Here is a 72,089-nt window from a genome sequence, read left to right as displayed (position 1 = left end):
GGCGTAGAATGTGAGGTGGGAAGGGGCAAGGGGAAAGGGAAACACAGAATCCAAAGCAGGCTCCAGGCTCTGGGCTGTCAACACACACACAGCAAGATCATGACTTGAAACCAAAGTCAGGCGCTTAACCAACTGAGCCACCCAGCTGCTCCTAGAAGACACAAAATTTAAAACAGAAGGCATTTTGCTTCTCTGGGGCTAAAATTTAAAAGTTACTAAGAATGCGAGCGAAAGTTCTAGAAAAGAAGCATCTGCAGATTCTTAAGGACTTACTGGGTATAATGTCTTGAAGAAAAAGTTGTCAGCAACAAAGCTAACTTTAGGACTTCATCATGTCTCAAGTGTCACAAACCTAAAAAGATATGTGTACAAACATGTTCAGTGAAGCAGAGGTTGTAACAGAAACTGTGAAAATGCCCATCAGTAACAGAATGTCTAAATAAATTATGGCACACTCATATGATGGTGCAACCCCAACAGGAAATCGTGAGGTAGAGCCACATTTACAGATCTGAAAACATGGCCAGCATGCTACTAAGTTAACAAAAAAAGTTGTAAAACAATGTCTATCATACAATTCCATTGTTCTGTAAAAGTCACAATAGATGGAGTTGTGGGTGACCTTTATGTTCCTTTTGTTATCTTTGAGGTTTCATTTTGGCATTGAGCTGCTTGTTAGGCTTCTCCACTCAAAGGCTTCTTCTCCAAGTCTTCTGTAAGCTCTTGGGCTCCTGAGCGAAGGTGAAATTCAGGAGTCCCATCAACCATCCTCACCTGGGAACCACTGAGGCAGCACCACAGAGGGGTGCCCAGGATACTCAATTCAAGAAGTGTTTCAGTCCTTTAAGAAACTTTATAAAGTAGGGGCACCTAGGTGGCTCCATCGGTTAAGCATCTGACTCTTGATTTGGGGTCAGGTCATGATCCCATGGTTCATGAGATCAGCCCCATCAGGCTCTATGCTGTCAGCTCAGAGCCTGCTTGGGACTCTCTCTCTCTCTCTCTCTCTCCACCTACCCCATTTGCACATGCACATGCTCACATATATTCTCTTTCTCTCTCTAAATAAATAAACTTTATAAAAAAGAGAAACTTTATAAAATACACAAAAGAATGTGAATGCATGTGTGGGGGAGGGGGACAGTAATTCACAGTAACAGTGATATGGTGCAGAGAGGATACATGATTATAACCCTTATGCCTGTATTCATTCAACACTCAGTCAATAAATACTCAGTGAGTGCTTTCTGCGCGCCTTGCTAGTCTAAGTGCTGGAAATATAGTAGTAAAGCAAAGTGCCTACTTTCGTGGAGCTTACATTTTTAGTTCCATCCCTTTTGAGAAGCCAGGTGAACATGAATTGCTCCCCTCTAATTATTTCCTCTAATTTTGCCCGAGATTATTCTAGTTCTTGCTCTGAGATCACGTTTTCCCAACCCCACAAAAGAATTCTTATTGATTCTGAATTGATGAAAGTTAAAGATTAGGATTCACTTTAATGCTGCTTTGAGCAGCAATTGGATTTCCTGTTCCAATCTGAAATTACTCTTCTTACCTTTCTGCGTACCTCATCACCACCACAAACGACTTCGTAACTACAAAATTAACATGTTTGCCAAGATGCCCTTTCGAGACACGGAAAACTTCACTCTTCTTAACCTCAGTCCATTTCTCTTTAAACTCAGTTCTCAGCAGATGTCCACTTCTTATTAAATGGATAAATCCATCTCCTTTGAAAGGTGATCCCTCATTTTCCACCTTGAAAATATCTCTGAGCCCTTGACATTCTCTCTGCCTCAAAGGGGCAGAGCTTCTTTGTAAACTCCTACATTCATCTCCTTCCTTCCCCACAGCATCAATCCTTCTAGTACTGATTTCTTTGCCTTTACTTTCAAAATAAAGATCTCCTTTAAAGACACAGAATAAAACAAAGCTTTCGGACTCCGCTGCCTCTCCATGTAGGGGCTCCTTGTCACCAAACTCTTCAAGTTAGGCTCACTCAGGCTGCCTCTCTCCCTGTCCCTGCCTTCCTACTCCCAGCAGCCTTTCCTCACCTCAGAGGCTGTGCTCAAAAAGCTCCTGAGTCAACCAATGACCCAGTCCAGTCCTCTTCCTCGCTTTCCTTTCGCTTTGGCTTCTGGTGCTTTTTTTTCTAATGTTGTTCTATTTTGTTTTGAGTGCAATTGTCTACCTTCTAATTCTTGAACCACACTCTCTGTTGGCCCCCTTAAGCTTCTGGTTTCCAATCTGGTTGTTCCTTGGTCCCAGTCTGATGCTTTCACGAAATCCTCTTGTATGGACTACCATTACTGCTGTCTATGGCTGCCCAATCCATTATCTACATAGTCTTTGGTGTCTGCCCTACCAAATTCTCCAATCCTAACTTCTTTTCCAAGGGCCACCTCTGCACCTCCAGTCATCTAGTGGACAGCTGCATTTGGGAAATAGTCTAACTAAATTAAGTATGTCTGAAGCCACGCCCTGAAAACTAAGCCTGATGATTGGCTCCCGCCTCTCTGAACAGTCTCTGGCCACACTTACTCTGTGTTTCCTAGGACCAGATTCTTTGTAGCTTTTCTCCTTTCCATTGTTTTCGTCCTTTTTTTCTTTTTCTCTATTTGTTTTAATTTTTTAATTTTTAATTTATTTTTGATGTTTCATTAATTTTTGAGAGACAGAACATGAGTGGAGGAGGAGCAGAGAGAGAATCTGAAGCAGTCCCCAGGCTCTGAACTGTCAGCACGGAGCCTGAAGCGGGGCTCAAATCCATGAATAGGAGATCATGACCTGAGCCAAAGTTGGGTGCTCAACCAACTGAGCCACCCAGGTGCCCTTATACCGTCTCTTCCTAAATGAATATATGCCTCTGAAGGAAAATGGCCATTGCTTCCTTTAGGAATTCTACTTGTTTGCTAGTAACAGATACCTGAAATAACAGTGAATTAAACATGGTGGAATTTATAAAGAAATAATATGACAAGCAGCCTAAGACTGTTGTTCATCCAGAGAGACTCAGATTCTATCCTTATGCTTTGCCTTCCTTAAACTATGGCTATCGTCATTAGAGTGTCTTCATTAACACAGTGAGGCTGCTGGAGTTTCAGCCATCAAGTCTACATTCAGACAGCAATGAAGAGGAAATGGGGAACAACAAAATTTGTTTCCCAGATGAGTCATCTCCTTTCACTGGGCTCTCCAAAAGCTCCCTACCCACCCAATGATGTAGGCTTAAATCCAATCAAGAAAGGATGTGAAAATGTAGTGTTTTAGGTTACATTAACATTTTGAAGAAATTTCATGTTTTGTTAGTGAGAAAGGAGAAAAGTGGTTCCACAAATATGTACTGATCATGCTTTATGTGCCAGACCCTGTTCTAGTTCCTTAGGAATAAAACAATGAACAAAATATATAAAGATCCTACTCTCAGGGACCTCACATTAGTAGTGCATGAACAAATAAATAGCCAAATAATCGAGGAAACTTACAGTCAGGAAAGTCTTCAGTCATAAGATAATATTTTTTAGAGACCTGAAAGAAGTGTCAAAGCAAGAGATGCAGATAATCTGACGGAAGAACAGTTTAGGCAAGAGAAGAGGGAGTGCAAAGGCCCTGAGGCAGGAAGGTGTTTGATATGCTAGAGTAGAGAGAGGACTGGTGGGGTGGACTGGAGAAAGAAGAAAGGAGCAGTCGGAGATGAAGCCATAGTAGCAATGAGAGGCCAGAGAGTAGGGACTTTAGAACAATGCTTTTTCCAGTGAGTCAGTTGGAAAGGCATTGGTGAGATTTGTTTATTTATTTATTTATTTTAATTTTTTAAATGTTTTTTATTTATTTTTGAGAGACAGAGAGAGACAGTGCAAGCAGGGGAGGGTCAGAGAGAGGGAGACACAGAATCGGAAGCAGGCTGCAGGCTCTGAGCTGTCAGCACAGAGCCCGACGTGGGGCTTGAGCCCATGAACCGTGAGATCATGACCTTAGCCGAAGCTTAACCTACTGAATCATCCAGGGGCCCGGGCATTGGTGAGATTTAAATGGTTCTTCACAGAGAATAGACTGTGGGGGGATCCAGGAGAATCTGAGGCCGGTTAAGAAGCGATTGCAATAATCCAGTTAAAAGATAATGACGACTTGGGGATCAGACTTTGTATCTAGTTTGAAGATAGGGATGGCATAACTTGTTAATGGTCGGGGTGTGACAAAAATGATTAAAGGGATATTGAATAGAAAGCTAGGAGACTCTACCACTGCTTTGTACATGTTTCTTTCATATTTCTCTAAAGTGCCTATTACAGTGCTATGCACATAATAAATCTTCAATAAATATTCACCAAATAGATTTTAATCTTTTCAGAGCACTACTTAAAAATTTTTCCCCAAGACACCTGCCATTACTGATTTTAAAATCTACAGAAAAGCCAAATCCTAAAAGCACACACTGAGACTATATTTTCCTTTTGCTTCTTGTGAGTGACAACTACTTCTAAAAGCTTAAGGAAGAGAAAATACTGGGAAAAAATTAGTGTCATTCTTAACAGAATATTTAAGAAGAAATAAGGTACCAAATCTCCCATCCAACCATGATGGAATTCACCTGCTGTGTAAATGCCTGTTCAGACCAAGTCATTTTCACACTTGTGCGTGGGGGATCACATGAGGGCATATTTGGTGAGAAAAAACAATTGACGTGGTATCTGTGTAGGAGATGGAAAAAAGAAGAGAAGAGAGATTTCTGAAAGATATCCCCAGACTAACAAATCAACTGAAATATTTGAAAGGAGAACATCGCCATCAACATGGAGCCTCATGTGAAATGTTCAATGCCATCTGCTGGTATGCAAAGCTCTGAATGGGGGAGAAATGTCATCATCATCTTGTCTCATGTAATAACCCATGTAGCATCATTCTTGGAGGATCCTTGGCATCATGGATTGGTGTGGCATAGGATTAAAAAGCGAGAAAGGAATTCAAAGATAGTCTTGAGTATTTTCCAGTTGTTACATGATTTTATGTTAAATGAAAGCACTCAGCTAGCAACCAGGTGGATCTCAAACACAGTCCTCCTAACACCAAGGACGGGGCATTTTATTCATCACTTTTCCCCAACCACCAATGCTTATTTCTCTACTACCACCACCCACCCACAAGAATAAAATTAATGATATCTCTACCATAAGACGTATTCCTCTCGCCCACCCATATCGCAGCTTGGAACTCTTTCTTTGTGTGCCCCTGAATCTGAAACTTAAACGCAAATGAGATTCTCAGACAACTATTATTGGGCTCAATTCAATGCCCTTGGGCCCCAGAGAGTTTAATATATCCACGTACTCTGAGCCTCCAATGGGATGTGGACCCAAAAGTGTTCCATTGAAGTAAACGTGCATCCTTTCCTTCCAAAGGTTGAATGAGAAGGGGCGCATAGGTCAGAATAGCCTGCGGTGAGCTTCTTCCAATTCACCTCCTTCCTGTAGCTGTGGGGAGGGGACATCTCACTAACAAAATCCCAGCCAGATCAGACTCTGTCATCATTATTGATTCTCCTTTCAGAAAGCCCACTGTGTCCCCAGCACTGTCCTGAGCTTCAGTCAGTACTATCTATATCTCTTCAGGGAAATTTAGAGAAAAAGAAAAAGAATCACCATGATAGGGAGAAGTTAAAGACAAGAATGACAACAACAATGCCAACGAAAGATAAGCATTGAGGACTGGGGAAGGAGGAAAAGGACTTATTGTTGTTCTAATGATTATTTTAAAAATCTAGCTCCTTCGTAGAAGTTTGGAAAAAAATGCTACCAACATTTCAATTCACAGGGCCATAGATGAAGCTCTATCTTGGTCAGACCTTGTTGAAATCGTTAGTTGTTAGTCGTTATACTATTTGTATTAACTCTAGAACTGCTGGGCTTTATTTTGACCGTGAGATCTGATGGGATTTTCTAGCATCCATATGTAGATTTCTCCATGTTTAGAATGTTGGACAGAAGGAAAGGTGACTATACTCTGGTCACAGGATTTTTCTTTGCAGCCAGAATGCATGGCTAAGTAATTGGTTCTCAGGGATATGTGACAGTGAGAAAAAAGACTGGCAGGCTGACCTTTTTCTTGGAGAATAGGCTTGGTTTCCCCACGTGCTCTTCATTCTGTGCCACTTGTTTCTGGGGTTTTCTACCCTCAAGACTGGCTATCTGTTAGCAGCCCACACTGCAATCCCATCTTTTCTGCCTCCAGGGATGGGGATAGAACTGGTATTTTGAAGCTCAGTTGAACCCTCACTTAACTTTGGTTAAAAGCTAATTGGATCCTGGGCTGCATTTTGTGCTGCCACCTGTCTAAACACTGGTGTTTTATTTTAAAAAATAAAATTTAAAATCACATAGGAAGGAGAGAATGGTTGCCATGGAAGAGTTGGTAACAGTAGGGCTAAAAGAAACATATTAACAGGAACACAAACAGCACATTCAAGAGCACCGCCCAGATAGTCATGGAAGTGTGGAAGTCTTCATCCATTGACAATCTAATTGAGGACATGGAACAAATCCTGTGGAGCACGATGACAAGGGACCAACTGGCATTAACACAGACAGACCGGGGCCTTGCTTTTCCCCTCTTTTTTCTCGATTTTTATATGTTTTCCTTTTTTCTTTTTCCTTTTTGTAAAATGTTTTATTTATTTTTGTGAGAATGTGCTCCTGCACCTGCACGCAAGTGGGGGAAGGGCAGAGAGAGAGAGGGGGACAGAGGATCTGAGTGGGCTCTGCACCGATAGCACCAAGCCCCATGTGGGGCTTGAACGCACAGAACTCATGAACTGTGAGATCATAACATGAGCTGAAGTCAGATGCTCAACCAACTGTGCCACTCAGGCACCCTGTCTTTTTCTTTCTGGATAAAGTAGAAGGTAGAGATGCTTGTCTGGGCGCTGGACTCTAGAGTCTTGGGCTCCTGGTCCAATTCTCTGCAGAGAATCAGCTGGGGGCCTGTAAATCAGAAAGAATTATGCCTAGAGTATATGGTTACTTTGGACAAAGGAATATATATGCTAGATGAATCATTTAAGGAGGCGGGTGAAGAAACCTATAAATTGTTTTGTTCAAATGCAGTATTGAGAAACATCCAGCTGTAAAACTGGTTTTTTTTTTTTTTAGTTTCTGTATTTGCTATGCTAGTGAGTTATAAAGAACTGTAGCTGAAAGAAAACCTCAACCATTTGTTTTTCTCTTAAGATTTCACAGGAGTGTTGCTTCTCAGCCTCTGGGGTGAGATCTTGTCTGCATTTGTAAATATTTTAGTAAATGGAAAAATGATACAGTTCTCATTCTGTCTGTGGTCTATGAGTGGAATGGGCTGTGCAGAGGACTCAAATGAAAACCGATCCTGAGCCAGCCCAGGTAAGATAGCCAGAGACCTCCTGAGGCTTTTGGTTCCACCTATATATGAAAGTCCTCGGAGCGGCTATTTAATGAGTGAATGCAGAATGGTGTGCACACAGGAGCAGTCTAGGAGGGCTCTGCATAGGGCGGTTTGGGTGGGGAATGGTCGGTTCCATGAACAGAAAGATAAGAAATGACATGCCACAGAAGGCTGGAGGACTACTAATAAGCAAATCTTGTTTAGACTAAGATGTCAAGCCTGGATCTCCAAAAATGGGGCGGGTTTGAAGAAAGGATCTGTATTAGAAATGTCACTTATGGAGTCTACTCCATTTAAAACCCCTTTCAGCAGATGGGCAGCCCCGAGGAGGACACAGGACTCCTACTGCCCTCCCAGTCAGGGGGCAAGGGAGGAGTGCCTGCCCTGTGGGTAGCCATGTTGTGTCACCAGTGAGTCATAATATGGTCCGGCTGGCTCTATCAGAGAGCATCTCTCTGAAAATGGAATCAGGCAATAGTGGGAGAACCCACGCTTGGCCATAGAGTGGTTACTGCCACCACTGTGGTTTGACTTATCAAAGCCTCATGCCTCATTTCTCCTCTACCCCCAGGCCTAGACAGCCTATGTCTGACTTGTACCACTGTCACCTCTCTACCTTACTTGTTACTTATTTATTAGTGGTGCACACATAGTTGATGACTTAAGAAAATATACTAAGCCTGTGAGTGTGCTTAACCAGGACAAGTCAGTATGGAAGACGTTACCATCAACTGGGTAATGCCTTCTCTTTTTGTCACCTTCAGTTAGAAATTACACACCTTGGGTCTATGGCCATACCACCCTGAACGCGCCCGATCTCATCTGATCTCGGAAGCTAAGCAGGGTCGGGCCTGGTTAGTACTTGGATGGGAGAAATTAAACACCTTGGGCTCAAAATGTCCACTTCAAGGTGTGAATCTAGTTCTCAATAAAGACCAAACGATTTTCCTAATTTGGTCAAACAGACTGATACCACTGACCCTGTTCATGCAGTTTCAGCTTTGTAAACTATCCCCTTCAAATACAGACTAATGAAACCAAGAAGGACAGGTCTATAATGATTGGCTAGAATCGCTGTCAGCAAGGTGACACTGACTGGGTGGCTTAAACAACAGAGATTTGTCTTCACACAGATCTAGAGGGTAGAATTATAAGATGGGAACCGACTTCATATCTTCTGAGGCCTCTTTTCTTAGCTTATAGATGGCCATCTTTTAACATTTTTTCTTTTATAGTTAAAACAATTTTTTAATTGTGGTAGGTACACTTCACCTGAGTTAGACCCTCCTGAAAAAGTTTAAGTGCACAATTCAGTATTGTTAACTATAGGCACAATGTGGTACAACAGATCGCTAGAACTTGTTCATCTTGGGTGACTGAAGCTGTCTACCCATTGTACAGCAGCCCACCTCTTTACCCTCCCTCCAGCCCTTGCCAACCACCATTCTGCTTTATTTGTATGAATTTGATGATTTTAGAGACTTATATAGGTGGACTCATAGAGTACTAGTCCTTCTGTGACAGGCTTATTTTTATTTAGCATAACATCCTCCAGATTCAGCATGTTGTTGTATATGGCAAGATTTTCTTTTCTCTCTCTTTCTCTCTCTCTCTTTAGTTTATTTATTTATTTTGAGAGAGAAAGAGAGAGCACAAGCACGGGAGGGGCGGAGAGAAAAGGAGAAAGAATCCCAAGCAGGCCTCGTATTGTCAGCCTCAAGCCCAGCTTGGGGCTCAAACTCATGAACTGTGAGATCATGACCTGAGCCAAACAAAGAGTTAGATGCTTAACCAACTGAGCCACCCAGGCGCCCTAATGTTCTTCTGTTTTAAGACTAAGGAATATTCCATTGTATGCATATATCACATTTTCTTTCTCCATTCATCTGTTGGTGGATATTTAGGTTGTTTCCATATCTTGACTATTGTAAACAATGAATGCTTCAATGAACATGGGGGTGAAAATATCTCTCTGAGATCCTGATTTCAATTATTTGGAAGATATACCCAGAAGCGGCATTGCCGGATCATATGATAATTCTATTTTTACGTTTTTGAGAAATTTCCACACTGTATTCAGTGATCGCTTCAGCATTTTACGTTCCCACCAACAGTGTACAGGCTTTCCATTTCTCCACACCCATTTATCTTTTGTTCTATGGATAGTAACTATCCTAAGAGGTATAAGGTGATATTTCGCTGAGGTTTTATTTGCATTTCCCTAGTGATTAACAATGTTGAGTATCTTTTCATAACTTGTTGAGTATTTTTTACCTCTTTTTGGAGAACTGACTATTCAAGCCTTTTGTCCATTTTTAAAACAGGTTATTTTGGCTTTTTGCTATTGAGTTATAATAATAAGCTATAGTAAGTTACATAAGTTACAATATATTTTGGATATTAACCCCTCATCAGTTAGGTGCAAATAGTTTATTCCATTCTGTAGGTTGCCACTCTGTTGATTGTTTCCTTTGCTGTATAAAAGTTTTTTAATTTGATATAGTTCCACTTGTCTATTTTTGTTTTTATTGCTTGCGCTTTTGATGTCATAGGTAAGAAATCATGGCCTAGATCAATATTATAAAGATTTCCCCGTGTTTTCTTGTAGAAGTTTTATAGTTTCAGGTCTTATGATTAAGTCTTTAACCTACTTAGAATTCATTTGTGTGTGTAGAAGATAAAGTTCCAATTTCATTCTTTTACATGTTAATTAGATGGCTTTCTTCCCCCTGTGGTCACATGATCTTCACCCTGAACTTTTTTTCTTTCCAAATTTCCTATTTGTATAAGGACACTAGTCCTATTGGATTAGAGTCCACCCTAATGACTCCATTTCTACCTAATTATGTCTTTAAAAACCCTATGTCCAAATACAGTCACATTCTGAGATACTGAGAGTTAAGACTAAAGCCTGAATTTTGGAGGGAGACATATCAGCCCGTAACAGTTACCAAATAAAATGTTATAATTTCAAGAGTAAGGATGGAATGACTCCTTCCTTTGTGGTTTAAATAAATAGAAATACTATTCAAGTATGTACAAATGAAAAGTGACCTGTTGCATGAACTTAGGTAAGTTATCTTAATTCTCCATATTTCAATTTTTCTGTATATAAATCAGGAAACAAAAGTATTCCCTATTTTCTCTGAACTTTTCTAATTGGTCAAAAAATTTCAATCTTTAAAAGTGATTTTGTCAGGGCACCTGGGTGGCTCAGTCTGTTGAGTGTCCAACTCCTGATTTCAGCTGAGGTCATGATCCCAGGATTGTGGGATTGAGCCCGGCTTCAGGCTCTGTGCTGAGCATGGATCCTGCTTAAGATTCTTTTCCTCTCTTTCTCTCTCTCTCTCTCCTCTGCCCCTCTCCCCTACTCATATGCTCTCTCTCTCTAAAAGAAAATGATTTTGTCATCTTCAAAATCTTGTATGTATTCCCTGTGGTTTTCATTATAGTGTAGCCGTTTCCAGGTTGCTGTCCCGGGAATCACAATATTCAACATTCACAAAAGCTCCAAGTTGCCCTTTGGCAGTGCAAATCCTCTCTTGCCATTTTGCAGATGAGAAAATCAGTATATAAGGAGATTGAGGATGCTAATAACATTTCCAAAATCATATATGTTAAGTTGTGACTTTAAAAATGGAACCAAAATTACCTGGTCCATTAGCCAATAGCATTTCAACTACTCTTAATGGATCACAATTTTGAATCACAGCTTAAATGAATAATAGAAGAATACGAGACTGAAGAGCTAGAAGCTCTAAGAATCTTAGTACTTTTCTCTGGAGCTCCCTTCCATTTCCATAGGATTAGCTATAGTAGCATGGCTTCAGTGAGGGTTGAAATTTTTGGCATCGTCAGCATTTTATGTATCTCTAGTACCTTTCCAGGCCCAATGTTTATAAAATGATGGTGATGCCCTCCCACAAATGAGTCATGTTCTGTGGTTTAGATACGATTCCTTAGCTGATAATCATGAGCTGATTATCATTATGGCTTTTTCTTGGTCTTGTTTCAATGCTGAATTTCGTCCAAAGACTGTATTCACACATTTATTTTACCGTAATATCCATTGGCAATTTCATCTCTATTGAATTGTTGGACTTCTTACTTATTAATTTCCCCAGTTCATTAGTTACTATTGACAATTACCCCTTGTCTTATATTGATTGCAAATATTTTTTGACAGACTATCAGCTATGTTTTTATGGTGTATTTGCCATAGGCAAATGAAGATTATATTTTGCTTTTCATAGCAAAATCTATCAAATATTGCCTTTACTGTTTCTGAATTCTGTGACTTGCTTGCCAAGATTATGTAATAATTTTTTCAATTTTGGCCTAGTTTTTAAATGTTTTAAATTTATTTTTAACATTTATTTATTTTTGAGAGACAGAGATAAGTGGGGGAGAGGCAAAGAGAGAGGGAGACACAGAATCCAAAGCAGGCTCCAGGCTCTGAGCTCTGAGTTGTGAGGACAGAGCCCTATATGGGGCTGGAACCCATGATTGTGAGATCATGACCTGAGCCAAAGTTGGATGCTCAACCGACTTAGCCACCCAGGTGCCTCCTTAAGTGGATTTTGAAAAACATTTGTTTTCAAATTCACCAGGAATTTTTGTGTGTGTGATGAAAAAAGGTATATAACTTTATTTTCTTTTTTGACTGAATAATGCAATTTCAGCAATAATTTTACTAAATCATCCATCTTTTTTGTACCTTAATCATATACTCAGTTTCCATTATATATGAACCAGTTTCTCTATTCTATTATCCATTTATTGTTACACCATTATCACCCTACTGAACTTTTGTAAATTCTTATTATGTTTTGATATCTAATGAGGCAAGTTCTGTGTCTTTCTGAAATCATCTTGAACTTCCCAGCACATTTACTCTTCCAGAAGAATTTTTCAGTTATTCAAATGGTATATATTTCATAAGTTTATGTACTTATTTTTGAGAGAGAGAGAGAGAGAGAGAGAGAGAGAACATGAGCAGGAGGAAGAGCAGAGAGAAAGAGGAGAGAAAGGATTCCAAGCAGGCTTAGCAAGAACCCAAACCGGGGATCAATATCACAAACCGTGAGATGAAATGAACAGAAATCAAGAGTTGGATGACTAACCAACTGAACCACCCAGGAGCCCCTCAAATGGTATTTTTAAAAATGCCATTGAGTTTTCTTTTTTACTTCAGTTCAGTTTTTAGTTTAAAAGTGATTAAGCCCCTAGACCAAAACATAAATGGTTATTATGTAATTTTGTGTATTGACTAAGAAAGTGGATTTTATGACTTGAAAAAAAGCCAACAAAAAATTAACTTCCACATGGCAAATATATCATAATAAACAGAGTTAGAAGACAGTTGACAGTCTGTCAGAAAAAATATTTGCAAATTAGTTGAGCAACTTTATATGTCAGGCATAAGGCACTGGACATCCTCAATGAATAACTCAGGTAATAATTCCTGCAACAGTGGAATTGACATTCTAGCAGGCTAAGGCCAACGATAAACAATGAACATGGTGAATAATTATTGGCTAGTTAGAAGACACATATGCTATGGAAAGAAAAGGTACAAAGTAGAGGAGTCTGTAAAAGAGTCAGAATTCCTGAGATGGGAAAATAGTTGAAGTTTTGAATAGGATCATAGGGAAAAGCTTCATTGAGAAAGAGATATTTGGGCAAAAATTGAAGAAGGTGGAGGAGTTAGCCATGTGGATAATGAGAATTATTGACTGGGATTGGAGTTTAATTTATAAATCATTTGGGGAGAGTTAATACATTATGGATTCTTCTTATTCTTCTTCTTTTCATATATTTAGAACTTTCTTTAATTTCTTCAGAAAATATTTACATCTTTATAGATCTTGGATATTTATGGGGTCTTCCATATTTTCAGTTAGGTATATTTCTAAATAATGTATGATTTTTTTACTCTTACTATTTGTGGAAGGGGAACTTATATATTTTATAATTGTTTATTTCTAGTGCATAGAAGAAGTATTGATTTTTTGCTTCTACATCTCATATCCTCCGTCTATTGGACTCAATTCTTTTATTAGATGTGGTTTTTCAATTTGTAAACAAATTATAAACAAATTATGACTGTGTGTAGTCAACCATTATAGTTAAAAACATAAGTGGTTTTATTATTTTCATGTCTCTATCTCTTTTATTTACTTATCTCAAGTATTGACTAAAACTTCAAAAGTATTAACTGGTATCTGTGCTTTTTTTCCTGATATAAATGTGATGTTTCAAACTATTTCACCATGAAGTATGATGTTTGTTCAAGGTTTTCAATAGATTACTTTTATCAATTTAATTAAATTTGAGTCAGAACCAGATGTTAAGGTGATAAGCTTTTAACAATCATCTGTTGCAATAATCATGCTATTTTGCTCTTTTATGTGAAATATAATTCATAGCACTAATTAATTTTCTAATCTTGAATGATTATTAGATTCCTGGTTTTAAAATTTTTTACTTGATCATGAAGATAATTTACTTGTAGTGTAATACTGAATTTGATTGGTTAATGCTTTATTTCCATGTTCACATTATATTCCTAAGGGAGATTGGTCTATAATTTTTGGGGGGGGATAATAATATGAATTCTCTCTCTTGGACCTTAATGGAACAGACCTTGAAAATTGTCTGGACTTTGTACATGTCTTATTATTAGCTGTTCAGTTTCTTGTGTGGTTACAGATCTGCTCATGTGTCTACCTTGATTTTGCTAAAAGATCATCTATTTCTTCTGGGCTTGGACATACCTTTTTTTGGTATCAAGGTGTAAAAGTCAACCTCCTACAATTTCCCATTTTAATGGTTATGACTTTTTTCTTATCACTAATATTACTTAATGACTTGTTTTCTTCTTTTCTTGATTAGACTTGCCAAATGTTTCACTATTCCATTGGGCTTTTAGGAGAATAAGGTTTAGTTTTATTAAGTCTGCTTTTATTATTTTATTTAATTTATCACAGTTTTATCATTACTAATTCCATCCACTTTGTTTAGTTTTACTAGTCTTCTTTTAAGTTTTATAAAGTTAGTGCTTATATATGTTTTCCTTTTTTAAAATTAACAGAATTTTAAAAAGTAAATGTAAGCACAAAGCTAAGAAAATCAATTACTACTACAAAGTTGGTAACTATCAACCCCCCAGAAAGCAACTGACCCCTGCACCACTCTTTCAAATATTCCAGTTCTGTTTCTTAGATGAACCCACAGGACAAATCATTTACTATTGTACTTGGCCCTTACTTCCCATCCTACCACTAAAAATTACTTCTATTGTTATTTATTGATTTGTCAGTTTTAGATATTATTTATAACTTCTTATTATCTATAAACTTCTGTTGTGCTTTGCTTTGTTACAGAAACTCCATATAATTCAACATCCTCTTATATTATAATTTGGCTTAAGTTATAGTCAGTATTTACAATATTATGACTGTGTAAAAATATAGTTTGCTACCACACCATATAGTCTTTTCTTCCTTGTATACTTTTGTGTTTTTTCTTTGGAATTAATATTTATCATACCTTTTTCTATTGTTCGGTGGTCTATGTATGAAGGCAATGATTTTCTAAATGTCTCAAGAAATGCCTATTGCTTTTTTCCCCGAACAGTAAAGCACAGCAAATAATCTTCTACTACACTTCTGTCCTGGGTACTTGCTACCCCCAGCTCCCCAGCCTCCAACACTAGGAGAGTTCTCTAGGAGAGTTCTGGAGCTGCTGCCCAGACACTTCCTTTCATTCTTCTCTCATCCAAAATCCTGTATTTCTTGGTTTTCATGATTTTTCTTTTCTTTTTTTTTTTTTGAGAGAGTGAGATAGAGGGCAAATATGTGCGTGAGTGGGGAAGGGGATGATGGAGAAGGGGAGAGAGAGAGAGAGAGAGAGAGAGAGAGAAAGAGAGAGAAAACACATCTTGAGCAGGCTCCATGCTTAGAACAGACCCCAATGTGGGGCTCGATTCCATGACCATGAGATGATGACTTGAGCCAAAATCAAAAGTCCAACACTCAACTCACTGAGCCATCCAACTGCCCCTTACTTTTCATTTTATTCTCATTTTCCTGAAGCACATCCTCCAAGATTTTCCATAAGAATGATGAATGGAAGATACTTGTAAGTCTGATTTGCCTAAATTTTAGGCCCATGTTGAATTGATGGTTGGGCTAGGTATGAAACTCTGGTTTAAGAAGCATTTTCCCTTGGTTCTGAAGGCATTGTTCTACTACCTTCTAGCATCTAGTATTCAAGGTTAAGAAATATGGTGATTCTCATGCCCACATCCTTGTTTATGACCTATTTTTGCATCTTCTTTTCACCTAAAGGATTTTGAGATTTTTATAATGATGGATGTTGGTATGAGTCTTTTTCACTCCATTTGATGGGCTCTCTCAATCTGTAGATGTGCCCTCTGTGTTTGCAAGTTTTCTTGTAATTTTTCTTGATAATTTTCTCCCCTCTGTATCCCCAGTTTTCTCTGTGTAGCTGCTAACTGCGGGATGGCACGTTGTTGGATTGATCCTCCAATGTCCTCATATGTTCTTTCCCATATTCCACTTATTTGCTTATTTATTAATTCTTTGATTTATTCTAGCTTCTGAGATGTTTCCTTAAGTTTCTCTTTGACTTCCTCTATGGAATTTAAATTTCTAATAGCACATTATCTATTGCCATTTTCTATTATAATTGCCATGCACATTGTCTATTTCTTATCCACTGAGCATGCCTTTTTATCATTTATCAACACATTGTTTTCTTTTATCTCCAGGTTATAATAGTTACTTTGAAATTTTCTTCTGCTACCCCCAGCCACAAACTATTTGGGATCCCTTTTCCCTGTTTTTTTGGTGGATTTCCTTCTCACTTAGGTAGATTTCCCAAAATGTTTAAAGATTGTTGACTGTCCCATCATATTTAAGATTTAGGCACTAAAATGCTGATAGGAATCTTCTACACAGGTAAATTAGTTGCACAGTGGAAGGACACCAAAATGCCATGTTTGCTGAAATATCCTCAAGTGTTAGCTCTTTTAATTCACTCGCTTCAGACTGGAGTCAGCCGCCGTTCTGACTACTGGCATCCTGTTCTCAACCCTAGTCCTTTCCCGCACTGCCTTGTTTCATACTGCTCCTGAGGTCCTCCAGATTTAGGCCTCAAGTTCTCAAGTCCTCTAAAATATGCACCTTCAGTGCCACCTAGACAGTTCCAGGGAGTAGGCCAGGTGTTTGGCTGCATAGCAGAAAAGGACCTAAGTGTCCGGCCGCTCGGTAGAGAGAACTCTGCATGATCTCTCATGGCAGCCCCGTGGCCCACTTGCACCTTCCATCCTCCCTCGTATCATTTGAAGCCAAGCTTGATAGAGGTACTGGGCTGAATTGCATACCACTTGGTGATACTGTCTGCAGAAATTTGGATAACAATTTAAACTGTTCAGTTAAACCAGGTGTTATTCAGCTTGCCAAAATAATTGAAACTCCTTAGCTAAAGTTTGCTTCTCTCCCTCTTTGTCATAAAATAGCGTGTTAATATCTTTACTGGCATTCTAATATGTTTTGGGGAAAGAGAAAGTATAAATACCTGTGGTCAAATGCCATGCAGTCGCTTTTCTGGTTTTGTAATAAATGCAACCAAAGACTAAACTTGTGCTATGAGTAACATAGGGGACAAAGCACAGCTTTTTATATGAGGTTATCTTATTATTATTTCTAAAAACCCGCTTACATGAACAGTTACTAAAGTATTCTGTGATTATTTTTCAATTTTAAAATGAATTTATTTGTTTTGGCTTTCATTTTCTTGCTAATTTTTAGTTTTATTAAAATACAGTCAGAGAATACACAGTTCTCTGCTTTAGGAATTGATTTATTGTGATTTTTCCTTGCTGTTTGTGCATTGCCAGATTTTCCATTGTTTCATGAATGTTTGAAATTGCTATGAATTTACCTTGTATTCATATTTTATCTAAAGTTAATTGCATATTATGTTAGTATATAATAGTATATGATATGTTAGTATATGTTAGTATATAATAGTATATAAACTATTTATACTATTATACCCTTACATCTCACCTACTTCATCTGTCAAATTTTGACAGAGATAATTTATTAGCCTTCTCTTGTGCATATGGTTTTATAATTTGTCCCTAAAATTCTTTTTTTTTTTTGCTTGATGCATCAGTAGGAGTTCAAAGGTTTGTAACTGAACATTTTTCAATGTACTTACCCCTTTACCAATATAAAAATCCCCTTTTAATTAAATTATGTGACTTAAATATTATTCAGTCTGTTTTTAATGTTGCACAACTATTGCCATTTGTTAGTATTTCAGAGCATGTTTCTGTTCCATTCATTCAGAGCCTTTTAGTATCACTTCATTTCTGGAGCATCTCTTGTGAGTAACATATAACTGGTTGATTTTGTCACCACTCTATAAGTGAGGTGTTATCTGTGCTACAGGCAGTTGGACAGAGAGGGATTTTAAGCAGATGAGTAGTATTATTGAATTTGCATATAAAAAAATTGCAAGGGTGCCTGGGTGGCTCAGTAGGTTAAGCGTCCGATTTTGACTCAGGTCATGATCTCACGGTTCATGAGTTTGAGCCCCGTGTTGGGCTCTCTGCTGACAGCTCAGGGCCTAGAGCCTGCCTCTGATTCTGTCTCCTTCTCTCTCTGTCCCTCCCTGCTCACACTCTGTCTCTCTCTCAAAAATAAGAATTAAAAAAAATTTTTTTTAATTGCATACCCTTTTTAGAGGTGGAAGAGAAAGTGGAAAGGGACACAATTGAAGGCAGGTAGAATTTAGACTTAGGTTTCCAGCTTAAGATTTTAGTGCTCTAGTCCTATTTTAGTACTTACCTAAAAGTGAAATGATAGGGGCACCTGACATGCCCAGTCAGTGGAGCATGCGACTCTTGATCTTGAAGCTGTGGGTTCAAGCCCTGTGGGGGGTGTAGAGATTAAACACAAACATCCTAAAAAAATATTTTTTAAGTGAAATTATATCATTTAGATGTCCACAGCCTCTGGAAGAAAAATGGTGAGAAAGGAGGGTCTTACAACATAGTTCAAGAGACTCTGTCTACCAGGCAGGAGTAAACTGTCCCTTTTTCAATGATGTTTTCAGTGTTTCAAAGATTGTTTTCAAGAAGTAATGACCACAGATTAGATTGCAGACTTTGTAAAGAATCTGTCTTGTTCACCTTGTATCTAAAGCACTTTATGCATGGTACATGTGTGATTTATATTTCCTGCACATAACTAAACTTAATTCAGAAGAAAGTGACCTTGTGTTTCAGAATTATTTTTATGTCATTTATTCCACATTTCCCAAGACTCTCATGGCAGGTCCTTAAAGCTGAAATGGACTCCCATAATCAATATATAAATTAAATTGACCTTCTTAGAATAGTTTTGAAGTTAAGCCAGTTGCCCTGAAATTTAGCTCAGGTAAAAGGTTAGATGAAAACTGGGTTTATGGGTTCATTGGGAAGCCCCTTAGTCATGCTTCCTCCCCGCACTTGAGAGCAATTCTCTAGTTGTTAAAACAACCACAGTCACCTCACCCTCAACACTCCTCGTACATAACAGAAACCTCTTGGCCACTCTCCCTGTCTATATCCCTTGAAATTGCTCTCTAGAACCTATAGCTCAGCAGGCATTTTTCTTTCAGGCATTCAATGAACGACCATTCATTTAACACTTACCACATTCCAGGCACTGTTCTTGGTGCTGAAGATACAGCAATTAACAAGGCTTGTTCCTCTGCCTGGGCTACTGGTGAGATATGAAGTTGAGTCAGAAAAGGGTAGGCAGTATATGACATATGGTAAAGCACAGATATCTTAAAAACATTGTGCTGAGTGGACAAAGGCATTCACAAAAGGCCACATAGTTTATGATGCCATTTATATGAACCACTCAGAATTGGCAAATCCATGGAGGCAGAAAGTAGATGAGTAGTTGTTAATTAGGGACTGAGAGGAACAAGTAATGGCTATGGGGTTTTGTATTAGTCACAGCTCTCCAATGAAACAGAACCAATTAGGATGGGTATGTGTATTTTATTACAAGAGATTTAGTATGAGGAATTGGCTCACATAATTATGGAGGCTGGAAAGCCCCAGGATTTTCAGGTTGAGCTGGTAGCTGGAGCCCCAGGAGAGCTGATGATGTAGTTCTAGTCTGAAAGCTATCAGAATCAGGATCCATGAAGACCTGATGTTCAGTTTGACTTCTTCAGCCGATTGGATGTGACTCACTCACATTAGAAAGAACAATACATTTTACTCAGTCTATCAATGTAAATGTTTGTCACATCCAAAATCACCTTCACAGAAACAGCTAGAATAATTTTTCACCAACAATTTTGACCAAAAATTGGCCCAGTTAGGGCATCTGGCCGGCTTGGTTGGTAGAGCATTTGACTCTTGATCTCAGGGTCATGAGTAAGAATACTGTGTTGGGTGTAGAGATTATTTTTAAAAATTAGGGACACCTGTGTAGCTCAGTCAGTTGAGTGTCAGACTCTTGATTTTGGCTCAGACGTGACCCCAGAGTCTTGGAATCAAGCTCTGGGTCAAGCTCTGCACTGAGTATTGAGCCTGCTTAAGATTTTCCCTCTCTCCTTCTCTCTCCCTCTCCCACTACCCCCCTGCCCCGCTCATGCATGTGTGCTTTCTCTCTCTCTTAAAAAAATCTTGGCCCAGTCAAGTTAACACATACAATTACCATCACAAGTTTCTTTTTTGGTGTGATAAAAGTGTTCTAAAATTAGACAGTGGTGATAGTTACACAACTCTAAATATACTAAACCCACTAAATATGTATGAAGTATACTATGCCAAATATATACACTAATATTATAAAACTCACTAAACTGTGCACTTTGAAAGAGTAAATTAAATAATAAGTAAATTAAATCTCATTAAAGTGATATTAAAATAAACAAATACAATACATACTCAAAACTTAAAAATACAAAGAAATACAAGAATGGGCAGTATCCATGAGTGCTATGAGATGTTCATCTAGAAACTTTATCTAGTACCTTGCTTCTCAAAGTATGGCCCAACAGCTTGGACATGACCTGGGAACTTGTTAGAGGGGCAGAAACTCAGGCCCCCCTGCTCACTCAGAATATGCATTTTAACAAAGTCAAATGACTCAAATATCTGATGAAATAAGAAGCTCTGATTTAGTAGTCTTACATTTTACTTATCATTTTATTTTGATCAATGAAATGATTTCTTAGTCAACATCTTATATTGAAGCTTGATATATGAACAAATGAAAATTGAGCCTCTCTGGTTGAAGAGAGCCAAGGAACCCTCAGCCCACCTGCTTGCCCCACCTGATAGGCAACCCCCCACACCTCTGCCCCAGGATTCCAATACAAGTGGCTCAGATCTCTCTCTCTTATCATCTTGTCTCTTCTCTTCTCTCTCTCTGTCTTTCTCTCTTTCTCTTTCTCTCTCTCTCAAGTTAAGTTTATAATAACTTGTAGGGAAACTGACGAAACAATTAGTCCAGAAGGAAGAGAAGAGAAGAGAAGAGAAGGAAGGAAGGAAGGCAGGCAGGAAGGATAAAAGGAAGAAAGGAAGGAAGGGAGGAAGAAAGAAAGAAAGAAAGTAAGAAAGAAAGAAAGAAAGAGAAAGAAAGAAAGAAATGAAAAAGAAAAAGATGTCCCAACAAAGACATACTCCTCTGCTCCCCAGAGCCCATTGCCTGCCCCAGATTTGCTGTCTCTTCCCATTGTGACCCAGGCTGTCTATGCTACGCTTCATCTGACAGCGTGGAGTTGGCCTGTCCCAGTGCACAATGCAAGAAAGAGACACTTCCTGGCACCTGTGTGTCTGTGGGTGCCTCCAGCCAAACCCTGCAGTTGAACCATTGGAAATGTGCTGACCTTCCCTTAGGAGCCGACACCCTTCACTCATAGCATTCATTGGGCAATCAGACGGCATCCCAGTGACATTCTTCACAGCTGCTGGCAACAGCCTTTAGTTCATCTGGTATTTAACCAGGGTGAAGCATCCTCTGGCTATAACATGTCTGTTGGTGTGAGCTGAGTCTGGCTCATCTTCCGCTCCCTCTAGTTCAGGGTTTCACACCAACTTGTAGTCTGCAGGCAGTGCAGCAACTACACAAAATGCTCTCCTTCCATCTTCTGTCTGTGCTATTGCATTTTTATTCTCCTTTTGTCAGCTCTTGGTCAACAGAGAGTCACAGAGCTGGAACACAATATTTCACAAAGAAGTAAAATAAGGCCTAGAAGATCATGCATCTTGGAAATATCAGAGCCAGGATGTCATCAGAAACAAGTCTTTCTTGTTTCTGATGCATTTCTCCTGGACAAACATTGCCCCAGCTTTAGAGTCCTCAGCTTATAACAGGCCAAAGTGTTAGCCAGCTGATAGCTAGATCCAAGAATCACAGAAATTTCTGAAGCATCTTTAAAAAAAACATGGATTTTTAAAAATACTCCAAAAGATATTTTTATCCCTTTCCAAAACTCTTTACTGTGAGATATCATGGAAGGAAATGATGATAAATATCTTCACATGCAGATTTTGGAGTCAAAGCAGGACCATTCAGGAGAAATCATGGGTGTCTGCGTAAGAGCCGTTATTTCTTCAGTGTCCACATATTTCTGGGTTCAACCTTTTGAGTCATTCAGTGTTTGTCTTTGGGAGGAAAGACACCCATCTAGGATCAGGGACAAAATGCTACTTTTGATGGAGTAACTAGGAAATCTGTGATATGGCCAGTCATGCTTTGAGTCTCAAATTCTACAGTTAGATTCTCCACGCTTCCATCATGAACGCTTTTGACTTCAGATACTTGATGTTAGTAATAAAAGGGTGCTCTGCCTGAGGAGTGGATAAAAGCATCACAGACACTTGGAAATGACTTCTTCAACCACAAGTGAATAAGTGATTATCTTGGGCTAATCTTCTATTCTAAATGACCTAGCAAACATCATTCCTGGTGTACACTCTTCGGGAAACTGCACTCTCGTAATTATTTGATCAGTATCTCCCCGTACTTAGCTGTGTGCTCTATGAAGATGAAGGCTTAGTCTTATCCAAAGCCCTATGCCTCAATTCCTGTGCACAAGATACCCAATAAATACTAGTTGAATGAATGATCTTTCATGTATTTTCTAATACTGTGATGATATTGATTAAAATTATTGTTATTGTTATTCGCAAGTAGCCAACACACATTAGCTTAAACAAAACCAGATATTTCTTCCCAGGCCTCAGGAACAAACTGAAACCAGGAGACTTTTCTCTCTCTACCTCTTTCTTACCTTAGTTTCTTTCAGGTCCTTCTTGTTCCTTGCTTGCTTTCTTTCCCACTACAAAGCAACTTTTTCTGTGTGTGTCTACAGTCGAACTCTACGTGTCTTCACTCCACCTACCTTCACTCCACCTACCTACTAGGGAAAAATAGAGATTTCATTTCCAAAGTCAAATTTCTGGAGAAGGGATTTATAGGGCAACGGACCACTTGTGGCAAGACCGTGGGATCCATTTTGGATATGGCTGCTTTGTCACAGTCGTTAGGGTGAGCTCCCACAGGGCAGTTCCTGAAAAGGCATCCATTTCACACACTTTCTGCTGATTTGCATTTCCTCTTGTGTGAACTGGTTCATTTTCTTCATTTTTCCCATTTTGGCATCTTTTCTTTTTCCTACCAGCATTTCATATGGTAAACATATTGATGTTTCTGTTCAGTTTTCTGAAAATATTTTTCCAGATTGTATCAGTCACAGTTCAGTGCAGAAAATGGAAACCATTCTAGAGATTTGAAACAGAAAGGGAGTGAACATAGAAAATTAGATGCTTGTAAAATTCCTGGAAGTTATGTAGGGACAGCCTCTGGGCTGAGCCTCTGTGAATGACTCTTGGAATGTCACACAACTGGTCCTTAAAGGTTTTGGCCATATGTGCCACCATCACAAAGAACACTCCACTGCAGCTGGGTGCTAAGGTTGGGGAGCCTAATGCAAATGTCTCCTGACAACCACAAAGATAAGGGTTAGACTGTTCCAGAAGGCCGCACACCTTCACAACCAGACCTAAAAACAAAAACAAGGGGGTGGGGGAGAGGAGGAAAATGGGTGATGGGCACTGAGGAGGGCACTTATTGGGATGAGTGGCTGGGTATTATATGGAAACCAATGTGACAATAAATTATATTATTAATTAATTAATCAATTAATTAATAAAAGCAAAAACAAATAGCCAAATGCAGGCTCTGCCTCATTTCTGCCTCCAAATTCTCACAGAAATGTATTAAAGACTGAATCTAATTTGCATTCACCATCCCAGCTGCAAAGGAGCCTGGGAAATGTCATTTGTACCTTCCAACCTCTGAAGTACAGGAAGGCACATGAAAAGGAGGTGGACAAGGTTCTAAATGCCACTTGACTATGTCTACTGCATACATATAAACACACAGAACTTTCTGAGAGATTTAAATTTTATATCATTAAATTGGTCTGTCTTTTTCTCTTTTTTAAAATTTACATCCAAGTTAGTTAGCATACAGTGCAAAAGTGATTTCAAGAGTAGATTCCAAACTTACAAACTTATAAAATCATCCCACTCCAGAGACATTTAGAAAGTATTAAATGCTGGTTTCTTCTTGTCTTCTTATTGATACTGTGATGTGAAAATAAGATAAATGTGGAAGCACACAAATGAAAATAATTGCTGGAGATTAGTAAAAATTGTTGCTTAAAATTGTATTCAACTCCATTGGTTTTACAATTTAAAAAAAATAATAAGTGATTAGAGGGGCACCTGGGTGGCTCCATTGATTTAACATCCGACTCTTGATTTTGACTCAGGTCATGATCTCGTGGTTCGTGGGACTGAACCCTGCATCAGGCTCTGTGCTGGTAGCATGGAGCCTGCATGGAATTCTCTCCCTCTCTCTGCCTCTCCTCAGCTCAAGCTCGAGCTCTCTCAAAATAAATAAGTAAAGTTTAAAAAAAAACAGCAATCAGAAAGTAACAATATATAGACTGGTTGAAATTTTACTTCGAGTCGCACTTTTGGCCTTTGTGACTGGTTATGAGGAAATCATGTCATAGAATAGACATCAATTAATTCTGATGTGTAATTTTTAAATACATAGGTGAGAAGTTATTCTCAACTTTGTGCTGTTCACACATGTACAGCTTTGGTCAATTCTCAAAAGACAGCTGATGATACAGAATGCCACCGGATCAGGAAAAACAAAGCATGTCATGTATCCAATCATTAAATGATCTTTATTTCATTTGAAGCTTAGTTCAGAAATGATTCATCTTTTCTCACAAGATTTTATTTTGAGGCTTTCCAAAATCTTTAATTCTTTTTAAATAAAAGGGGGTGGCTCCATAGACCTCTCAAAAATATTTCTCTTTGATTGTTAGAAGAAAACTCCTACTCTGCAGAGATTTGGTTTCATCGCACCTAATTGGCCATGAGCTGCCTCCTCCTTGGGTCAGGTGGAGGGACTGGATGCAGACAATGGTTTTCCAGACCCGTATCTGTCTCTCCTCACAAGTCCTGGGGCTGTAGCTGGTGCTGTGGTCCTTGGAGACCCCCAGCCCGACAACTGGATGGTTCAATCAAATCAGGGCTCTCTCCAGCTGTGACATCCTTGAGGAAACAAACTTCTCTGATAGGCCTTTTAGTAAGGCTTTGCTGAGCCATTCTCTCCACTTTTACTGTGGACAATTATGTAAATTATGTTTCCCTTTTGCATGGTCAGTTGAAAGTCATTGATAGTATGTTCTAAGTCAGCGTTTCCCAATCTTCACTATACATCAAAGTAGTCTTCAGAGATTTAGTTCAAAAATAATAAAGGTATACCCAGAGATTCATATTTAGTGGTCTGGGGGGGTACTGGACATCAGCATTTTTAAGCTCACTAGGTGATTCTGTGTTGCAGCCAGGCTTGCAAGAAAATGATGGTCCAGCTCACTGTGTGCTCATTTACCTGAGATTTTCCTGGTTTTAATACTGTAAGCCGCATGTCCCAGGAATCCCAAGGTCCCAGGACAGTTGATTTCTTTCAATCTTTAAATCCCTCCCCTCAACCTCCCAAGAAAGCCTGAGTCACATAAATGCACGCTCTATAGTTACGCATTGGACGCAACACTGGGTTTACGCACCAAAAGTCCATACAGCCCTTCTTCTGCCATTCCCTGGCTGTGACCCTGGGGGGAGTCACTTAACTCTTTAAAGATAAGAGTTTCCTCCTCACTGTCATGTTGTGGGGATCAAACAACAGTGCACGTGATGGAAGGGGAAACTGAGGCTCGAGGAGGCTAAATGGAAAAGCTGGAGTCATTGAACTGAAATACGCCTTGACTCCCAAGCTGGATGGTCTTTCACGGCAGCTGTCCTAGAGGAGCCCAAGAGGTATTCTGCTGAGAATGAATCACCACCCCAGGCTACGAGCAAAGTAGCAAGCCACCGCCCACCTTCCACAAGTTCCCTCTGTATATGCCTTATCTGGATATTTCTCTTCGATGTTTATTTGGGACTAAGGTCATCTTTGTAAAATGTGTTTGGTGGAGATAGCTTAATTTGTCCCGTTCTAGGTCCTGGAGGTGGGTTTAGATTATGCCTGAACAGGCTCTTGAAGGGAAGGTTCCAGTTCCCTTCCCACTCCCTTCAGGCCACCCATTGAAAAATGCTGTATCAGAGCTTCACTGTTGATATTTCTCATGTTTTACATTTCTGAAACAAAGATGGGTATTATGATCAATGTGTAAAATTTTCTTTTATTAATGCTTTTTAGTTATTTTTGAGAGACAGAGACAGTGTGATCAGGGGAGGGTCAAAGAGAGGAAGATAGAGAATCTGAAGCAGGCTCCAGGCTCTGCGCTAGCTGTCAGCACAGAGCCCAAAGTGGGGCTCGAACCCAGAAACCGTGAGATCATGACCTGAGCCGAAGTCGGACACTTAACTGGCTGAGCCACCCAGGCGCCCCATGATCAATGTGTAGATTGGATGTGATGCTATTTTCCTTCCCTCCCCAAATGGCCCCTGAATGAATGGCATATCAATACACTAAATGGAGTTATTAGTAGGCAGAAATCCGAAGTATTTCTTTTAATTCAACCAGCAGCCCTGGGGGTAACTTTTGGAGGACAGAGAGCTGCCTTAAGTCATCATGCAGCTCTCCCAGGGCTGGAGCCCATGTCAGCTTCCTAAAGGCGACAGAGCAGGCACACAGCCCCTCTTCAGCATGGCAGTCTAACACCCATGGATCCCATGTCTTCGGAGAACATGGGACTGCAGCTCAAACAATATTTTTGGAAGTCATTAGTTAGCTCAACTATCCAACTTGTCTGTCTCAAAATGCAGCTAGGGGCCCCTCATACTTACTGTGTTCACATCTGTAGTAATTATCAACTTTCTATCCTTTGCCATCCGAGCAGCAAAAACTTGATACCAACAGTTATGTGAAACAGGAGAGCTGGGGCCCAGGAAGTCTAAGAGGCATTCCGAGAGGAGTCCAGCAGTTGCCCGTGTTACATTCAGAGTTGTTTGCCTTCTACTCTTCTGACTATCCACTCTCACAATATAGCCTTTAAATAAACTTACTTTAAAAAATAAATGAATAAGGGTAACTGGCACCTTGTTTAAGTGATGTTCTCATCACAGTTGGACTGAGAAACTTGGTAGGACCAGCTTGCCTATCTGAGAGTTGAAGGAAAAGAAATGAACAGATTTTTAAAATAATTATTCATAAGATGTCAACTCTCATAACATTGTTTCTTGATTATCTGCCGACCAGAGGGGCTTTTGCTCTGCTCTCAGAATAATGTGTGACATGCTGACATCCGGCTGGTCAATGGTAATGAGATATTTAGTGGGTAAGAGAGAAAGGCCTGATAAGTAAGCCCAACTTGACTTCCCTTTGTCTGCGATCTGTTGGGATAATTCACACAACATTTCAAGGAGTGCATGGGGAAATGACCTGAAAATGAAGAGTCTATGATATGAAATATGTATATTCTAGGCGGTAGGGGCAAAAAATAATAATGATCTAAGAAAAATGTAGGTTCTCTTGAGGAAAAGTTGTAGACATCAGGAAGGAAGTGAGGAATAAGAGAAAACAGCAGCCAGGCAATTTTCAAATGCTCCTCTTGCCAGTGTTGAGCTGTGTGACTGTGGACAAGTCACTTAAACTCTCTGCGCCTGTTTTCCCATCTTAAAAATGAGATAAAATGCCTTAGAAGACAGTGGTGATGATGGAATAGCATAATCTACATAAAGTATAATGTGCATAAAAACATATTCCAAGTGATACTAGGTAGTGAGATTTAAATATTAGATGTTATTTATATTAAACATTCTCTTTCCATCTTGAACTTCTGGATTCCCAAATATGTTTTGTTAAATATCACATTTCCTGTGGCATGTGTGCTGTTTTAAAGGTATAGAAGAGTACAATATGCATGTAAGTTCTGATTTAGAGAAGGGTTTGGAGAGAGTTTTGTGATTCTCATAAGGCAACTATGTTATTTAATGTTTGAGTTGAAGTTGTCTTCTGGGCTGGTTTCAGGAGGGTTCAGGTCTTCTGCCATGTGCTAGTAATAATCCTTCCCTTCCCACCTCATCGGGATGCAGACAGGATCAAGAGAAGATCCATACAAAGGGATGAAGCACTATAGTAATGAGAAAGATCATTATTCTGATGAGTCTGGTGAATACCTGACATATGTTTACGCCTGTAGGCTTTGGGATCAAGGTTTTCATTGACCACACAAGCTCTAGAGCCCCAGAGAGAGCTCCTGGAGATGCCGGGGTGGAACCAAGGCTGCTGTTTAGAGTTGAGCTTTCTTCTTCCATATTTTATTGGGGAATTACTGTGTCTTGGTCAGTATGCTGGACTGAGCCTTAAGTGGAGACATTGTTTCTCCTTCCCTCGGTCTAACACAACCACCACAGGTCATAATAGAAGCCCCTCCCAGAGAAGAACTTCAATTACACTTGGGAATTTTCATAACATGATGTCATCCTTACCCTGTAACACAGGGATCCACTTTGGGCAAAAGTTCTAAATTCAAGGGCCACTACAGAAGATACCATGGAACCCACTACTCTCTCTCTCTCTCTCACCTTTCAAAAATCAGTTAGGAAAATGCATTCTTGGGGTGCTTGGCTGGCTCAGTCAGTATGGAACTCTTGATCTCAGAGTCATAAGTTTGAGTGCTATGTTGGGGGCAGAGTTACTTAAAATAATCACTTAATTAATTTTTAAAAATGGATTGTTAAGGAGGATATTCAAAAGGTCATGGTACCTGACTGGCTGTCTAAATCATGGCTCTTAATCTTTTATGTGTGAGGGTTCTTTACTAACCAAATCATTTTATCAAGGCCTTTTCTAAATGACAACAGTTTTATTTAGTGACCACTGATTGAGATCATCAAAAAACTAACCACCACCATGCGTTCAAAAGTACTAACATCAAAAACATTTATACCTATACAAAAAAACAGCCATACAGATAAGTGTGAGATGTATCTATTTATTCAGTCTGCAGGCAATGCATGGGAAGAAACTCTCATGAGAGCTGATGGGTTCCCATGGGGGGCTTTGGACTCTGGCTGAGAATCCTTGCTCCTGGTTTAAGAAAGTCAAGTTTCCATGACCTCCTTAGCTCTGCCTCACTAGAAACATTTTCACTCTGCTATCGTTGAATATGTTACCCTCAGATTAAAGATTGATGATTATGTTATCTAGTGCCACTTATAAACGGACAACTCTTTTCTTTTAGAATTTAATGCCAGTAAATGTTTATGTTTCCTGAAGAACTAGCGTATGGGTTTTGTTGTTGTTGTTGTTGTTGTTTTTGAGGTTGTTTTGGTCAGTGGTATTCTAGTTGTGTCCGTGTGGTTAGGGGCATTATTTTGAAAGTTTAAAAAAGTGGGACTGGGTGTTGACGTTGGTGAGGACTCAAAGCTACAGTGAGTAAAGATCTGTCTTTACTAAGTTGTACATGCAGAAAGGGATGTGAAAATAGACATTTTCTTATTTTTATTGGCTCATGTTGGAATATCCTGTATTTATTTAGCCCCTTCTGGTATTCTTTCATGCTGAAACAGGAGTAAAAATGCTCTGTTTCTCAAGATATGACTGTCTGGGGTTTTGTATAGGGTTTTGATTGTATAATGAGGGGGATTGAAGCAAGTGTAAATATATAAAAGGAATCTGCTTGCCTTCCCAAAGAGAGACTTTTGGAGTGGCAGTTCTAGAGTCTGATCCCCCTTTTTTTTTTATTGAGGAATAATTGATATAAGACATTTTATTAGTTTCAGGTGTACAACATAATGATTCAATATTCATGTTTTCTGTGAAATGATCACTATGATAAGTTCAGTAAACAGTGATTGCTGCCCAAATTAACAGGATGTTTGAAACTGACTCACAATAACCAAACTTAAGAGACTAATATATAAATCAGAATGCTAGCAGATAAGTTCACAACAGGGGAGATAACTGTCCAGTGGAGAATATCAGTGTCTATCATCCAACACAATCTTTCTAGTATTTGTATTTGGGGGTCAAATTATTCATCAAGGTTTGGCTAGTAAATACTGAGTTTAATGAAGAGAACCAGTCACATTTCTTGTAAGTGTATTTCTCTTTTTGCATACACTTTGCCCAGAACATTTTAGGGGCACTCTTTAAGACAACCTCTGTGCTTATTTTTGTCTGTAATTGGGTTTCTACAAAATGTCTATCTAACACAGAATGTTTGTACCTCTTTGGCTGAGTTCACCCAGAAGCAGACCCTGAGAAAAGTAATTCATTCAAATCACTTACTTGGAGAGGAGATTGCAGGAACCACAGGTAATGGCTGAGAAGTGAGCCAGGAAGGGAAAGAACCAATAGAGAGTGTGTTAAGGTGTAGGCTATCATTTTGGGACCCAGGTCTCAGTCCCCCTGGACACTTGTGGGAAATGCTACAAAATGCTCCCTAGAATGGCTGCACTTGAGGACCAAGGAACCTGGGGCGCTTATCTTCCCATTCCATCTACCATTGCCTAAGGGATATTCCCAGAGAGGTTAATTCCCCAGAAAGATTTGGCCTGCTCCACCCTTGAATTGATCATACATCAGGGCAGTAACTGCTAGGGTCACAAGCACTGGTAGCAGGAATTTGTGGGGTGAATAGGCCCACATGAGTGGGGAGTGATCTGTGCAAGACATTGGTGGCGTCTGTTAATATCCTACTGGGCAGAATTTGAATCAACCTACTTCAGAGATGGTTGGCTGTCATAATTCTTATATGACCACTGACATCTTAGACACAAGACATCAAGGTGATTTCCCTCAACTCATGGGCAAAACTCTGAAAACTTTTGAGATCATTTCTTAAGATAATGGCCAGAACTCTTTAACTTCACGCCCTGCTTAGTTATCAGAGTTCCGAAGGTTAGCAAGGTGCTGAAACAAGGCAGAAGAATAGAAACACGGTTCACGGCAGCGTATGGGTGTTCCACTGGTGCGGTGACAGATTATCACAAATACAGCAGCTGGAAACAGTACCTGCCTTTGCTGTCTCAGGTTCCTGGGATCAGAAGTCCAGGCCCAGCAGAGCATGGTCCCCTGCTCCAGATCACAAAGGACTGTAAGCTGGGTGTCAGCGAGGCTCCTTTTTCACCTGTGGGAGGAACCTACTTCCAAGCTTATTTGGGCTATTGGCAGAATTCATTTCCTCGCAGCTATGTGATGGAGAGCTCTGGCTTTTGCAAGCTGTCTGCTGGAGACTGTACTCAGGTCCTAGAGGCCATCCACAATTTTGTGCCATATGGACCTCTGTGTGACTCTACTTCATCAGGTCATCCAGTGATTCTCTGCGAAGATAGAATCTCATGTAATATAATATAATTACAAGAATGACAGCCTATTGTCTTTGACATATAATGTAACCTAATCAAGGGCATGGCATCTCATCACTTTTGACATATTGTGTTAGTAAGAAGCCAGTCCCAGGTCCTGCACACACTCCAGGGAGGGAGATTACACAAAGGTGTGGACTGGGAAGGGGGAGATCCATGGGGGTCATGGTAGGATCTGTCTGCCACAGATACACAGTGAATACTCAGTACATATTAATTTGCTTTTTCTGCTTTGGATTCTTCTTCCATCACTGCATGTATTATTACTGTCATAGTAAATTCAAGCTAGAATAAAGACTCATGATGGACACTGACTCTGGGATTGAGAAAACAATTCAGACAGCTCCGTGGTGACAACAAACGCTGTCAGATCACATTACCTGTTCATGCACAGTTATCACACATTTAATGTGGTGAAATGTTATGGCCACATCACAGTCAGGCTGAGCTGATGGTTTTAATTTGGGTCTAAGGCTACAGTTATGCTGATGCTTTTCACCGCTGGCTAGACCGAGGGATTCACATTTCCATGAGTTTCTGCTATCAGGAGGAAGGCTTTGTTTCCCCTTCATCTTGAACTTCTCAAGCAAGTGAAAGCTAGTATTTCCCAGGTGAAAAAAAAACTGTCATTAGACATTAGTCCCTTGCATTTCATATTGGATGAGAGTCTGAGTGAATTATGGAAATATAGGGGCTGGCACTTTCAAGTTCTGGGAACTCTAAGTGGCAATTGAAATTTGGCTTTCCTAAGGACTTGATGAAAAAACAGAGCTTCTATAAGTCCACAGGCATCAGCTTCCAAGAAGTCACCTGAGGATAAGCTGCAAAAATACTTTATGTGCACATAAGTACTGTCATTTCCCTCCAGCCCCAACCAGTAGTTTCCAAAAAAAATTACTTGACTGTCAGTCTTTACTGCAACAAGAAATATTGATGACTCAATTTTAGATATTATATTCTTGGAGTTGACCTCTATTGATCTAGGAGAGATTAGGCCTGTTTTGTGGATGGTATTACCAGTCTATATGGATTGAGGACTCTGTAAGTAAAGCAGTGGAATTTTGTTTTGTTTTGTTTTTAATGTCTTCTTTATGAACTTGGAACCTGAGAAGTAGAGTGCTGAGAATAAACATTGTGAGGACAACAAACACTATCCTAGAAGCTCCAATTGATGGAATTCCATCATTCACTTATACATCTCCTTGATGACACCATTGGTGGACAGGCCCAACTGGCTTTAAAACGCATAGGAGACTTGATCCCAAAGCACCTGGGAACATTTCCCAGTGTCTGTGCAGATCACCACTGAGGCTGTGAATAGCTTGGAGCTAATTGGCTGTGGTCAACTCCAGCTGGTTATTGGTGACAAACTCTCAGAATGTCAATTTCTGCTGACACAATTTGTTGACCAGACATGTTTAATAGGGAACTAATAACAAGTGATGTTGCCATTGATGATAAGAAGTCAAGTTTATCCCAGTTGATGAAGAGGCTTATAGATTTAGGTCCCATGAGGTACACAGCTGCAGTTTCAGCCCCTTCTGATATCTTCCCTGCTTCTGTCCTTTGGTACCTAGCTCCATATTCTGGTGTTTCATTAGGCTACTTCATGGATGACATCTTTGAGGACATTCCCAAACAGGCTGTTGGTTATTGTTCAGCATCTCTATTTCTCTGCATCCCCTTGATTTTGAAGCTTGCTTAGATGATGTTTTCTACAACTGCAAATATTGACAGAAGAGTTAGAAAGTTGGTGGCAATCTTCCTACCTCCTCTGCCAAGGAATCAAAAGAAAGACTGATGATTTGTCTGCATACATTTATAAGTGTATACATTTTAACAAGTGTCATTTTCATCGTGGCTTAACAGATCTTCTGGTGAATAGAATGTCTATTTTAAAAAATCCACCCTAACTTTGATAGCCTATTTGTGACCTATTCTGGTTCAAGACCTTGATGCTGGTAGGATATAAGATGGAATGATTTCACAAAGTTATGAAGTTGCTGGTTTCGCTTGGTTTATTTCTGATCTAGATACTGCCAACTAAGTTTGGAGAGATTTCTTAGTGATGTAACCAACCTTAAGAGTTCTTAAGGGAACTACTAAAAGAAGTCCATTGATCATATGTAAAACAGAGGAAGCTTGTGTTAAGCTTTCTGAGTATCCTTACATCTTAAATATGTTTGGATTCACACTTTACACATAGAGTTGAATTGTCATTATTTTTTTCCAATGATCTGCTTCTATCTAATATAGCTTGAATATGCTCATCATTTTGACGTATAGAAATATTGAAAATAAATAACTCTTTTTCAGTATGTTGTCTAACAAGAAGAAATACAGGGAAGTATGTAAAAGCACGTGATTTGGGGTCAGATGGGCCCGAGTAGGTTTCTGGCTCTGTCACACGTCACTTGGTAGCCTTGAGCAATCTCTCTGAGCTTCAGTTTCCTGCTCACTCATAGCATTGTGTGGATTAAATGAAATAATCCATGCAAGATGCTAAGTACAAGGTCTGGAGCATATTAAACATGAAACAAATCCCTGCTCCTTATGCTCTTTTTTTATTTCAAATAAGCCCTTGGTAGTTTAGAACTAGAAAATGTAGGCTAGGAAAGAAATATCCTCCTTTGTTTAAGGAAATAAGACAAAACAATGCTGCCCAAGAGAAATACAGTGGGGCCGCCTGGGTGGCTCAGTCACGCGTCCCCCTCTTGGTTTGGGCTCAGGTCATGATCTCACAGTGTTGTGAGTTTGAGCCCCGAGTTGGGCTCTGCACTGACAGGGATTCTTTCTCTCTCCCCATCCTTCTGCCCTTCCCTGGCTTACACTGTCTCTGTCTCTCTCAAAATAAATCAAAATAAATGAAAAAAAAAAGAAAGAAAAGAAAAAAGAGGAAAAAGGTATAATGCAAACCACATATGAAAGTTTAAATGTCCCAGTAACTCCATCAAAAAATAAAAAGCCACAGGTGAAACAAATAATACATTTTATTGAATCCAATATATCTGAATAGTATCATTTCAACATGTAGTCAATGTAAACAATTATTAATGAAGTATTTTTCATTCTTTCCTCAGACTCAGTCTTGGCCATTCTGTTTTCTTCATACTTACAACACATATTTATTTGGACCAGCCACATTTCAAGTGCCAAGCAGCCACATGTGGCTAGTGTCTTCTGCCTTGGACAGCACAGTTAGAAACTTCCATTTTAAGTTTTTTTTTAATGTTTCTTTTTGAGACAGAGAGAGAAAGAGAGAAAAAGCACAAGTGGGGGAGGGGCAGAGAGAGAGGGAGACACAGAATCTGAAGCAGGCTCCAGGCTTTGAGCTGTCAGCACAGAGCCCAACATGGGGCTCGAACCCACGAACAGTGAGATCATGACCTGAGCTGAAGTCAGCCGCTTAACGAACTGAGTTACCTAGGTGCCCCAGAAATTCCCATTTTAAATGGATCTTTGAGGAGGTTCGTTCTACTGCGAGGGTCGTGAATGTGGTAGGGGTAGTATAGACCAGTGCCTCTTAAACTGTAGCATCCACTAGAATCACCTAGAGAACAGGTTAAAATGAAAATTCCTGAGTCCTAACTCCGAAGATTCTGATTAATTAGTTCTCTTGTAGGGACCAAAAATTTGCATGCTCAAATTAATGCTGATGTTGGTACATAGACCACATTTTTGAGTACCCATTGTACAAAGCCTCCATCCTTAAGTTTTACCATTAACCTTACTGTTTTCATTAGTTTTCTGAAGGAAGACTAGTTATACCTATTTTGGTCACAGTGATACAAATGAAGGGCTTTTCCATGGCATGCATATCAGTTTCTGTTCCTACCAGCCCCACAGTTACAGGATTGAAAGCTTGCAACCCATTCCCTCTTGCCCTGACAAGTTGTTGAGCCACTAGGACCAATGTTTATTATATCTGGAGTGTCTCATCTCCTCCATCAGGTGGAGATCAGCTGGTTCCCGTTTCTCCAAACCTAGAGCTCTGGTCTGGGTCTGCCTAACCATGGGCCTCCTCAGCTGTAACCTTTCTTTTTCAATCATAGGCTCTGCCATTATTGTTACATTAAGTTTGCATTTCAAATAATATGGTACAATTGATGTGTACCATAATTTTGCCCTGAAATCTGTGTAGTATGACTAACAATGTCTTTTATCAAAGTTTAGATGAATTGTTTCTCCGTTTCTATGAGCATAAATGACATTAATATTTAGGCAGCAGATCGTCTGCCTAATTATAAATCTTCCTATCATGTTCATGATTTCTGATATTGCCATTACAAAGTGATATTGAATAATTATGGTAAAAAATGTGGGTTGGTCACATGTTTACATATAACTTATGAGCATCTGCCATTTTGTTCTATCTAAGCCATATTTCAGGTTTCTACCTACCCTGTGGCCCTCTATGAAGATATTTAATAAATGCTCAATAGCCTATTCTCTAAAAGAAGCTGTTTATACTTTCACTGGAGAGTACTATGCAGACAAAGAAGAAAATGTCCTAGTAATGTTTAAGTTCACTTAAACACCATTAAGTTCTAGGCACCCAGAGACCAGTACAATGGGGGGCAGAAAATGGACTGAAGAGGCAGGTTTGAGTGACAGTTTCCAACGTTAGGCCAGTTAGGCAACTTACTTACTTCCCTAAGGTTACTTTTCTCATCTACAAAACAAGAATAACAAAATCCCTGGTTAGTGGGGTGACTGTGAAGACTGAATGCATGTATAGGCTGTGGAGCTCAATAGAAGACAACTGCTATTATTGTTTCAAGAAAAAAGAATCTCTAGGCTGCTAATCTGAAAAGGCACTATGAGGAGATAGCATTTGAGTTAGGTCTTTAAAACTGGTAATATTTGTTTGGTCTTCTTTAAAAAAAAAAAAAGAAATGCCTGGATGGCTCAGTTGGATAAGCATCTGACTCTTGATTTCAACTCAGTTCAAGACCTAATGGACTGTGGGATCAAGTCCCTCATTGGGCTCTGTGCTGATAGCATGGAGCCTGCTTGAGATTCTCTCTCCCTCTCTCTCTCTGCCCCTTCTCTGCTCATGCTTGCTCTCTCTCTCTCTCAAGATAAATAAATGAACCCTTTTTTAAAAAATAAAAAAATAGTTCTGTAGATGAACTATAAGTTCATTGTATCAAATATTAAAGGGATAATTTTTAAAGGTTACCATTTGATGTTGGACAAGATGTTAAATAGAGTTATAGAATAGAATAGAATTATTCTTATCGCCAGGGTTCAGTGTGCCAATGTCCCCACATTCTAAAGCAAGGTACCATACCATCTATAAAGAATTTGCATTTGGGGTGCTCGTTTGCCAGCATTAGCCCACCACCCACTTCATCCTTAAAAAAAAAAAGGTGAAGAAGTCACTAGGAAGTAGAAAGTTTTGTGGAAAGAATGCCTTCAGGTCAGTGCCTCCCACCTGGAGGTAGTTTTGCACCCCAAGGGACATTTGGCAATGTCTGGGTATTTTTGGTTGTCACAACCGAGGTGGGGGGGGGAGTGTCACTAGCATCTAGTGAGTAAAAGCCAAAGAGGCTGCTTAACACCCCTCCGCGCACGGAACAGTCTCCCGCAGGAAGTACTCATCGGGCCCCAAACACCAATAGCGCCATCATTGAGAAACGCTGTCTCAGAGAGGGTGGTCCTAGAACAGGCGCACTGCTCTCGCCCACATCTGTGGGAGTTGTGCTTCTCTCTCACCCTGATCCAAGTCCGAAGGTTCAAGAAAACTATTTGGATCACTTGGCCAAGGTTCTTTGGGGTTTGGTAGACACGAGTGTCAGTATTTCATTCCCTTCTGGAACAACCCCGAAGAGGAGAGGCTGAGGGAAGCCATCAGGGGCAGTACTTGGAGGGTTCGATGAAACAAAGATCCCTGGTTTTCTGGGCCTCACGGACTAACTGTGGCCGCAATCATCCTAAAGGGGAGCCTCTGGAGCGGAAATGGAGAGGGGCTACCAGGAGCAGAGGCTGAGAAACTAGGCAAGGGCAGCATTCATCTCCTGAGTGGAAAAGGGGTAGGAGGATCCGGTGGGGCCAAGGAGACCGTGTTTAGCGAACATCAAGACAACCTCTGAAAATCAGCGTTTAAACAGTTGTCATGCCCAAGGAAAAGATCTTCCCATCTTCCCTTTCCTCCCTACCTTCCTTCAACCCAGCAGGATAGACAGGCAGCCCGTGAGTAGAAAGGAGGATGAACAGGCCACGTGGGTAATTTTGAAGCAAACCAACCAATGCCTTTTTCCTACTGCAGGTTTCCTAAGCTGGGCCAGGAGAGAAGCTTACAAGAAACAAGAGCCTGAAGGGGCATCTGGGCGCTTTAGTTGGTTAAGTTCCAACTTCAGCTCAGGTCATCAGCTCAGGTGTCAGGGCAGAGCCCGTTTTTCAGATCCTCTGTTGCTCTCTCTCTCTCTCTGCCCCTCCCCCACTCACTCTCTTTCTCTCAAAAATGAATAAACATTAAAAACAACAACAACAAGAGACTGAAGATGTGATACTAGCCTGGGCCAGACTTTTTAATATCTGCAAATGACTCTACAAACTGAAGGGTCATCTTGGATACTAGAATGAGTCTCTAGAGTTTATTTGAAAAAGGTAGTTGCTTGAAAGAATAGAGTTACATTAGATGTGGAACCTGCCAAGACTGACTCCTTCAAGAAACTGGTTACATGCATGTATATAATAGACATGATATGTAAACATATCTATACATACACATGCAGGGAATATGTCTGTGTATCATTATACAAGGGTATCATTATAATGATATAAAGATCATTATATCATTTTATATGACAAACAGCTTTGTACACATATGTGGATGTATGTTTTCATATGTTTGGATTATGCTATCTATATAAAGAGTTTTCTATTATGCTTTATTCATTCAACATTTTACTATAAAGTTTTTTTATGCATTGAAATAAGCTGTCATATAGCTATACCACAGTACATGTGAGCATCCCTAATTCTGTTGTTGAATATTTTGGTAATAAATCACTAATTTACTACTGGAAATAACACTCCACTGAACATCCCTATGAATCTCCACTTATGTTATTACTTCCTGGCCTAAGATTATGAATTTGGTTTTAGTGCTATTGGTTTTATTATCCAATTGTTTGAGAAATCTTTATCAAGTTTTTAAATTATTAATTGCAGTAAAAGACATATGGCTTAAAGCTTACCATCTTAACCATTTTTAAGTGAACAGTTTGGTGGCATTAAATACAGTCACATTTCTGTGCAACAAGTTTCCAGAACTTTTTCATTTTGTCAAACTGAAACTCCTAGGCCCATTAAACAACTCCTCATTTCCTTTTCCCCTCGCCCCTGGTAACCACCATTCTACTTTCTGTTTCTATGAATTTAACAATTTTAGATAACTCATACAAGTGATTCAGACAGTCTTTGTCTTTTCATGATTGGATTACTTTACTTAGCGGAATGTTCTCAAGATTCATCTGTGTTGTAGCATGTGATAGGATTTCCTTCTTTGTTAATGCTGAATAATATCCTATTATGTATATGTATATACATAAGTATGTAATATACACATATAAATACTTATGCGCATATATACACATACATAATGGAATATTACTCAGTATATACTAAATTTTGTTAATCCATTCATCCATTGATGAGCATTTAAGTTGCTTACATTTGTTGGCTATTATGAGTAATGCTACTATGACTATGAGTATACAAATGTCTCTTGGAGACTCTGCTTTCAGTTCTTTGGGATAAAGGACTTGAATAGAAATTTCTCCAAAGATGACACAAAAATGGCCCCTAAGCCTATGAAAAAAATACTCAACATTACAAATCATAAAAGAAATGAAAATCAAAACAACAGCAAGATTCTACCTCATACCCATTAGGATGACTATTACAAAAACAAAACAAAATAGAAAATAACAAGTGTTGGCGAGGATGTAGGGAAATCAGGGGCGCCTGGGTGGCTCAGTGGGTTAAGCATCCAACTCTTGATTTCGGCTCAGATCAAAATCTCACCGTTTGTGCAATTGAGCCTCACTCAATGTTGGCCTGCAGAACCTGCCTGAGATTCTCTCTCTCATTCTCTCTGCCCCTCCCCCGTTCTCTCTCTCTCTCTCTCTCTCTGTCTGTCTCAAAATAAATAAGTAAACTTACAAAAAAAAGATATAGGGAAATCAGAACTCCTGCACACTACTTGTGGGATTGTCAAATGGTGAAGCCACTATGAAAAACAGTATGGAGTTTCCTCAAAAAATTAAACATATAGCCACCATATGATCAAGCAATTGTACGTCTTTACACATTAGAAGCACAGGATTACTTCTACCCCATTCTATTGTTCAAGGCACGTCACGAGACCAGCCCAGGCTCTAAAGGAAAAGAAATAATGCCACCTCTTGATGAGCAGTGTAACATGTATGTACTGTGATGGTGGAATTATGGTAGCCTATCTTTAGAGACCATTTACATAGATAATTTATTACAGGGATAGTGATAGTATTATGTTTTATTTTACATTTCTTTGATTACTTATGAGGGTTTTTTTTTTAATGTTTCCCAGTCATTTGTAGTTCTGTGAATCATTAGTTTATGCCTTGTGACTTTTTAAAACTTTCTTTTTTCTTTTTTTTTCCAGTACATTTTTAATTTTTTTGTAAAATATTTTTGTATGTCAGGGTGCCTGGGTAGCTCAAAGGGTTAAACATCTAACCAAAGTTAACCTCAGGTCAGTTTCAGATCCGGATCTTGAACTTGGTGGGTCCGAATCCCACTTTGGGCTCTGCACTGATAGCTCAGAGCCTGAAGCCTGTTTGTGATTCTGTCTCCCTCTCTCTCTGCCCCTTCTCTGCTTGCGTTCTGTATCTCTCACTCCCTCAAAAATAAATAAACATTAAAAAACATTGTAAGTCTTTGTGTGTTAAGTTTGTTTCTTATGAGAAAATAGGATGTTAATCAATTTCCTATCAAATTTATTGTAAAACTCTTGTCATACAGCGTTAAACTTTTAAATGCAAAATGCATTCTAAAAGTTTTAATTTTCAAGTAGCAAAATCTGTTTATTTTTCTTGACAACATATTCAGTGATAATACACAAAATACATAATTTTAGTGAAGATTCATTATCTTTTGGGCAGTGCAACATCTTTAGGCCTTTCCTAGTTTGATGAAATTTCCAATTGTCTGTGTTTGGTATTGGACAACGCATATTCTCCTGGGGGTATATACATGTGGTTCACTAGGCGCAGAGAGAAAATATTGAAATATTTCTTTTTATTTAATTTAACTTTAAAAAATATAGGAATTAAGCTTTACCAATACTTAATATAGACACTATTCCTGGGACCTTTGTTTGGCTCATGTATCAGGTATAGGAGATAAATGAGAGAAGATCTCAGTCTAAAAACATGGCAGGCTGATGGTCCTACCCTTTATTTCTTTTGAGAAAATTTTATGTGTTGCCACTTACATGTGACTGAAAAGATCTACAGATTATAGTACCCAGCTTTATTTAAACTAGCCTTTATAGGCACATGGCTGGATGAGTTGGGAGAGCATGCAACTCTTGATCTCAGCGTCATGAGTGCAAGCTCCATGTTGTGTATAGAGATTACTTAAAAAAAATTTTTTTTAATTAAAAAAACTATCCTTCATATATGGACAAGTGTCTAGAAAATTATCTGCAAATAAATGTGGATTGGATATACTATTATCAATGCGAACATAAGGGAACAATGTGAAAATAGTGAGGTTGACACTCTACTTCTTATTACCTACCTTAAAAACTCATCAAATATGCCGAAATTGGCTAGAACAATTAAAATGAATAAGAAGACTGTTTGACATACAGATATACACTTATGGCCCTGTGTACATTGCATTTGGAGAGCTAATGGTAGCATGAAGTCACTATGATTCACAAGATGGTCTGCATAACCAACTAATACATAAAGACAAGTCTCTATAATTTTTCTCGCATATCAAAATTCACATGACATTCATTCACTATTTAAATTTTTACCCTAAGCTTAATTATATATACTGAGCTTAATGTTTATTCTGAAGTTTCTTACTTAACATCTTTCTGAGGGAAAATTTTCAGCTGTGATGGCCGTCAAAAATTGATATTGAAATAAACTCAAGCAACAGTCTTTTGGGGGCACTTGGCTGGCTCAGTTGGAAGAGCGTGCAACTCTTGATCTTGGGGTTGTGAGGTTGAGCCTTTTGTTGAGTAGAGATTACTTAAAAATAAATTTAAAAAAAATTGTTTTATGTCTTTATTTTGAGAGACAGAGACAAAGAATGAGCTGGCTGGCCAGGGGCAGAGAGAGAGGGAAACAAAGAATCTGAAGCAGACTTCAGCACAGAGCCTGACGTGGGTCTCAAACCCACGGACTGTGAGATCATGACCTGAGCTGAAGTTGGATGCTTAACCGACTGAGTCACCCAGGTGCCCCTTAAAAATAAAATCTAAAAAAAAAGGCTAAGAAACAGTCCTTTGGATGCTCTCTCAAAAATAGCTAAATCAATATTTTAGTGAAGCAGATTTCATCATGGTGCTATTAAGAAAATATTATTTATAACCATTTTAGGGTATGAGCAAAATACATTAGTACTAATAATGCAAAAATAAACATAATAAACCAAATACAATAATTTCTATTTTTGTTTTTATCACAGCATTTAAACATGCATATTTGTTTAATTTTTATGTATAGTCATATATAACCACATATAAATAAATAAATGCCTATACAGGAATCCTGCTGGCTCACACAATGGACAAATTGAAAGTAGGGATTTTTTGTTAAGTGAAACTTTTTTATTAGTTATTGTTTATTTCTACAAAATAAAAAATATTTTGTAGAAATTATAAAAATAAGATTGTTGAGTATAAAATAATAGGAAATGAAAAACTTAATCAAAATAGTTCTAAATGACATGGTCAGAATATGCATTTTTAATAGCTGTCTTGTGGCAATGAATTCTCTATGATGATTTCAATGCTTACTTCCTCCAGTGTCTCATTTTCCAGAGAAATCATCTCCGGTTGACTTGCTAGTTTTCTTCAGATACTGCAGACCTTAAGTAGTTTTAAGAACATTTTAATTTTGAAACTATATTTGCCACTGGCAACTGAAATGGGTGGTTACTTATAGCCTTAGAGCTGTCAGGATATTTGAAAATGTATCCAGTGAGTTATTGCTGCAAGCATTTCAATATTGAAATTGTAATATTTCAGAGGAAATGTATGTAGATTCCAGAAACCAACTTAAATATCTTAATTTCTCAAATATTCATGCCCGTTAAATATCTCATTTGCAGTTGTAGTAGTCATCAATAGATCCCAATTGTAACTTTCTATATAATTGTAGTATTTCATATCCCTCGTATTTCATCAAATGGCACACTTAGCACACCAGAACAGGTACAGTTTTCTCCTGACATCATAAAATTTTCCTTAATAATAATATTATTGTGTCTGATACAGAAAACAAAATTCCTCACCTGGAAGTTTGGGTTTGGGACAGAGTCGGGCTGACTATAGGATTCCTAGTCAAACTTGTGGTCTTCTTACTTGTACTTTTTTATCATATCCATGTCCAGAGATTATAATGTCTTCAACAACAATAATACATTTTTTCATAAATCATAACCATAATTTCTTTCTTAAAGAAATTAATCTCTTTGATGTTTCAAGGGTACTAAGTCATGAGTTTCAGTTTCTGCAACATTTTGTTTACAATATTAATGCTTTAAAAACTATGATAAATTAGAACTAAACATACATATAAAGTTGATATTTTTTCAAGTATTCTTTGGCTTCTTTTCTAGAATATATATCTTTATTAATGCCATCAACAATTCTGGAAGAGTTTTTAACCTGCCTCTACTTGTGTTTTTATTTTTATTTATCTTATTTATTTTATTTTATATTATTTTTATTTAAAAATTATTAATTAAGTTTTTAATTTCAGTACTGTTAATATACAGTGTTAATCTAAGTTTCAGGTGTACAATATAGTGATTTAACACTTTCATACATTATCCTGTATTCATCATAAGTGCACTCTTAAATCTCTATCACCTGTTTCATTCATCGCCCCCCCCTCACCTACCTCCCTTCTTCTGCTTGTGTTTTTAGTAACATAATGTTACCAACTGCATTTCCTATCACAAATTCAACAATGGTTAAATACTTATATTTGGTATATCTTATATCTTTAATTTTTATTGAGGCCAAAAAGTATTTATATAGTCTATGCAATATAAAAAGCTCTTCAGAGTGTTGCCAGAGAGAGTTTTGCTGTCTCATTTCCTCTCAGTTTAAAAAATGCGCAGAAAGCAGAATATAGGATAGTCTATCATTTTCAAATATCATCTGTTTCAATTTGTTATGTTTTCCAGGCACATTTATGTTATTATTGTATCCAGATTTTAGATTTCCAGATTTTCTCTTGTAAGTGGTCTACTAAAAAGACATACATAATCCTTCTTTGCTTATGTCACCTCCTGGGCAGAATTGCCCAAAAGATTTAGATGTAGAAATAGACTTGCAATTTTAAAGTCCAAGATCTAACAACAATTATCATCTGTTCTATGTGCTTTTGACCTTATGTGTATATGAATGTAGGAGCTTATGGGCTGGTGAAAGCCTACCAATAAATATTCAGGAATTTTGTGAGCCAGTAGTTGAAAAAATTCAGCCTTATTAGGAGTGTTTACACCATTGCAATTGGCAATACCACAAATCATCTCTTTTTTAAGAGAGTCAATTTATCAGCACATCACGGGCTGTATTTAAAATGATTGATAATTAGCATCGTTCACCTTATCAAATAACCTTATTCATTCCACCTGTTATAATCTTAATTTTTGGTTTTGTATTTCAGCCCCTAAATAATGTACAGTATTATTATTTGTTGATGTTTGTATTATGCATGTCATAATGTTATCAGATTTTACTATGGTTTCTACTAAATGAAGGAAATTCCCATTGTCATTCAGTTGTATAGATAAATTGTTTTGCTAAACACATAAGTATTTATGGTATACATTTATTAGTAGCCCGTTAATATTTTTTTCATCTTCAAATAGTTTATTTCCTGTAGCATCAATACTTATCTATTTTTTCAAAACAGTATTTCATTTTGAACTCTTAATAAAATGTTTATGGTGCATTTCACTCTATCCCTGTTTTACAACACTAAAGTGACAAATCTGTCCATCTGTACCTCCATTCTCTTTATTCAGCTGTTTTTCTTTAAGGGATTTACATAACTTCTTTTTTGAAAGAATTCTTTCAGCTTAAAATAAAAGTAACAAGAGTTAGGATTTTTATTTTCATCAGTAGTCAGAATTCTTATGGAAGAAGTTTCCAGAGTCTTCCTATCTGTACTTTCTTTTGGAAGATAAACTTGTCCTATTTGAGATGGATAATCTTGACATGAGGGTGTTTCAAGTGCATTTCATTTAATGGATTCTACATGGGTTTTTTCTCCTCTCACTTTTTTAAGAAGAATACATCCATTCTTACTGACATGGAAATAGAGGGTAAATTCACCTCTTGCCCCCTCTGTGAAGTCTGTGCTAGAATCTTCTGAGACTAATCATTTCTTTTTCTTTCTTCCCCCTGGCATTTAATGATCCTAACCTTTTTTTTCCATCTTATTGTATAGCAGATTCTCATTTTCTATTTTTCTGATATGATATACTATTTTCTTATGTTTTTACTATCTGGGCAGAGATAATGTGATCATTTAGTACATTTACTTTAGAATGTATAATATTTTAAAATTATATTTATTTAGTGAGTCCTTAAGCTTTAACACCAATTAAAATTGTGTGATAAAATTTTCACAGCATAATAATGACTATGATATAATTAGATCATTGTATGGTAATGGTAAATAAGTATTACTTATTCTATAGTGAGTCATTGAAAGTACTATTGGGCTTAAATTGGAAACTCTGCAGTATCATTTTAGTAAAAATAAACAAATGACAGTACTGTTAACTACAAAATGAAACGTGAAATTTACCTACACTTTACCAGTAGGGAAGTTTTCTCTTTTCATTTTAAGATATTTTCTGAGGGGCCCATGCAATTTGTGAAAAGTGGCTTCCAGTATTAGAAGCCTTGTTAATTGTTACATCAGCAAAATCTTTTGTTTGCTAAACTTGTTCTTTCTTCATGAATCAAAGGAAAATGATATCTATTGAATCTATTATAAAAATATATTTTACTTGATTAGTTAGGGAATTGTTATGATAAATATACAAGTAGCCTTTCTTCGAAACCTAAAGAAGTTATAATAAAAATATAAAAAACATATCAAAATAATAAATATGTCCCCGCTGTGAATGTCACGGTCTTAGTTGTCACGCCCTTGTATAAAACACAAACTGGACATCCGTAAGCAGCAGATGTGCTTCCGCACATTCATAGGGTCTAGAGTTTTTTCCCTCTCTGAGATCAAACACTGATCATCCATATTTTCTGCTCTTTTTTACATTAAAAAAACTTTAAATTCTGTTATGCTGATTTGAATGCATGATATATAGTAAGAATCTAATTCTCTCTCAAAATTTTTATCTATTGTATACTCACCCTTTATTTCATAATCTTTCTCTACTCATTTCCAAAGTCATTTTTATCATAACAATTTTTGATAGCGACTGCGTCTGAAATATGTCTTTCATTTGTACCTATTCTTGTGCCTTTAACATGCTATTTTATTCAGCATAGCTTTATAATACATTTTATTATTTGGCGAGATGGATCTTCACTCATTAAGCTTTGCTTCTTTCTTTTCATATTTTTGCCGATTTATTCTTTCAAAGTATAATATAGGACTTGAAAGCATGGAGACAAAGAGAGAAAAGGTATTTCAAGGAAGAGTAAAGGCAAAGAACTGCCAGTAAATAGATAGAAAACCATGTTTAGTTTGAAAAGGGAAGGTCTTCTGCTTTTCTCATCTGACCTATCTTGAAGCTAAAATTTATCCTCTGATATCAGCTCGTCTAGGTAAGAAAATTAGAGAAGAAAAAAAAAATGCATACATACTCTAATAGAAATCTGTATGAATACTGCGGGCTTACCACAGCACTAGCTTATTGAATTTACTCTTCAGCACATGGTGTCTAAAAAGAAAGTTTCTGAAAATATTCTGAGAAAGTAAAATTCTATTTTTATAATGGTTTTTCCTAAACCCGATATGGACGTCACACTGCCCTCCCTGGAAACCTTACCTCTCACCAACTTTCGTGAAGTGGCATATATTCTTTTAGTAAATCTGAGTCAAGATTCAAGGAAGTTCTGGTTTTATAATTGAGAGGTTTTGGCCTGGTTTCATTTTGAGGTTTTTGGGGATGATAGAAACTCAAAACAAAATGAAAGCTCTTTAAATCCTCAAACCTCCATTTTGTAATAAATATATCGTAATGCCCTCTCTTCTGGCCCAAATGAAATTTGTAATAAATTAACCTACCTACATATAGATTTTTAAAAAGTCAATATAAGTCTAACTTTCATATACAAGATAAATAGAAGGAAAGAAATTTATAATTTCAACATGTAAGTGCTTGGTCACAGTCACACTGAAAGATAAAGAAGTTAGATATTTGCACTCCGTATAGCAATCACAGTGAATAAGACTGCTACCAAAACAGAATGATGGAGTGCACGTCGCTTTCTGAATGCATTCCAGAAGTACTGTAAACTCTTGACATTTCTAAGGGACAGTCTTCATGGATCACCAAGTATAACATTCCCAATGTTATATTGAGATGAAAGACTAGATTGACTATGAAAATTTCAGGTATGTGGGACAGAAGTAAATGCAGATAGAACCAGGGAAAATGGATGGAGGACCCCCCAAAATGAGCTCTCAAACCAAAGTTCCAAAATATGTAGGAAAAACTAACCCCAAGAAATTCAACCAATAGAATCAACAATCGGGAGATAGTCACTTCCCCCCCCCCCAAATTTTTTAAGTATAGAAGAACTGAAAATAATTTTATCAAGTCATCCTCAATTAGCTCTGTAGCTACATAATAAAATATTTTCACTTCCAAAAGACCTGGTCTTTTTGAGTAGGATACTTCTAACAGTGATTATGTACATAGAGTGAGAACTACATCATCTGAACTAGATTTTTATTGCTTTTTCTTAAGTAAGCCTCACATGCCACTTGAGGGAGGAAAAGCTTATTTCAAACCAGATTTTTAAAAAAATGTTAACTAACCAGTAAAAAAAAAATCTCAAGGGACTATTAGACTCCTAGAAGTTCAGAATCAGAGACCTCAGACCTCAATCTCTCAATATCAACCATTACACCTGTCTAACCCACTTTCAGTGAAATCACTGTTTCAATGGCCCATGCTCCTTTATAACTGTAAATAAAGTTCTTTCTCACACTAATTAGAGCATGACAGGGAGTGAAGTGAGGCCAGAAACCCTGGAGCAGAAGTAGGTTTGAATCCTGATTCTGTCGCTCACCAGTTATAGGAACTTGGGTGAATGATGTACCCTCTCTGCATTTCCATTTTTTCACCTGGTAAATGGGGCTAATACTAGTACGTATTGCTCTGGCTGTTGTAAAACTTGAAAGCTAAATTTTATAAAGGGCTTGAGACAGTGCCTGGAAGGCAGCCAGTGCTACCTAAAGGTTGTGGGCAGTCCAGCCTTGGTCTTCACTGCTCTCTCTGAATACGAGAAAACTGCTGGAGTCTTAGCTAAGGATCCCAGGTCTTTGTATGATTTCTCATTCTGCATGATTTTTATTCTCTATCATCCTTATCAGACTCCAATTTGGCAATTCTCTTGGAAACTGGGTTCCTAGACAAGGCCTGTCTCTGCCATGTAGAGTGTATTCATGCAGCAACTTCAAGTCAATGCCTACTGCACTTCCATGAATATATCCAAAAACTTATTCATATAGGGAGCAGGAATGTCCTCTGACAAAACGAGGTGTCCAAGAGCTTTTCTTTGTGTTTTTATAACTGAATTCAATTTATATTGTGAGTCCCCACACTCCTGGATGGTAAAGACTTAATTTGAGTTCATTCAAATGCAGACTCCCTGGCTTGCCCCAGGGTTGTATCACAATTCTGGGGGCCTTACGGTTCACCGAACTCACAGAGACAAGGTGTCAGGATGGAAAGGGAGAGAATATCTGGTTGCTCGTGGGTATCTACACTATCATCCACTCAGAGGTTCTGGTTCCCTTCTAGACCTCAGTCGTTGGTCATTGCTGCCAGTATGGCACCCTCCTGGGCTACCCCGCCATTCCCATCACTAATGCCTCTTTAAGACCCTGACTCTCCTCTGAGTCACACTTCTGTGTGGGAAAATTCTACCGCAGAACACAGCTCGGATCTGGGAAAGCTTGCATTTTTCGGTCCTAGACTCATTTGCTGCTGCTATGCCATACTCTGACACGAGGACTTCTCTGAGGCTTACACACCTAGACCACACTTAGGCTTCTTCATCAGGCCGGTCGCTGGGACTGGAGCTCACCTCTCCTCCCTCACGCCCCCAGACATCACCCAGGGACAGAAGCCTGGGTGGTCTCTGCTTTCCTACCTCCAAGCTTATCCAGTTTCTTCAATCCTCAGCGCACCCGTCCCCCACCCCACAATTGGCCCAGAAAGCCCCTAGGTCTCATCATGCACCCTCTGCAGCTCTCCATCATTCCGGATCTTTGTTTACCTCTGTGAGGGAGACACCGACTCTGATTCATCATGTATTCTTCCAAACAGGAAGAGGCTTTTTTGAAAAATGGTCATCTGTTAACTTCACAACATTTTTAAAGCCTACTTTCTCCTACGCTGTGACTTTCCCAAGGACAGGAATGAATGCCTCACGTCCCAAAGTGGAAGTACACGAAAGGAGGGAGAGAGTTGGAGAGAGTAGGAAACATGAGAAAAACACATCAGCGAGCATCACACAATTTCTCACCTTACTACCTTTGTTGATGACATTGAATCAAATTGAGGCAAGTCTATGATCAAGGGAAATATTTGCTCAGCTCCAACTGTAGGCCAGGATCGTGCTCAATGCTGGGGGCACAAGATGAATAGGACTGGGCCCCACTGGCATCACCCAAGTAGATCTCATTCTCTCCACTGTTTCTTCTGCTTTATTTAAGCTCAAGTAATTTTTCAGCGAATAGTATCACCTTCTAGGCAGTTTCCCTGCTTCAAATCTCATTGTCCAGTATTATGTGCCTGCTGCTTATCCTTCACTTTTACTGAAAGAATCCTACTGTTCTTTTACTTAAATATTTGCCGTGTGTCCCATCATCTTCGGGACAAAATGTCAGGCACAGTCTTAGTTCTTAAAACTATTTCCTTTAGTTCTCAAAGCAATGCTATCAGGTAGCTATTGTGATCTCGATTTTATAAACAAGGAAACTGAAGTTCAGAGAGCTTAAACCATCCTGAACAAGCTCACAGAGCTGGCAAAATTAAGGCTCAAAATCAGCTTTCTTGTCTCTAGACCCACTGCTTTTGATACAAGACTGAATGTTGCAGTCTCCTTAATTCACCTCCCCTCTTACATTAAGGAGTGATCTTTACAGCAAGACTATCACTACCATTATTATCATGACTACTATCGCTACAACAAATAACTGTCACCTTGGATTTCATGCCCTCATTTATCTTCAATATAGAGAAGGAAGGAGGAGAAAGACACTTACCTGGTTGGCCAAGTCGGTCAATCAGCCAAACGAAACTTGGCAGTCCATGGGTAACAAATTGTGAGCCAAGTCACCCTTGCATGTAGTATATTTTATACAAAGACTTAAAGGTAAAATACTTAGTGACTTGTTCCAGTTTATACACCATCATTGTGAAAGCAGAATAAAAATTCCACTCTCCTGAATCTTCTGTCCACTAAGCCAAAATGCAACACGTACATCCACGAATCTGAAAAAACAGAAACCTTGCAATAAGTTAGCCCTGTGTAACACACAACTTAACACGTTTGAAAGCTTTAAAACATGACAATTAATTACATCTCTAGGAAGCATGTGGTACAGCTAAATGGCGATTCACAGGCAAACCTCAAAAACACCAACATTGCTTATGACTGTAAACCTCACTCAAAATTTTTTCCCTAGTGGTTTCAATATTCAGTTGGAAGAGTGACAGTTGGAGTTAATGGTTTTCTTTTCTCACTTTTCTTCAGAAACCAATCCATCTCACCACTGCAGTGCTTTGCAACCTTTTTAAACCCATGACCTCTTTGGATACACCTGAAAATCTCATGACACCTTTCCCCCCACCTCTGACTCCCACCCTGTCCAGTGGGTTTTGTGTGTGCAGAAAATAAATTCTATTTCCTGCCTATCACGCCAGACAAGAAAAAAAAATGATGACGTTTAAGTTTTCAAATTATTATGCAAAAAGACATTTTGCTTTCCAAATATAAAAACATACTCTGACATTTCCCTCCCCCAAATCACATATCATCCACTTGTAACACCCTATCTTCCTCCTTTTTCCAAATTGCCTGGACAGCTACAAATGACGGATTGAACACATTCCCTTATCTCCTCCAACAAAATAGTGGTAAAGGAATAAAAAAGGAAAAGGAGAAGCTCGTTTACACTTCTGGAAGATGTAAAGCCGGTGGCGGAGTGGTGGCAGATGTGACAGAAGATGAAGCTTAAACCTACAATTCATACCCAAGGAGACACGGATGAGAAGTGCACTTATTTGCCCTGGAGAACTCAGGAGCCACCACAGGGGACACATGGCCAGGGGGAAGGCTAAGCCAAAAAAGCGCATGGTTGGCCTAAAATTCCAGAAGTGCGTTCCTGCACCACCTTCCTCTATCCCCATGCAGACAGGCCAGCAGCCATGCTCCACTGCCCACAACTGACAGCCAGGTTCTGCTCTCCAGTGAAAGTGAAAGGGAAGGCCTGTATTCAGAAGCACCAGACACAGCAGAGGGTGACAGGGAGGTACAAGGCTGTACAGTGGGTAGTCAATCGGAAGTGTTGTATTCTGAATAACGGGACCAGCAAGCCTAACAAGGTGTCTATCTCCAGGAGGAAGCTTAAGGATTCATCCCTAGAGATATTAAATGACGACTACATACCAAAATTGTGTGTATGTGTCTGGGGAAGGGAAAGGGATATGCACCAATGAAACAACCAGTTCTCTAGCAAATAACCATAAAGAGGGGACGGCCTTAGGTCTGAGGGCTTCCATATTAGTTTGCCAGACCTGCCATAAGCACGGGTTGGGTGGCCTAAACAGCAGTGGTTTATTTTCTCAGAGTCAAGGAAGTCTGTGACCAAGGTGTCAGCAGGGTTGGTATCTTCTAAGATCTCTGTCTTTGGCTTGTAGGTCATTGTCTTCTCCTTCTGTCTTCACACAGTTGTCCCTGTTAGGGTGTCTTAATCACCTCTTAAGGACACCAGCCATATAGGATGAGGGCTAACCCTATGGCCTCATTTTATCTTAATTACCTCTTTATAGACTCTGTTTCCAAATACAGTAAAACCTTCATTTGCGAGCATAATTCATTCCGGAAACATGCATGTAATCCAAAGCACTCGTATATCAAAGTGAATTTCAAGAACCATTGACTCAGTGTGATTATGTGACGTTTGGCATCATGTACCAACTCACATTGCAAGACATCACTCATTTATCAAGTTAAAACATTTTAGAAATGTCTGGGTGTCTTGTGGAACACTCACAGAACAAGTCACTTGCAATCCAAGGTTTTACTGTACTGTCACATCCTGAGGTCCTGGGGATTAGAATTTCAACATATGAATTTGTGGGAAACATAATTAAGTCTAGAATAGCTTCTAAAAGATTTTTTTAACATTTTATTCATAATCAAAGCAATGAAGGATCATTAGGCATGTGAAGAAAGTTCTCTAAACACACATACATACTCATTCACTCAATGATAGATCAAAGAAAGATAATTTAAGTAACAAGGGAAAACCTCAAAGATACCAATTAATATCTTTGGAGAAATACAAGAAAATCTTGAATTGATTGAACCAGAGCTGAATATTAAAACAATAAGAGCAATCAAAAACAAAGAGCTTGAAAACTTAAACTTGAGAATACATTAACAAACTATAAGTAAGCAAATAAGTGGAGAAAAGAGAAAGTCAGGAGATCCCTCAGAAAATTGAACCCCTCAAAATGTAAGGGACTGGACACATGAGAGCAAAGATAGAGATTAAGAAGCTCAATCTAAGAGGTTATAAATCCAATTAATAAGAATTTCAGAAAGAGCAGAGAAAAAAGGATGAGATGATATCATCAATGAAATAGCACTAAATGTTCTCAAATCTCTATCTCCAACCTGTGCCTTTCCGTTGAACTTCAGACTTGAAAGCCCAACTCAACTGCCACTCAGTATCTCCAGTTGGATGTGTCAACTGGGCATCTCAAAATTAAGTGCCTCAAATGCACTTTTTTTTGCATAGTCTCCTATTTTCATAAGTGAAATTTTTTTCAGCTGTTTAGATCAAAATATCTCCACAAATACCTCCTATTTTATAAAAAAATAACTAAAAATTAATCACAGACAGAATATAAAGTGTAAAGGTGTAGCTGTTCTAGGGGGAAAAATGAGAAGAAATCTGCACAACTTGAATTTGGCCAAATTTTTGAACATGAATCCAAGAACATATGATGTAAAAGAAAATGGATTTTTAAAAATTTTTTATGATGTTTTATTATTTATTTTTGAGACAGAGAGAAACAGGCATGAATGGGGAAGGGGCAGAGAGAGAGGGAGAATCCAAAGCAGAATCCAAAGCAGGCTCCAGGCTCTGAGCTGTCAGCACAGAGCCTGACATGGGGCTCAAACCCACAAATCATGAGATCATGACCTGAGCTGGAGTCAGATGCTTAACCAACTGAGCCACCCAGGCGCCCCAAAAGAAAATGGATTTTATCAAAATAAAAAATTTTTTGCTCTATGAAAAGCACTATTTTTTTTATGTTGGTTTTTTTTTTTGAGAGAGACAGAGAGAGAGAGTACAAACAGAGGAGGGTCAGAGAGAGAGAGAGAGAGAGAGAGAGAGAGAGAGAGTGAGAGGGAGACACAGAATCTGAAGGAGGCTCCAGGCTCTGAGCTAGCTGTCAGCACAGAGCCCGACCCGGGGCTGGAACCTATGAACTATGAGATCATGACCTAAGCTGAAGCCAGATGCCCAACAGACTGAGCCACCCAGCAGCCCTAAAAAGCACTATTAAGAAAATTTAAAAAGCTACACACTGAAAGAAAATAATTGCAAATCACATAACCAATAAAAAAACTTTTGTCAAGAATATATAAATAACTGTCACAATTCAGCTATAAAAAAAACAAAGAAAACAAACATATCAGCTTAAAATTTTTAAATGTTTTATTTATTCTTGAGAGAGAGGGAGAGAGAGAGAGTGAGCAGGGGAGGGTCAGGGAGAGAGGGAGACACAGAATCTGAAGACAGGCTCCAGGCTCTGAGCTGTCAGCACAGAGCCCGACGCGGGGCTCAAACCCACAAACCGTGAGATCATGACCTAAGCTGAAGTCGGACGCCCAACCAACTGAGCCACCCAGGTGCCCCAAAACATATCAGTTTAAAAAAATGAACAAAGAAGTTATATGGACACTTCACCAAGAAGATATAGAGATGGCAAATAAGTATAAGATATTCAACAGGGGCACCTGGGTGGCTCAGGCAGTTGAACATCCAACTCTTGATTTTGGCTCAGGTCATGATCCCAGGTTGTGGGATTGAGCCCTGTGTTGGGCTCTGTGTGGAGAATGGAGCCTGCTTAAGATCCTCTCTCTCTCTCTCTCTCTCTCTCTCTCTCTCTCTCTCTCTCTCCCCTCCCCCCGCCCCTCTCCCTAGCTTGCACACATGCTCTCTCTCTCACTCTCTAAAAAAAAACCCAAAACCCCAAAAGATGTTCAACATCATCAGTCATCAAAGAAATGCAGATTAAAATCCCAAGGAGATACTAATATATATTTATTGAAATGGTTAAAATTTTAAACTTTGCAATATCACATGCTCAAGCGTATTCAAGAGCAGCTAAAACTCTGATCGACATGCAAAAAGTTACAGCTATTTTGAGGAAAACGTTTGGAAGTATCTTACAACACAAATGATCAGAAGGGTCACATTTCTTGTTTCAGAGAAGGAACAGAAGTTACGAACAAGCAAAAGGTAGGACCCCACTGTGCTGTGTTGCAGTGGCAAGTCTCAGGGTAAACTCATGATTTTTTAAACATGTACACAGAGGAATAGAAACAAATAAATACAGATCTGTGTCTGCATGAGTTATAATAGATAAATAGATATATATGTCTACTCTTTAGCTCTCTCTCCTACCCAAGACTGCTTACAAGTCTCAGAAGCAGTGAAATCCCAGCAGCAACCTAGTACCTAGATCTGACTTTGAAATACCATTCTATAATAAAGGAAACTGGGGTTTCTTGGAAAAGTGGTTGATTCCAGCATTGGAGCAAGGAAAATAAAAGGTGAGTCTGGGAGCCTTTTGCAATGCCATAAAGGAAATGGTCTTCAAAGAAAAGAAAAAAGAAAAGGGCTGTGTAAAGATTAAATAAAGAAAAGGCAACTGTCCTTTACAAAATTCCAATTAATAAGCATGCAGGGAATAAGGGAAAGAGAAATTCATCATTAGAACACCACAGTAACGTGTACCTGAGTCCCTGATTCTCATGGAAAAGCAATATTGGTTAGTATCGTCTACTTCACATGTCTTTCATGCGATTAGAGAAGTTGAGAGTTCTATCTGGCTTTTGTCACAGATATTTTGAGTTTCTGTCATGTAAATTCAATAAAATCCCACGAAGAGGAAGAAAAGGCTCTAAAAGTTTCATGTCACTCCAGCATTTGAAAGGGATAGTGGGCTGCCAGCACCCTGGTCATTGAGACTGCAGGGGGAGGAACTGCTGAAAGCGGTTCCCCATGTTGGAAGGGCTCACCCTGTCCCATGGTTGCTTTGACCAAGAGCCACAAGGAGAGGCATTGGAGCGCCACATACATGAAGGAGGCAGCCATGGTGGACATTCAGCCCTAGCTGAGCCTCCAGATGACTCCAGCCCCAGGCCTTTCGACTGCAACTACATAAAAGATGCCAAAGAAGAACCGCCCAGGCGAGTCCAGTCAACACATGGAACCTAGAGATAAATTGTTCCAGGACATTCCAGTTTGGGGTGGCTGGTTACGCAGCACTAAGTGACAGGAACCTTGCTGGTGCCACTTTACACTGGAGATCACTGGTTAACAGACTCTTTGAGGCATTTCCAGGAGAGAAGTGGGAAATTCGAAGCAGTCTCCCACCCTCTTCTGCAGCGTTGCCCCAAACTCTCCAAGAACAGGACGGGAGGGAAGCTGCCTGCCTCTTGGCTTTACCTTCAATAAAGGTGAGATTGTAAGAATGGAAATATCAGAACTCTAGAGAAAAAAAGGCACCGCAGGGCAGGACAATGGGTAAGGACGGAGTGAGGGGAATTCCAGTCACAGGGGTAGTCCCCTGTTCTCTTTCATCTCCATGCTCTAGTCATCCTTTTTTCTTCTAGAATGCTTCCCCTACCCCCATGCCCACCATTCCACTCCGCAAAGTTAAACTCTTAACCTGGTGCTCCTTTAGCACTCTGTCACTCATAGCGTTACGATTCCTTCTTCAAATATTTGTCTTGCCCACTTGACTGTGGGTCCCTTGAGGGCAGGGGACATTGCTTTTATCATCCTGGTTATTTTTGCCTCTACATCAAAAATGTTTATTGAGTGAATAATGCATTTTGCAAATAGGCTATATAGCATAGTCTTCCAAATGTATATGTTAAAACATAGCAGAGACTGTTTTGCTAATAATATTTGGAGGCAGAAGTAATCCTTGCTATTTTTGCTTTGCTCTCTGATCTGCTGAGAACCAAAGCCAACAAACTCAAGTACACATAGAGGCCAGACCGATAAAGTACACGAGAGAAGCAGGCCAGTCAGAGAGCGTGTGGTTTGTCCAAGGATGGCGGCTGGCCCTCCAGCAAAGTGCTGTCCAGTGGGCCCAGTGCTGCTTCTGGAACTATTTTAAGAGAAGCCCCAAATCCAGATTTTATGTGAACTGCTGGTCAAGCATGTCATCCAGACACATCACATCTGTGGTCTGAAGTTGGCCCATATCCCGCCAATCAAGTCTCTAACTAGGAAATACTTTATCTTGTCTCTATTCAAGTATTTTCCCATGAAAAAGGCTTTTCTAGCCACTCTAAACTAGTGCCCTGCACACACACACACACACACACACACACACACACACACACTGGAGGCACTCATAGACCCTTGTTTTTAATCCCTTCAAGCTACTTAATTTTTCTTCATATCTATTGTCACTATCTGGTATTATTCTCTATATAATTTTACCGATTTGTCTACAATGTCTCTGCTACTAGGATGTCATCACCACTAGGGCAGGGTCCCTGTGTGCTTTGTTGACTTCTCTAGCCTCAGTACATGTCACAGGACTGGGCACATACAACGGACTAAATGTAAACCGCTTGAATATTTAGAGTTCCTGCCTCCTCTGCTTTTCTGCTACATGTATGCCCTTTTCAGACAACCCAAAAACATCTTAAAGAGAGTTTCTTTAAAATTCTCTCTCTCTAGCCCTGAGCTAGTGTCTTCCCAGATTGGTGAGTGGGGATAACACGATCCAAAGAAACTCGAAGCCCCTGACAGCTCTGCTTCTCACAGCCCAGGGCTCAGAATGAGCTGGAAGTCACCAGCCTTCTCAGCCCTGCAGGGTCTCAGGAGTTCCCGGACAAGAAGGTACACTCAGCCCTAAACAAGACGTAAGAGTAAGAAGCTTACGGGTCTCAGAAGAGCTTTTTCACTAGGTCCTCACGCTAACTGGGGAAGGAGGCAGGAGAAGGGTGAGTGTTTCCGTAGGAAGCAGTGCTTTTCTTCAACATGGTCTAAAGCCTTCAAGATCCTCTCTCCAAGGAGCCTGGGATGAGGTTGGAAGAACAAGGAAAGACAAGCCTGACCCAGGACAGTGGTCCCATGACCATCGGTGCACGTGCTCTGAAGAGTGGAGGCTGGAGGTCTGTGAGGTCAGCAGACCCTGGACACACACCTCCGAACATGTTTTTTCATCATGGCTTTTGCCACATATATTTGCTTTCTGTGCCACATTTGTTCTTACTTTTTCTATAAGTGAATATGACTTGGAAATTATCCCATTTACCTGAAAATAAAATTTCATATGACAAACACAAATGAAAAACCAGGATCATTACATAAAATAGATGGCATCCATATATGCGTGCACACCCATAAAAGATCCCGGAAAACAAAGTAATGCTTTTAAATCCTAGTTAGGTAAGTCGGCTGGTAAAGTCCGTTGTCTGAAGAAATCTTTGTGTTCATCTAAAGCTCTCTTAGCAAGTGTAATTATTCGTGACCTAACCTGAAGGGATACAACAGAGCTAATAAAAAGGAGTGACTCTGTGCGATACTGATAGCCAATGTCATGGCCCTAAATTCATGTCTCTTAATGCACACTACACAGATTCCACTTCTTACTGGAAGGAGTATCACATCACAGAGAGGCACAGACACAGAGGCATGACTTATTGGGGACTGTTATTTTATTTTTTTTTAAGTTGTATTTATTTTTGAGAGAGAGAGAGAGAGAAAGAGAGAGAGAGATAGCATGAACAGGGGAGGGTCAGAGAGAGGGAGACACAGAATGGGAAGAGAGGCTCCAGGCTCTGAGCTGTCAGCACAGAGCCCGATGCCGGGTTCCAACCAACGAACCGCAAGATCATGACCTGAGCCAAAGTCGGACGCTTAACCGACTAAGCCACCCAGGCCCCCCGGGGACTGTTATTTTTAACTACCTTCTATGTATTTATTTTTGTGGACCTTCAAAACTCCCAGATTCCTCTGATCAGAATCTGCCTTTCTTTAAAAATATCGATGCCATTGTCTTATACACTAAACTGAGTTGGGAGCTACTAAAAGGCGTTGAGTACCATAAATGAATTTAATGCAAGCACTCTGATTCCCCAGCTTGTTATCAATAAACAGAGGGAAGGTGTTTTGTTTGTTTGTTTTAAGGACAGCCCTTGTTCTCTTTTTCCAGAGCTCCTGAAAAGGTGGGTCCCCTCCAACTGGAAGTGGGATGATGTAGCACTCAGTTCTCAAATGGGGGGCCGCTTGGGAACATGTCAGAGACGCCCAGACCCACTGAATCAGACTCTCCAAGGGGTGGAGCCCAGCGATTTGAGTTTAACATACTTCTCAGGAGAGTCCACTGCATATGGGAGCTTGGAAATCACTGATACGGTTAAACTGGTTTCAAAATCCCACCTCTGTTACTCTCAAGGTGCATGACTTTGGGCAATTCACTTCATCTTTCTGTTTCTCAGTTTCCTCATCTGCCAAATGATGATAACAAAAGAACCTGCTTCACAGGTTTGTGGAAAAGATAAGACAAAGTAGCAATAGAGAGCCCTTAAAGAGCCTGGAGCGTTCTAAGTACTGTGTAAGCGTTGGCAACTATCATTAAGGAATTGTAAGTACTGGTTATAATGGACCATGACCTTTCAGAGTATCAGACTGGGTTGGAGACAGCTAAGGATATGTTTGAAAGGAAAGCTTTTTTTTTTTCTAATGTTTATTTTGAGAGAGAGAGAGAAAAAGCAGGGGAAAGGGGCAGAGTGGGGAGGGGCGTGGAGAGAGAGCGGGCTCCATGTGGGGCTCCATCTCAGGACAATGAGATCATGACCCGAGGCGAAATCCAGAGTCAGATGCTTAACTGACTGAGCCACCTAATCACCCAGAGAGGAAAGATTTTTGACTCCAGGTCTGAGGACAGGGGAAATCATTGAAAATCAGGGTGCTTTCAGCTATAGCTAAGTGGGGAAGTGGAGGTTTTCGCCAGCACTATCCTGTCAGAAGCAGGTATTAACTTGGTTTTCCCAGGAGCAGTTTTGAATCCCATCTGTATGTTGGAAGTATGGCCAAAGGCGAATAAACTTTGATTTAAGAGTAAAAGGTAGTAATGCTGAATTTGATATAAAAATCCTGTCACGTAGGTTGCCTGTTTATATAAAGGATTGTAGAATTGGAGAACACCTACCTCTCTCCACCTACCTCCTCCATGTTTTACCTGCTGTCTTTCTTCAAGTGTTTACTCAAAGTCAAATTCTCAGTTAGCCCTTCCTGGAAGTCAAATTCTCAGTTAGCCCTTCCTGGGCATTCTCCTTAAAATTCACACACACACACACACACACACACACACACACACACACACACATGCTTCCTATCCCTCTTCTACACTTAATTTTTTTTCCCTTAAGAGGTATCCCCATCCCACAGGCTGTGCGTTCTATTTACTTAGTTTTCTGAAGGTGACAGACAAATCAATTCAAAATCTGTCCTCAAAGGGCAGGGTCGTTCATCTGTTTTATGCTCTGTTGTACTCCCAGTGCCTGGCACCTAGTAGGTGATCAAAAACAATTCTTGAATGAATGAATGAACAAATGAATGATATTAGTGCCTCCACTGCTTTGCTCCATCAAACTGAGAGAGAGATGAACAGAATCTGGAGGGGCACCTGGCTGGCTCAGTCAGTAGAGCAAGTGACTCTTGATCTCAGGGTCATGAGTTCAAGCCCCACACTGGGCCTGGAGCTTACTTTAATAAAAACAACAACATATACAATCGGAGCACCCAGGTGGCTCAGAAAGTTGAGCTTCTGGCTCTTGATTTCAGCTCAGGTCATTATCTTGCTGTTTGTGGGGTTGAACCTCATGTCACATTCCAGCTAATGGTGCAGAGCCTGCTTGGGATTCTCTCTGTCTCTCCCTGTCTCTCTGTCTCTCTCTGCCACTCCCTTGCTCATGCTCTCTCTCTCTCAAAATAAATAAAATAAACGTGTTTTTTAAAAACCATATGAAATAAAATATTTTTAAAATTTCAAAAGAGACCCAGAATCTGGAGAACTGAGGTTGTGACTTGAGGAGGGGAGGCATAGGCCCTCCCAAGAAAGACAGAGCCGTTAGACACCCAGGAAGTTGCAGTCATGAGGCAGGATGTCCGTCTGCCCCTCCTGTGCACCAGGCACAGTGGTAGCTACTGTGGGTCCGATCTCTATGACAGATGGGCATTCCTCACCTTTACAGATAAGGAAACGAAGGCTCAGACACCTTCAAGTAACTGGTATAGATTTCCACGGCTAGGAAGTAGCCGTGCAGAGACGGCATCCCAGATCTCTAACTTCAAGTTCAGGTGCTCTCCTTGCTGCCAATATTGAGGATGAATGCTCAGAAGGGTGAACTTGGAAGCCTGACTGAAAATGGAAAGTAGGTTTTGCAATTCTTTAGTTTCATACCTGCTTTAGTAATAATAATATAACGATAATAACTATAATCATTTGTATTATCCTAACCAAGATTTACCTGGTGCTTAGCATGTGAAGATACCTTACCTGGATTCTCTCATTTAATTCTCAAAATGAGCCCTATGGGATATATTCTTTCATTATTTTATAATAGATGGGATTATTAGGGCTTAAAGGTCGAAGGACTCACTTACCTAAGTCACACAGCTACTCACGGGTGAAGTTGAGGTCTTTATTGGAATAGTAACATTAGAAAAACAACCACTTGCAGACATTCACACTAGCTATATAACCAGTTTACCCTCATCCAATCTGCCTATTGGTAAATCCAGCCCTGAATACACTGACATTTCAAATCTCTGAATGTCTTCCTGATTTGCTACCCTGGTGACAAGCAGACTCACTTAAATGTAAGAAAAGGGGGAATACACATACAGGGTTAGTGGGGAAGGATATCTCCGTGACCATCACCTTTCTTTGTGGGCACAGCGTTTGTTGTTTCTCCAGAAATATGAAGTGACTTCAAATCAGTTTCCACGTTTTCTGCCGTATCTTTAAGAATTTCCTTAACCGTGAGGATGGGAGGAGAGACTTCCCGTAACTCCCTGCCCATTGTACCCCCAGCCTCAGTCCCTGCTTGCCAAATCCTTTACGGTGGTTTTCTGATGTGAGCTATTATCCAGGAGAGGTCCGGAGCGGACATGTGAACTGCGCTTCTTGGAGGCTCAACCAGAATTCCCTGAAGTGAAAGCTTGGTCTTTTACCTACCAGCCTCCCTCTTTTCATACTTAATGAACTGGCTAAATCCTCTGAAGTGAAAAAATGCACATTTTGTTGTCTGTGACTTACTGAGGCTGAATGCCACTCACCATAGCAGAGTAAGAAACGACCGTATGTTAGGGATGAGTGATTTCTCACACTTAATCTGTTTCTATCCAAGACTGCCAAGTTGGTCCGCCGGGCCCCAGAACTGAGATATCACATTTCCCACGTTTCTTGCTTCTCTTTCCACTTGTGCTCCATTATTTATTAAGGTCTAGAGTGTACCTGGGGTGCATTCCCAGCTGGGGTCAGACTTTTCAGACCCTCCCTCATTCTCAGGAGCTGGATTGTTAGAAGGGTGTGAAAGACTCCTACCCTTGCAATTCCACAGTCAGGCTGTTCTTAAGAACAGAAATGGAGACAAAAAGCTCAGCTGAGAGAAGGTATTTCCAAGACTGGAGATCCAAAGGCCACTGTACCTTCCATTAAGGCTTGTTTCCTTTCCCCTCTGGGTTATGGCAAGAGCTAACGAATTGTCTGTCTCCATCAATTCGGACACTTTGCTTGGAGGTAATAGAAAACGCAAATGGTTCCCAAACTCCACCATATAAGTGCTAAACCCAGGGGTGATTTAGGGTTTTAGGAATACTACACACAGGTTCAAAAACTATCCTCAGACGTCATGCTTTCCCCATCTCTTCCTTTTGTTTCTTTCTCTGTTCGTGTCCGTCTCCAGCAAATGTAGCAGAAACTCGGCTTCCCCCACATGGCTCTCAGACACCCTAACCTGCTGCCCTGTCACTTTCTACCCATGCTTCCTTGCCCTCCGGCCCTGAAGCGAGCATTGCCGGCTGCTGCCCTAAGAGCCAGACATTCCTGGTTGTAAAGTCCCCAGGGGCGGACCTTAACTCACAGGGGCTCACAGGAGCAGAGATATAAATGCCCCAACTCCCTCACCCCGGAAGGGAAAGACTTTGCTGTTGACCTTGTGTCCAGAGCCACCTCACGTTCCGCCAGAACTTAGCCAGAGCTGCAGAACTTTGCTCGACACTGTCCCTCTGCTTGGCTGCCCTACCTTCCCAGTCAGACGTCCATACGCCCCCCAGGTTTATCCTAGAAACAGACTCTTGTATTAGGGGAATCCCACCAAGAACAGGAAGACTCTTTTTACCTGCTGGTCCAAACATTGTAGGCATACGTCCTTCTCACCTGACATCCAGAGCTGTTCAAGCAAAACCCCTTAATTTGATTTAATTTGACGTTGACTGCCTTGACCCACCCCTACGTTCATCATAGTGAGCATAGGATACGCATGATATTTGGCCAGACCTGGGTCCCATGTCCACCCCTGGATCATGGGCCTGAACCCTGCCATACCCCACGGGCAGAGAGCAGAGCTGGTGGGACAGGTGGTTCTGGCAGGGAACGGATGCTTTAGCACGGTGTAGCAGGGATCCGCAAACTCGGGTCCACAAGCCAACGGCCTATTTGTCTAAACAGACTTTTACTGGAAGACAGCCATACCCATTTGTTTAGGTATGCTGCTTTTAAGCTAGAACAGCAGGGCTGAGTGCTGTCACAAATTCTGTATGGCTGGCAAACCAAAAATATTTACTACCTGGCCCTTTAGAGGAAAAGTTTGCTGACCCCCGAAACATAGCATCATTTCAGAATATGCTCTAGTACCAGTTTGTGGCACATCCCAAGGAAATGCTAAGAAGTCATTAATTGGTGTCGTCACACTTTGAGGAAGTTTTAAGCTGTTTTCTTCAGAATCTCCAAACTGAGGTTCTGCCCTGCAGAGGTTGGCCAACTACGTACCTGAAAGCCCTCGCTTTCCCTGGGAGACAGCTGGGGTGGGAGGCCACGCCCAGGACCCTCGGAACCCCTCCCCGTTCCACGTTTGCCTGGTCAGCTAGCAGGCTGAACGTGTGGAACTCGCGGTTCGCATTGCGGAGACTTGTTGCTTGGTCTCTCTCAGTCTTGCCCCGTGGGAATGGTCCTTTCCCACCTTTGGACGCAACGTAAGACCGTCTGTGACTTTTCTGTCCAGTCTTAGTTTCCAGAAAGGCCTGCAGTCCCTTTAAGTCACCAACAGTCTTAATTCTGAGCTCAAAATGTAGACAATCAAGTCACATTTTAACAAAACAAAGCATCCCTCAAAGGTGGGGTTTCTAAGCACCCCCAAGCTTCCCACTACTGCCTTCAGGGAAGGGGGGTGCGTATCCTCTTTCCCTCTCCTGCCTCTCCACCTGCCCCTCCATGAACTTCTATTTGGGCTTTGTTCTCTAGCCTGTTGTGATTGGAACAGCGTGGAGGGCAGAGAATTAAGGGCAGGGATGTTTTCCCTTGGGTGCTTCTGTCTCAGCTCTGTGACCTCTAGCCCCCACTGGTATTCAAAACTCAACCGTTCTCTCAAGAGGCACTTCTCTTGGCTTCTTTGGAGATTCCCCAACATTGAGAACCTTTTTAGATTACATCCCAGACAAGGACCCACAAATACAAATGCAAGACCTGCCTGAAGTAAGTAGAGCACATACAAGATAACAAGATAGCCTCTTTATTGGTGCCTCTCACTGTCCCTTTACAATTTATTCAGAGGAGAATGCTCTTTCTCTGCCATTGGGTGAACACTAACCAGACTCTGCCTCTTCTGCTCACTTGAAGTCAAGAAAAAAATCCACGGCCACTTTATATCACAATCTCAATTCAATTGTTAAAAATGCCCAGCGCCTTTATCAAAACTCCAAATTGATTTCAAGTTTTGTCTTTTCCCACCCTTCTGTTTACTAATCTCAGTGTGTTTTTTTAATGTTTATTCATTTTGAGAGAGACAGAGAGAGAAAGAGGGAGAGAACGTGCATGTGCATTCTGGGGAGGGACAGAGAGCTAGGGAGGTAGTGTATCCAAAGTGGCTCCATGCTGAGAGCAGAGAGCCCAATCTGGGCTGCAATTCACCAACCTCTAGATCATGACCTGGGCCAAAGTCTGATGCTTCACCAACTGAACCCCCAAGGTTCCCCGGTTTCCTGAACGCAGTTTCAAACCTTTCAAAAGTTGCAGTTTGGGAAGAAAAAAGATGGAAGGAAAATAGAAATGATTTTCCTAGACATTGAGTAGGCTGTAGACATAAGCAAACATTTAAAATGGACTCTCTCATGGAAAAACTCTTGGGTTTTTTGTTGATTCTCCTGCTAGTCCTTCTGATCGCCGTTTTTTTTTTTTTTGTTTTTTTTTTTGGTCCCAAACCAGGGGTCGGCAAGCTATCTGTGACAGGTGGGCCACATCCCACTCATTGCCTGTTTTTGTAAATAAAGTTTGAATGGAACACGGCCATGCCCATTCATTCACATAATGTCCATGGCTGTGCTTGTGCAACAGCGACAGAGTTGAGTAGTTGCAATAGAGACTGTGTGACCCTCCATATTTACCATCTGGCCCTTTAAAGATAAGGTTTCTACCCACCCCATCATAAGCTCTGCTTTCCCTCTGGCTGGCTGTTCCCAAAGCCCTCTCAGTCCAAATTATAACCTGTTGTGGTCCCCTTCCCTAGTAGGCCACCCTCTAGGGCATGATCCCTTTAACACATGACTCCTGCTCCACATTCTTGCTGTGAGTTTCACATCTGGTCCCTGAAATTTACTCCTTGACTGCCATCAAGGGGCAATGCAGTTGTTTCTCAACAGTGGCCATCAACTCTGCTGCCTTAGTCTGTTTAGAAATCTCAGGTAGGATGTTGACTATGTTCCCCAGCTGCAGAGGTAGGTGTGAAGAACTCCTAGCCGTCCTGCGAAAGGCCTCCAGCTCACCCCACCCTTCCACCTATGTATGTGGGAGGGTAGAGGGAATCCCAATGAAATCCTTCTACCCAATCCTTCCAATTTCTACAGCTGGTTACTTCTATATACTTGATAGGGATGAGATGCTGTTGTGGGTTAGGATCTCCAGAGGCAGAGTCTGAAATATGTATTCTTATTAGGGTTACCAGATAAAATATGAGATAACGCCCACTTAAATTAGCATTTCTAATAACCAATGAATAATTTTATAGTAAAAGTATGATCCAAATATTGCAGGGGACACACTTATACTAAAATATTATTCCTTGTTTACTTGAAGTTCAAATTTAACTGAGCACCTGTGTGTTTGTTAGTTTTCCCTAAATCTGGCAACTCTCATGCTTGTTTAAATGATTTATTGAAGAAGGATTTTCAGAAGAAAGGGAATGGGGGAAGCAGAATGGGGCAGAGGGAAGAATCTTCGTGAGGATGTGGTCTCAGTTGAAGATAGGCCTTGATCAGATCCCTCAGGTAGCTCTGGAACATGAACTGTACCACAAGGTGGGTCTTACTTTAAGGTCAGCCCTTGGACTTCCATGTCTGTCAATCATGAGGTGCAGCTTGCCCCCCAAGGAACTAGGATCCCATTGGTGGTTCAGCTGAGGAGGGCAAGCCTCCAGACAAGAAAGCAGCTGTGAGCCTTAGGACTCAGCATTCATAGCAGCTAGGATGCATTAACCCAGGAAAGGGTCCTGGGTGGTGCACCAACAGCACCCATCTCAGGTTTCTTAACAGGTTAGTGACCACTTTGAGAGTTCCATCTGTCAGTCGGCAACATTATCTTGTACTTGAGCCAAAACTTCTGATTTAACATTCTATTACACCAATTTTATGCCATGGGAATTATACTTTCTAATAAATAGGGTTTCATGGCTGTAGAAAGGATTAGAAAGCATACTAGTCTCGTGGGAGGTAACCTAGGCTCAGATTTTGCCTATGCTATTTATTAGCTATTGTCTTAGAAAAATATGTTCACTTCTCAAAGTCTGTTCACTCCTGGAATGGGGTAAGTGGGATTAAAGAGAAAACCCTCTCTCGCATATTATTGTGTTTTGGTTTTGACTCCTGTTCACAGCATCAAAAATCTAGTTTTCTCTTTTTCTAGTCATTGTCAGACTCCCTTCTGTGTATGGGTTTAGGTATTTCTCAATAGCGAGTGCATGTTTTAGGTCCACAGAGAGGGCAGATGCTGAGTCTTACGTCTGCCTTAAAGCAGACCACTCGGTGTGGTGTGATTGAGCTCACCTGTTGCCATAAATGCCATAAATGATTTGACAGGATGAAAAAATTTGGTTTCTTATAAACGAACATATTATTCAAGTCAAGTGGACAGGATATTTGATCATTTTTTAAAATTTCCCTTCCTTTCCACGAGCTCTTGGAGAAGCTATTAGAGTAGTTTTTAATCTGAAGAACTACCCCTCCCACATTTGTTTTAATGAACTCTGCAATGGAGACTCAGAGAGCTCCTACTGAGACTGTAATCCAGGTTTCCCCCACCTTCCTGCCCACCTCTTCCCCCAGACCACAGGTGAGTCATTTTGCTTCTCTGAGTCTTGGTTTCTCCATTAAAGTATGACGGTTAGACTAGATGAGTCCCTCTACTCAAAATTCCATAATTTTCCATATGGAATGTCTGCAAAGGGCTAGCATTCCTTTACTGCATTTTTCAATAATATTTCTTTGTGTAACCTTTTCTGATTACAAAAGTGATATAAGTTTATTGGATATAATTTAAATAACACAGGAAAGCAGGAAGGAGCAGCAAAGCTATGTCCTGTACCCACCACCTAAAGAGAGCAGTGGCTATCTAGGTATTTCCTTCATCTTCTCCCCCAGTATGTGTGTATTTGTGTGTTTAGGTGAATGTTTTCCAAAACTGAAAACATATCCCCTTTTTTTCCTAGCATGTGAACTTTTGCAGTGAAAGTGTTCTCTTTGGCAAAGTTCTCTCAACCTGGAGGTATCATGAAGAACTAGGTTAAGTCTTGGGAAATGCCATAAATGATTTGACAGCCTTGGTGTCAAAGGAGGAACCCAGCAGAGTGGGTAGGTGCTTCAGAAATCTTAACAGCCCAGAGATAAGCAGTGCTTCCTGTTTCTTTTCTAACATTAAGATGGTGGTTTCCTGTAGGCTGTTGGTGTGTAATGATTCGAATTTCTTTGATAGCACGTTGAGAAAGTATTTTAATTAAAGTGCTGCATGTTGGATGAATAAGGAGGCAAGGGAATCCTACACAACTCTAGGATTGGGCAACAAATATTTTGCCTGGAAGAAGAAAAAGGGAGAAAGCAGAACAAATCATGAACTTAAAAGAAATGTTCTTATGCATCAGATAAGTCTGTTAGACTTTGTATCTTTAGGTTCCTTTAATAAATGGAACTGGAAATACTTCTCTCTGAACTTCCAAGTTCTCTAGCAAAGCATCAGAAATTCATTCTTCAGAACTGACTTATGAGCAAACTGACATTCATCATGGGATTATATGTTTTCAGAGAGATACATGTATCATCCAGCTATAATTTTTTCCTACTTTGGACATGATTTCCTTGATATTGTGTCTTCAACAGATGCTCCTGTTATAGACCAGGAGAAAAAGACTCAGAGACGCAAAGCAAGTGATTGGGGTTTTGGGCAAAGCAGGTGCCAAAACCAGAACCTTCAGACTTTCAGCCCATTTCCCCTCACTCTCTGTTACATGGTATCTAGCCACAACCAGGTATTCTAATTTCTATAACATGGCTCTATAATATGAATTTCCCTACCTCATTTCATTCCATAGCAAAACAAGGATGGATTTGATTTTTGAATATACCTAATAGTTATAAAAAATTAATTTAAAAATAACAAATAAAAGAAAAAAGAAAAAGAAAATAAAAAATAAAAAAAATAAGCATTATAAGAGTCAACAATACTTCAATTTAAAAAAACACAAGAAGTATAAGAGTCAAAGTAAACAAGTCAGGAGTTGGGCCCTTCAAAGCTAGGCACGGTGGCAGCGTATCCAGGGCATTACCTTGTTGCAGGCCAGTCATAGAGTAAACGAGGCCAGATCTATCCTGACAGGGAATCACCAAACTGAAATATTATCTAGTCTCTGAGAATCAACCTCGCCATATAATAAGTAATTGCTGAATTTCATGAAGCAACAACTTGATGTTTTAAGCTCCAGAAAGACGTTCAAATCTATAATTGTTTATTGAGCATATACTAGTACCAGGGTCTATGCTACAGTCTTGGGGATCCTATGGACAAGCATAGTTCTTTCCTGGCCTTACTTACTCACTCACCAGATATTCACATAGTCCTTGCTATGTCCCAGAGCTTGAAGTCTAGGGGAAGAAAAAGGCCTAGGGGCCCCCTGGGTGGCTCAGTTGGCGAAGGGTCCGACTTCATCTCAGGTCATGACCTGTGGTCTGTGAGTTCGAGCCCCACATTGAGCTATCAGCGCAGAGCCTAGAGCCTGCTTTGGACTCCCTTTCTGTTGCTTCCCCACTCGCATCCACCCCCTCACTCTCTCTCAAAAATAAATAAGCATTTAAAAAAAAAAGAAAACGGCCAAAATGATTTTAGGTGTAATGTAGATCCAATTCTTATTTGTTTTGTTTCTGATTCTAGGCACCAATACTCTCCACCACCTTATGTCGAGCCTGAAAGACTCTTGATAAAGTGGACACAGGCATCTGTATTACTAATGCATAACCTTTAGTTATTGCATAACTTTCAGTATTTACTGTAAAAGTGGCTCAAACTGGGGAAAGACAAAATTCTGAAAAACCGTAAAAGGTGAAAAATCCAAATAGCTTATTTAAAAAAAATAATCTGTGAAGCATCAGCTGATTGAACGGGCCAAAGGGCTGGCTAATGGAGGCAGAGTAATCAGATGAACAAGTATAATCCTACCACCAGCATTTCTCCTGTATAAAATACTCCCATTTGCATTACTGCAAACGTGTGTACATTACTAGTCCTGGAAGAATACCGAAAAAGAGTATTATAAGACTATTGAAAGAAAGTTCAAAATTAAACCAAACTCCTAAGACACCTGCAAATTCTCCCAGGCAGAGGTGGGATGAAGTGAGGAGGGCTGTAGTGACCAGCTTCCCTTTCTTCTTTGCTCTTCACCTAGCCGTGGACAGCGCAACACCAGGCCCTAGTGGGACCTTCTCTCCCCGGGTCCCCTCACACACACAACTGCAATTTTTCCTGAAGAAACTAAGGAGCAACTTTCAAAGCAAAGAGGAATTGAATTACAAACATACTTGCACAACTACATGGTCTTTTCTTACCCCTGCAATTTTTGAAGGCTTGGATTTTTAAAAATCTACCTTACGGCTTTTAGGACCTCATAATGGTCCTGTTCCATGGCTATCCAATAAATATCATAATGAACCTGCTTTTCAGAAGGGCCCCCTGAGGTCAAATATGTTCAAGCAGAGAACATGACCCCAGGACGGGACTCAAAGCCTCACTCGCCTGCCTACAGTTGTCGCTTCGTATTCTTTTAATGTAAATCAAAGATGAGCTACAAGGTAATTCAGTTCTTTGGTGCAATTACGATTCTAATATATGCTGTGGCCTGGAGGCCCTTGCAGAGGTTCTGAATTTTCATCGGTGTTCATTTTTAAGTGGTTCAATTCTGCCCCTGATTGCCAGGTGCTAAAATACGAACCTTCACACTTGTGAGTCACCCGATTTAACCAAGCTGTGGCTTTACCCTCAGAGAGTTTCCTAGGTGTGAACCTAACCGTGCCCTGGGCCCACAAAAACATTTTAGTCAAGATTTCCAGGGTAAATTCTAGCCCACCCTTGTCAAAACCACACAGACTCCCCCCCCCCCCCCCCTGCAGAGAGTTACTCCTACAACCCGGGGCCTGAGCAAGAAGACCCTTTCAGCAAAAAGTGGGGGAGTTAAAAGGCATGATTTGCCCTTCACGAGGCTCTCTGCTTTTTTTTTTTTTTTTTCTGGTTCTGGCAGCTCCAACATGCCCAAGGCATCCCAAACAGGTTGGAACAAGAGGAAAGAAAATAGAAAGCAAAGTTGCTCCCATGCCAACTTGGATTGCTCAAAAAAGGACATGAGCTAGAAATCATTCCCTCAACTGACAAGAATTTGAGTACCTACTCTGTGTATAGAATGATAAGAGGTTTTATGGAGAATTAAAAAGCAATACCAAGGCCTGATCTACGACTTTGAGATAGCAGTGTAGTTGAAAGGGAAAGAACACTGGAGTCGAATGTATTTGAGCTTAAATCCTGATTCTACTGGTACTAGCTGGCTAGAGGAGCATTGGCAATGTAAATTCACCTTCCTGGACCTTGATTTCCTTGTTTGTGAAATGGGAATAATCCATCACACAGTTATTGAAAGAATTCAGAATAAAATAGTGGATAAAAAGTGCATGGAACATCCTGGGAACTTTGCTCAAAAAATTTACAATTCTAACTAGAAAAATGAAAAATGGACATGAGAAGCAATTGAAAACATGATGAGGCACATATAAGACAGATAATTAGCAAATGAGGTATGGCTTTAATCAGGGTGCTAGGTCACCATGTTTCATTTATCTAAGATACTATCTTTTGTAAAAAGAGCTTCCATTTCAAAGATGTAAAATATGGAGAAAATACAGATGTTAGAAAAATGAAATTATGTAAATGACAACTTGTAAGAAATAACATTCTTACAAATAAGTTCAAGAAAATGTAAGTTATTTACAAGCTCTCTTTTTTTTCCTCTTGCTTTTTTCCTTTAACCTACTTCTCATTTTTAATCTTGGTGCAATCCATATAGTTTGGTAAGAGTCCTTCAAAAAGCTATCCTGGAGCAAGGTGGAGAATAGATTGCCAGGTGGAGAGATGGTCTAACCTTTTGAACCAACTTCAGCCTTGCTCTGGCCAATAGGAACCATCAGACTGGTTTCTTAGACTCCAACTGGCCGATGATTTGTGGTTTCCAAATTCTCAAGCAAAAGTAAATTTATTGGCAAAATCAATTTCCACATAGTAAACTTAATGCAGAAAAAAAAAGCATAAAGTTTACAGAACTCTTTTAGATCCACCTCTTTTTCCTTTAGTTCATATGTGTTCATATGTGTTCATAGTCATATTACCAGACCTTTAATTTCACCCTAAGACAACCAAACCTGTATATACTAGGTCCAGCATCTATTCTGTTTTAAGGTAATGTCTCCATGTGCTCCATTTGATAATGGTCTATCATCCTATGACCTAATCTTATTGAGTGAAGAAAGAATTCACTTTTCATCCTAAAGGCTACAAGTGTCTCTGATCATTTTGAATAAATATCTTTACTAGAAATAAGGGGGCAGGGCCTATAGTTTTGAATGGGGATTAGACTATAAGCTCCAAGAGAAAAAGAACCAGGATCTAGTCCAGCATCTGGCTCATAAAAGGTGCCTTGGGGTATTTGTTGAATGCATGAATAAAGGCAATGACAGACATAGAAAGAGAAAAAGATTGCGAGTAGTGGGTTAGGAGAGATTTGGGTTTCAAGTAATCCTATCAGAGAAAATACAGTAAAAATTTATCCCAAGCAATAAGAGCAGAATAATACAAGATTAACTATAGATATATTTGTGAACCATATTTTCATAAATTTTGTGTCTTCTGATACTCTGAAACACTTTATCAGGCATCTTATAGGCCTTATCAAGATATACCTTCAGAGAAAATCTGAGGGGTTAGT

The 72,089-nt window shown here is 39.8% G+C and overlaps 1 long non-coding RNA gene and 1 other non-coding gene across 2 annotated transcripts; one reads left to right on the top strand and one right to left on the bottom strand.

Annotated features, from left to right (window-relative positions):
- Nucleotides 1-29,774: 29,774 nt before the first annotated feature.
- On the bottom strand, nucleotides 29,775-50,337 carry LOC115292881. The gene is made up of 3 exons (XR_003909198.1): nucleotides 50,077-50,337; nucleotides 31,738-33,078; nucleotides 29,775-31,312 (listed from the first exon to the last, which is right to left on the bottom strand). It is a non-coding gene; the product is annotated as an uncharacterized LOC115292881 (long non-coding RNA).
- A 4,918-nt stretch (nucleotides 50,338-55,255) lies between these two features.
- Nucleotides 55,256-55,380, top strand: LOC115293071. Its single transcript, XR_003909332.1, has one exon. It is a non-coding gene; the product is annotated as a small nucleolar RNA SNORA71 (small nucleolar RNA).
- Nucleotides 55,381-72,089: the final 16,709 nt, after the last annotated feature.

This window comes from Suricata suricatta, chromosome 5 (assembly GCF_006229205.1).
Source record: "Suricata suricatta isolate VVHF042 chromosome 5, meerkat_22Aug2017_6uvM2_HiC, whole genome shotgun sequence".
Taxonomy (NCBI): domain Eukaryota; kingdom Metazoa; phylum Chordata; class Mammalia; order Carnivora; family Herpestidae; genus Suricata; species Suricata suricatta.
The sequence above is the reverse complement of the archived record's forward strand: the minus strand, read 5'-3'. Positions and strand labels throughout refer to the sequence as shown.